The sequence below is a fragment of the Xenopus laevis genome, chromosome 1S (genome assembly GCF_017654675.1).
Source record: "Xenopus laevis strain J_2021 chromosome 1S, Xenopus_laevis_v10.1, whole genome shotgun sequence".
Lineage (NCBI taxonomy): Eukaryota > Metazoa > Chordata > Amphibia > Anura > Pipidae > Xenopus > Xenopus laevis.
Window position 1 is genome coordinate 34,096,099 of NC_054372.1, and position 72,089 is coordinate 34,168,187.

Consider the following 72,089-nt stretch of genomic DNA (forward strand, 5'->3'; position numbering starts at 1 on the left):
GGTCATAGATCTCCTTGGTGACTTCCATTAGTTTTACATATTACAATAGGGGATGCATTATGCCTGCTTTATAATCTCATCCACACATCCAAGTAGAACAGATAAGAAAAGGGTTATTTATAAATGACAGCGGTGTTGTATATATTTTAATAGCCCATGCTAATAATAAACCTTCTCAACAACAGCAGTAAACAAACAAATTTCTTCACCTTGAATGCCTGTAAACCTGGAATAAAAATCAGAAAGAACTGTCCCATTACACCTCTTTCACCATCACATCTCTTTTGAATCTTACAAATAAGCAGCGTTATTGAAGATATTTAAATTTAGAACCAAAAAACGGTTCACATCTGTATTCTGCTAACCATTGCTACTTGAATTCCCTCTTTTCTTCACCTTGGCAACCAGTTCATCACGTGTTGTATGGGTTGGTGCATCAGTCACCTTAATATTTTCTGCCATTTTAAGCACTTTTTCCATAACTTGAATGGGGTACCTATGGAAAAACACAGCTAGTTAGAAGAAATAAAAGATAAAAAAAAGCATGCAATTATTTTATAAGAATGCTTAGGTACAAAAGAATATTATTTACTTCCTTATAAGTAAACAGGTTGTGCTGCAGATTTTTGAGAACAAAGAATACTCTATTAACCAAAGCCAAATGCAAGATAAGAGAATATATTATCCTAGCCACTATTTTAAATTCTTAAGGACATATTTACCCGGCTGTTCATCAACCTAATCCACAGATACTGCTGAAAAATGTATCAACTAAATATTGCAAAATGTAACAGTTTAGATTCTGCTCCTGAATTACTGAGCTGCCAGACTCAAACACCAGAGACAGGAACATTCAAATTTAAAAACGGTAAAAACTAAAAATGGAGAATAATTGAAAATTCTTTATTTCTGGTGAACAATCTGAAAACAATTGAACTGAATTTTTTTTGGAAGGTGAACAACCCCTAAAAATTAATATGGTTAAAGATGTCATATTTTACATACTGAACTTATTGCACCAGCCTAAAGTTTCAGCTTGTCAATAGCAGCAATGATCCAGGACTTCAAACTTGTCACAGGGGGTCACCATCTTGGAAAGTGTCTGTGACACTCACATGCTCAGTGGGCTCTGAGCAGCTGTTGAGAAGCTAAGCTTAGGGGTTGTCACTAATTATCCAGCAGAAAATGAGGCTGGTCTGTAATATAAGATGATGCTACAGGGCTGAGTGTTAAATTCTGATGCTAATTGCACTGGTTTCTGTGCTGCCATGTAGTAATTATCTGTATTAATTACTAATCAGTCTTCAACACAGGGCACAGAGAGCAAATTTGCACAGTCATGTGATGGATACTTCCCTAGTCCTTTCAGGCAAGTTCTCCATATTACTGAAATCCCCATAACTTGAAAAATCTAGGTACCAAGAATTCTAGATAATAGATACTACACCTGCACGCTTTTGTACCAGCAACCAACGCCGTTAATACATGAATACAGAAGGCCTCATTTTTAATGAGACACCCTTTAGTGCCCATTGTGTAAGCAGGTGCATCAGGGGTCTTGCTGCCCTATACACTTCACAGTTGATTAAATATCTGGTACAATGTAGTGAGTGCAGCGTGTGTGGGTGTAAGAAAAAGATTAAATGATAAGTAAAAGGCTCCTATGCACCCTGTCCCCAATGGGGTTGCCAAGATTGTGCATGTGAATGACACACAAGTTAGGGGGGCAAGTATGGGCTGGGATGGTGGGACAGTAAATTGCCTGCTTTTATATTAATCAAAAAAGCACATTTTCATGCACTCCACAATACAGGTGAAGCTGGGTGCAAAGTGAGTAAAATCATACTTTTTTTTGTACTTTACACCCTCCCCTGGCAGAAATAAATGAGCCCTATACTATAATGAAGCTAATGGAGGGGAGAGCAGGAATGTAGTGGTGTGCATACTAGGGATGCACCGAATCCACTATTTTGGATTCGGCCGAACCCCGATTTTGGTTTCGGCCGAATACCAAACCGAATCCTAATTTGCATATGCAAATCAGGGTTAGGAAGGGGAAAATTGTTTTACTTCTTTGTTTTGTGACAAAAAGTCCCACGATTTCCCTTTCTGCCCCTAATTTGCATATGCAAATTAGGATTCGGACGGACAGAAGGATTCGGCCGAATCTGAATCCTGCTGAAAAAGACCGAATCCTGGATTCGGTGCCTCCCTAGTGCATACAAACTTTCTATTTCCAGCAGGCACCTGGAAGGGCTCTAGTGTTGCAACTGCAGCAGTTGTATGGATACTCGCATTGTGGGTACTAAAGCAACTGTAGGTCAGTGGAACCCCTTAGCAATGAATCATCAGGTTACAATTGTATAAGCATTTACATTCCTTTCAGTAATAAATCTGGATTTGTTGAATGATCTTAAAGAGATACGGACACTAGAAATGAAAACCTTTTTTTATATCTATCTTAACACCGTATTTTAAAGCTATCTATAATTTTGCTCAACAAGACCTATAGAAAACTTTGAATGCAGATTCATATTTTGCAAAGAAAATGTTAGTGTCAGTATCACTTTAAAAAGGTTGGATCAATGATCCCCTTCATTGTAAGCGATGAAACAGCTTCAAGCATCGGTAGTAGATCCTGTACATCCTGGGCTGTTAGATGTATGGACAAGAGACAAGCTTCCTCCCTCATTGGCACACTTGTTATAGCTGACAGTCAGCTCATCTGCCCAGTACACTCACCTGCAGCCGGTGAACACATGATTGGCCCACACCATAGAGTAGGCGAGCAGTCGGTCCAACTCCTTGTGGTTGGTCTCAGGGGGCGGCGGGATCTCTCCCTCCCCGCACACATCACTCAGGTTCCGGAGAATAAATTCCCTACGGTACCGCCACAACTTGTCCGACTCGCACTGCCCGCGGACACGCTCCAACCACGCCGCTGTTTCAGGATTTTGACCCAGGAACTCACTCACCTCGTCCTCGGACGCCATGTCCGGAAGGAGGGGAGCCCTTAGGCGGCGCAAATGCCGTGCGGCTTCAACAACGGATGATACTTTCAACCACTCCGGAAACACTGACCCGGATGTTGCACGTGCGCCGTGTAGCGCCTTGGTTACATGACCAAGGTTCCTAGGGACGAAAGAGTTGGGATTTTGGGAAGGCTAGATGTGCCTTTTTTGCATTCTGCACTTTGTTAGTAGATCATATACTGTATGAATACACATCTACTGGCGTTATTGTCTTGTTATAAAACCCATATCACTGAATCATGCCATTCTCGTCTATAATTACCTGGGTCATAAGCCAAGAACATGGTGGTTAAATCCGAACAATGGGGGCAGGCCAGATAGGATTGGGGGTGGAGCAGTGATCTTGGGGTGGGCATGATGACATCAGAGGCAGGCACAATGATGCTGTGTCAGGGTTATTACATCACTTATATACTTATATACTTAAAGATCCCCTCGTAAATGACTTTGACACCTTACACATAGATTGATATTTCTTTTTGTTGGTCATTTGACCTATGAGCTGAATGTTGTATATATATATATATATATATATATATAAGTCCATCGGTAGAAAGCAGCGCACACTGGAATTTTTTAAAAGTTTAATTTATCAAATTTTAAAAAATATTTTACATGTATCAACGTTTCGGTCCTGGTCTTGGACCGTTCTCAAGATATATATATATATATCTGAGAGTCTAGGGTTGCCACCCGGCATAGCCGGTAAAACACCTGCCAAGGCCGGGGACGGTATAACAAATTTACCGGCAATACAGTTGCCGGTAATTTGTAATACCCTTTTAAAAAAGCCCTTGGCCTGCCCCCAATTTGCGCAGAACTTACCTTTTTTCCAGTGTTCTGGACATCGCCGCGATGTTGCTACACCCCTTTTGCGGCACACTGTGTGGCTCAGCCCCTTTTTGGGTCATGGACGGCTCCCTTTTTGTGTCCGCCCCCCACTGGCCAGTAATCTTTTTCAGTAAAGGTGGCAACCCTAAATTCCGAGAACACCACAGCTTCATTGTAATCAGCTTGAAAAACGAACTAAAATGTTCTGAAAGCTGGCTATGATTATATTAGTTAGCCGATAAAGGTATCACCTTTACACCACTTTTGTTTTTTCTTTTATTTCAAAAGGGTTGCCCTGTATCACTTATACGCAAATAGATGGATTTCTGTCCAGTTTTCACAAAGTTTTTAATGGGACAGAAAGTTTTGTACAGACAGCCCTCTGACAAACTGAGATGTCCAGTTGAAACCCTACCTCTATCTATTCTGCCCGATGAGTATGTAAGACCAATCCGTAAACTAAAGGTATGGAATCTATTATACAGAAATCAGTTATCCAGAAATCTCTGAAATACATCAATGCTCATTTAGAAAAACTATTTCTTATTTTTGATTGATTTCCTTATTTCTGTTTCTTTAATATGAGAAAATAACTGCACTTCATAATATCTAAGCCATGTCAACATACCCCACCAACAAGTTGGAATTAAAAAGAGGGGCACCTAGGGACCCTTCGATTCCAACATGTAGGCACTAACAGAGCCACAGAAAGAGTTTAAATAGTCCGCCTTTAAAATCAAAGGTGGGATGTTTTTTAAAAAAATTGTCAGGGGGAATGTATTTAGTAAATTACTCTTCTCAGTGGTTTCATTAATTATATGGTTAAAGCTGAATGAAAAAAGGTGAAGAATGAGCCAAAAACAGTTCCCTAATAACTCAATAACTGGCTACATGGATTCATGATCCTTGCAAGTATTTTAAGAGAAGAAGTCTCTAAAGAGTATTTAGTATTATTTATAGATTTGGACATTATGTGTATAGTGTACAGGGAATATGAGAAGGTAAAAACCTTGCATCTTGCTGAAAAGTTCATGCAGTAGATGCTCATGCAATGCACTGAAGAGATCCTAATACAAACACAGTTACACAGTTGCACTGAAGAGCTTACAATCTGATTGAGAAAAAGATCACAATGAAAGATGTTTTAAAGGACAATTTCCTTACAAACAAGCCTTTAAACTGACACTCTTAACCCCATAATTGTTCGAGTTGGCTCCAACTAGAAACCACTGCAGGTACAGGTGTAACTGTGTCTGCTCTGTAGTGACTGTTGAGCTGTGCCCCTGCGCTGCTGCAATGGTATCTTCCAGCATGAGCCCAAGATGATGTCATGCATGTGCCCAACTGTCTTTTGATGGGACTGCTTGTGAGAGAGGAGTGTTGGTGAGAGACTCGCAAGTTTTTTGGCTTTCAAAGCGGATACAGAGTGGATTTTCGGAGAGATATTTGTACCTGAGCCCTCCAGGAGTGGGAGAGAAGGAGACAGAGGTGCATTAAGGTCAAATATTGAAGAAAAGAAGAAATAATCATCGCCAAGAGAAGATGGAGAAGAGACAGCAAGGTAAAGGAACATCCCTCTGGGAAAAGCTGTTGAACTGTCACTTGCACCTGTGGTGTTGCCACAATTTACTTTTTGGAGATTATTTATCTTTATGTTTGTTGTCTTGCTGAAATGTGAATAAGTTGATCTGGTATTTTGGATGTGGAGCCAAATGTTATTATCAAGTAGGGACTTTTAAGCATTCTTTTGGGAATGGGAATCTTTAGTCAGAAATCACATTTGAATTAGGACAAACATTTTTTTGTGTTTACCATTAATTTTTCTATGTCATTGAAAATGTTGTATACAGTGAAACCTCAATTTTACATTCCCTAATTCAAAATTTTCCTGCATTTTACACTTTTTTTGTGGGGTTCCCACCAAGTTACAATGCATTTCAGTGTGTGCTTTTCCTCAATTTTACTTTATATTTTCCTGGATATACACCAAAATTATATCGTGATGTTTCCAAAAATGCCTGTTTAGCTACTGTTGATGTAATCATTAGTGAAATTCAGAGGTTTAACTTACTAGCTAAATGCAGTAAAACAGACTCATGTCCTTATATACTTTGAGTACTTGAAGTTGCTTTAACACATTTTCCCATGTTTGACCCTATATTTTCTTGGTCCCCTAAAAAATATAAAATGGGGATCTCCTGTATTTTGTGGATTAGGTGATTCATTTATCCATGAATTTTTATATACTTTATTAGGTAACCTAGCTGTGCATTTCAAGGTAAAGGGACATCCCTCTGGGAAAATCGGTTAAACTGTCACTTGCCCCTGTTGAGTTGCCACAATTTGCCTTCTGGAGAGGTTTTTTCATCTTTATTGTATATTGTCTTGCTGAGATCTGCATAAGTATGTCTGTTATTTTGTATTTGGAGTCAAATGTTAATGTTAATCTAGCAGGGATCTTCCTCATGTTTTAGGCACAAAGATACCGGCACATGTTACAATATATAAGAAATAATAATTTTTCATTGAATACCCCCTACTCTCTGTGCATCAGTTTGCATTATATCTTTTGAGAATTGAGATCTTTAGTGGCAATCACGGCTGAATCAGGACAAGCATTTACTGTATTTACCATTAATTTGTCTATGTAATTGAAAATGTATACAGCGAAACTTCAATTTTACATACCCTGATTTTAAATATTCCTGCATGTTAGACTTGTTTTTATAGTCCCACCAAGTTATAAGACATTTCAGTGGGTGCTTTTTCTCAATTTTACATCATGTTTTCCCGGATTGTACTCCAAAATGATGTCCTAAAGTTTTCAAAAATGCTGGTTTATCCTCTGTGAGTGTAATCATTAGTACAATTTAGAGGTTTAACTTAACCAAATGTAGTAAAACATAATCATGTTCTTTGACTTTGAGTACTTGACAAATAAATTGCTTGAACACATTTTCCCAGATTTTACCGTATTTTTTCTTAGTCCCCTGAAAAATGTAAAAAATAGGGATCTATTGTATTTTGTGGATTAGGGGATTAATTTATCCATGTATTTTAATATACCTGTTCTTTGAATTTAGCTGGTACATTGCACAAGTCCATTTGCCAAAACAGCAACCAATTAGCAATTAGCTTTGATCAATCTGCTATAAGATGAAAAGTTTAAAAAAAATGTGATTGGTTAATATTAGCTACTACTCTTGTGCAGTTTTGCAGTTGCCAATGACACCAACTCATCAATTAGTTTTTATCTGTATGTATGCTACAAAATAAAAAATAAAAGGAAAGTTCTAATGGTTGCTATTGGCACCTAGGCTTGTGCAATTTAGCATTTATGTAAATCATCTCTACTCTGTTCTCGCTGATTCCCAATTGTCTCTTAATAAATTTAAGGTGGCCTGAAGTAGTGGATGGGCCCATTACTTTACTAGAAGAGAGTGGTACTTTGTATTGCTTATCAGGATGATGGGTTCTGCATTAAAGGGTGCCTAGAAAAGGTGTTTTTTTAAAAATATCTTTTGGCTTTTTGAGTGTGGTGTAAAACTGGCACATTACCCAAGTGTGAATAATATGCCAGTTTTACTTTATTTAACCTCTTTGGGCTAATGCGCCTAAACATGAGCTCTGAAAAAGAGCTAGAACTGAAAATCATTTGTATATGGCCCTTGCAAGAGAACACATGTTGCAATTGGAGAATGTCCTACACTACACCACCTAGGGCCCATGTATGGAGTACTTGCACCCACAGCATGCATCAGTGCAGATTCCACACTGCAATATGTGCCTGATAAAATCAACAAGCCATTTTCATTTTCTGCCAGTCTATTTATACTTTTTCCTGGTTGTTATGGTAATCAGGTCCTAGCAACTCAATAACATAAAAGAGGAGACAAAATGGTAACTCAACAAGAAAAGAATAGTCAAATTGCAAATTGATTTAGCATCCAACTGCCTATATCGCATTATAAAAATGTATTGCAAAAAATTAATCAATGATTCAGTCTTTCATATACATTTGTTATGATTATAAAGGACAAACATGTGTCTCTTTTTCCCACAGGAGTTGGAATGAGCCCACTGGATGTCCACAATTATGACTTCCATTCCATTCTTGGGCAAGGAGGATTCGGCAAAGTGAGTGACCTGTTTTCCAAGAAGATACTTTATTATTGTAAATGCTACAAATCCAGAGTAAAATGTTATTTTACTTAATATATTTGTCCTTCTTCAAGACTTCGCAGTCCAGTGTGTTCCCAGTCCAGCAACTGATAGGGTCCTCCTCTGCCCATTAAAAACAATATCCAGAAACAAATTGCTGTGTGCCTCAAAAATCACAGATTATTGAGGGGAAAAGGGATCAAAAACAGAACAATAATATAGTATAGTATTTTTAAAAAATATTATTAGCACCCTTGTTGTTCCACTCAAAATTTTACGATTATCCATGTATGTTAGGGAAACTATATTGTCTCCTTTAACAAAAAGTTCTACTTGGCTGAACTCATAATAGATTCCTCAAGGTGAATAGGAAAGTAAAAAAACCCCAAAAATTAATACAAAAATCACACACCAAAATAATTATAGTGAAAAAAGAAATTGAATAAGATCCAGTGGAACCTACACTTTGATTGGTAGTGTCTCTGCAAGAAACCCTTTAACACTCATTTTTCTATGGCTTTCTCAGGTTATGTTGGCTACATTTGCCAACCAGCACGTGGCCATGAAGGTGATCAAGAAGAGTCCGAAATGCAATTACAGCAGCATCCGGAAAGAGGCCAGTGTGCTCATGATGCCTCATGAAAGCCCATTCCTGTGCCAAGGTTATGCGGCTTTTGAAGCTCAGGTATAGAACTGGGACAATATTGGCATTTATTCCATTTTGTGCCACCTCTTTCAGTGTTTTAATCTCTTTCCATTTGTCTGTATAACCAGCATCATGTTTTCCTGGTGATGGAGTACCTCAGTGGGGGCAGCCTTGCACGTCACCTGGATTTCTACGGGAGCCTGGAGCTTGACACAGTGCTGTAAGTGATACAGATGGATTTTAGGATAAGGCATACAGCAATGAAAATAATGCTATATTTGTATCTTTCTTTTTTGCCATAAAAGATTAATACAAGTAAAACATGCTTTTTTACATTGACATCTGGTTTTTGTTCAAAAGTTTCCATTCAGCGGAGATTGTGTGCGGCCTGGAGTTCCTGCACAACTGCGGCATTGTTCATCGGTCAGTATAGATCTAATCTACCTTATATTTCTATTGGGTTATCTATTCTGATCACTTTACATTGCTTCCAACCTTCAGTTTGATTCTTTCTATATCTGTTTGATTTATCTTATCTGCCTCTACAAATATTTTTCTATATTTCAGAGATCTCAAGCCTGACAACATTCTGCTGGACCAGGACGGCCATGTTAAAATATCAGACTTCGGCCTGGCAGTTCCTAACATGTTCGGTGACAAGACCATCAGTGGCCGGGCAGGAACATTGTGGTACATGGCTCCAGAGGTGAGCAGTGCAACTCCAGTACATTCATAGTAGATATTCAGTAACTGAGTGTATAAGTCAATGTGCCCAAAGTAAAACCCAGCTCATCAAATTTACAAACATAGGGGTATATTGTAATTAATATTTTAGCAGTTGTCTAAAAAGGTATATTGGGATTAATACAGGTTAGGAATGCCTCCATTAATATCTGCTTATATGTCTGTATGTTAGGTCAGAATATCATAGGGCAAGTTCATTCCTTAAAAGTTTGTCATTCTCTTTGTTTTCAAGGTCCTGCAAGGGCAGAGATACAATGCTGCAGTGGATTGGTGGGCACTTGGAATCATCATGTGTCAAATGGCTTCTGGGGACTCCCCCTTTTATGAAGGCAACGACAGGGAGAAGGTCATCAGCTCTATCATCAATGATGAGCCCAGGATTCCTCGTTGGCTGAATGACGATCTGAAGGATCTACTGAGAAAGGTGAACATGAGCAGTGGGATGGAGTAACATTCACAAATATGTATATACAATCCCTTGTAACGGTTGGGGTCAGTATTGAACTCCACCTGCATTGTTTATCGGGTGTGGAAAATGGTCTCTGCTTTTATACATCATTGTAATAGAATCCAGGGAGCTCAAAGACATATTACTGGCAAGCAGTAACAATATTAAATATGCAAGTTTTTAGTTTTGCTTTTTATTTCCTCAGCTCCTGGAGAAGGATCCAAATCAGCGCCTTGGTGCTCATGGGAATATAAAATACCACCCATACTTCTCTTCCATCAACTGGGTGGAGCTGGAATGGAAAAAAGTACCACCCCCTTTCCAGCTAAGAGCAGTAAGTACATGATTGCTGAATGCTAATTCATTAGAAATATAGTCCTGGATTAATATCATTACATAACCACATGTTGGCATATTCCATATCATCCTGACTAAATAGTTGTTTTTCTCTTTTTTTCTGCAGCCTCCAATGGAGCCTCTCATGCCATCTGAGGAAAATCCTGTGTCCTTCCTGTTGTAGGACCTTTGCTTTGTATATAATTATTTAAAAGTTTTTTATAACACATTTTCCTTCCTACAGGTAAAGGTAAGCATAATTATTATAGTTACAGTTAATATTTGAAGTGAATGGTGTGTGAATGTGTGAGTGAATGTGAGATATGAAAGGCCAAGGGTGTAACAAGAGGGCAAGGGGGTCTAACATTTAACATTCAGCTTTGCCTTCATACACATGTCTGTTGAACCCACACCCTGATATTAATGCTTATAGTCTAATCATCTATGCCAGGAAAGGTTTTTTTCCCCCCAGTACATGGGGGTTTTTTTTATCCTCCTGCAGATGAACTAGAAGTTTATTAAGAAGATTCTGAGCAAAGGGTAAACTTCACAGACATGAGTAAGCCTCACTATTTTCTTATGATGTTATTTAATGACTGTTGCTATAATATTATTAGACCCCTGAGGAATGTTACACCCGGAGTGAATGGACAGTAACAGGGTTGAAGCCTTGACGTGGCGTTACTGCTCACATGTGTAATCATGTGCTAATTCAACCAATTATGTGACAGTATGAGTGGTATAGTTGAATTGTCAGAACTGCAGTCTCTTCAGTCAGAGCACAATTTATTCTGGTACAAATGGGGCTGTAATTGGTGACGTAGATTTCTTGACCAATTTTGTGGTTGAAGTTTTAATATGCATTGAAGTGGAAACAAGAATACTTTGCAAACAAAATGTGTGTTGGGTTAAGGAATGACTTAAGGATATGGCATGAAAGATATTCCAGCAAACCCTTTTTTCTAAGGCTGGAAACTTAAAGGTCATTAAAGGAGTTGTACACTCAACTATAACATTTTGCATTATACAATCATATTTAATGCAACTTCACAATATAAATTCCTTAGACATAGTTTATGATTTTAACATAATTAAAGCAGTATCTGTTTGTCCATTACTATCTTCTGACTACATGCAACAGTAAAACAAAACTGTAGTAGTGAGCTCTCCTCCAGTCAAGACACAAGGCATTGTGGGAAAAGCAGTCTTGGTTAGAAGAGAGTTGATTCTTGCGACATTGTTTGAATGGTTCATGTAGTCAGAACCAGCATTGTTGGAATTGGAAATAGTAGAGACCAAAGCAACAACAGCCTTTTAGGGTGGGAATTCACGATGCAAGAGGAGTCGACACATCGCAGTGCGACAAAACGCATGCGACGTGTCGGATGTTCTAAAGAAAAAGGAAGTGAAGGCGAAATCGCAGGTAAGAACTACATTTATCCGACTGTCGGATGAAAACGCAGCGGCTAAGGGTAGGACTGTGCGCTTTGTCACATTGTGACGTGTCAGCTCCTCTCGCATCGTGAAGTCCTACCCTTAGCAGGGAAGATCTGTGCCTTCCAAAAACAATTCCCTGTCTTATTTTCTGCAGATTCACTGTACATGGTCTGTGCTGTTGTCAGTTACCTAAGCTTAGGGGAGACTTACAATATACTATATATATATATATATATATGGGCTTGCATGTGATTTCACAACATAAATTGATTATGTCACAAGAGATCTCGGTGTTGCTGGTCTTCTTTTTGCTTATAATATATATTACCGTGCACCCGAGGAATACTACAAAGGCGGAGTGCTGCCCTCACCAAGCAAATATATATATATATATATATATATATATATATATATTATAAATGTCAGGATATACTGCTGTATATCATTTAGATTCTTATTACTCAGAAACCAGTGCATAAGAGGGTCATATTATCAGTAGTGAACAATCTGTGGCTGCATAGGGGAGCTGCTAAGCAACTGCTAAACATCATCATATTTCCCCACAGCCACCCATGCCAGGAGTGAAAACTCACATGTGGGGGGTCACACATTTACAAATTGGACAGGGTAGATCACAGGTTGGGGGTTATTATGAGATGTGTTTGAAGAGGTACCTAAAGACCCCAGGTTTTATTTCTGAACATGATCTCTACTGATTTTCATAATGGAAAAAACAAATACAGAATCCCTCTCATGATCATTTAGACAAATGCAAAATGTTAGATGATAGTTCTGGCATAGACTAAACAGAGTGATACAAATGATAGATAGATATAAACAAATACTGTAAAGAGACAGACAGAAAGACAGACAGATAGATAGATGATAGATAGATAGATAGATAGAACTGAAATATATACATAAATAAATAAAGATACAGAGACACACTTTATATCGTTCGGGGGACATAGCCTACGCTGAATTCCAGGGGAGTCCAGTCTAGGGGTAGGCAGAAGAGGTAGCTGCCCAGCGCCCCCTAATCATTGAGCCCTAGGCAGCTACCTCTTCTGCCTAACCCTAGTTCTGGCCCTGCTTCCCAACCACACCCACATTGGTTCAAAAACACTGGGGATGCGCTGGAGATACAATCATTTTTTAAATTTCCCATGCACCGATTCCCATTGCTCCTGTCCCCCTGGAGGGTACAGGGGCAACAAACGGCAGTGGACCTAGGGGCGCCCACTATGTAGATCAGGCCATGGCCCCTGGTAAGGCCTCATCTGGAGTATGCAGTGCAGTTTTGGACTCCAGTCCTTAAGAGGGATATAAATGAGCTGGAGAGAGTGCAGAGATGTGCAACTAAACTGGTTAGAGGGAGGGAAGACTTAAATTATAAGGAGAGACTGTCAAGGTTGGGGCTGTTTTCTCTGGAAAAAAGGCGCTTGCGAGGGGACATGATTACACTTTACAAGTACATTAGAGGACATTATAGAAAAATAGCAGGGGACCTTTTTACTCATAAAGTGGATCACCGTACCAGAGGCCACCCCTTTAGACTAGAAGAAAAGAACTTTCATTTGAATCAACGTAGGGGGTTCTTCACAGTCGGACAGTGAGGTTGTGGAATGCACTGCCGGGTGATGTTGTGATGGCTGATTCAGTAAATGCCTTTAAGAATGGCTTGGATGATTTCTGGGACAGACATAATATCAAAGGCTATTGTGATACTAAACTTTATAGTTAGTACAGATATGGGTATATAGAATTTATGTGAAAGTAGGGAGGGGTGTGTGTATGGATGCTGGGTTTTCATTTGGAGGGGTTGAACTTGATGGACTTTGATGGACTTGGACCTGATTTAACTATGTAACTATATAACTATTTAACCTGGCAAATTTTAAAGTAAAGTTTCCCCTGAACACCAACGGTCTATTTTTCTTTAAATGTTTTTTTTTTACTTTTATAGGGGGAAAGCCCTGACTAACATTTTTTTTTACTTTAATTGGGGGACCCTGACCACGAATGTTTTTTTTTTAACCTGGGGGGCTGGCCACTAACATTTTTTTAACTTGGTGCCCTGAACACCAGTTTTTCTTAACTTGAATGGGTGAGGGTCTGAACACCAATGCTGCATATTAATATGTGATATGCTTTGATTATTTGATAATTTTGCTGCTTTTTTATTCCCAGTCCAGCCCTGGTGTAACTATAGACGAAGCAGATCCCATGGTTGCGGTGGGCAGGGAACAAGGGGGTCTAGACCGCAGGGTCTGCTTCCTCTAAAGTTATGGTGAGATCTTCTAATTGTGAGCTGGCAAGGAGTGACAAGCAGAGTGGGATGAACTGAGGATAGGTGGGTCGGGTAGGTGGGAGATGTCACTTCTGTTGAAATCACTGGGAACATGGGGTAGCTATCACAAGTATACTGTTTTACATGGCTAGGCCTGTCCTGGGTGGGTGCCATACTCTCCCCTCCAGTTCTCCAACTCCTTTTTGGATCTGACAATATACATATGTTTATACTGTACAGCTGTCTCTAGCAATGAGTGCCATTTTTGACACATGGATAGATTTGAAACGTGTAGGGCAAATTACTATATTTTTGTAACCTTTCTTTTCTGTAAATAAACCTTTTCTATTTAAAGAGTGCATCATTTTTGGATTATACACGCATTGGAGATGTTTTGGGCAGCCTCCTGTTGGTTGAGCACCTTGTATTGTTAAGAGTGTGTGCCTTCTGATCTTCCAGTGTTAACTGCGGAGAATAAATGGATAAGTGACTTTTTTTTTAATTCTGTGTCCCTTCAGACTTGATCAACTGAATTTTCAATTGAATCAGCACAAATGGTTGCTTACAGTGAGGGCAGTGAGATGCTGAAATACCCTGTGATGGCAAATTCTATTAATATCTTTAAGAGCTTAGATGACTACTTGAACCAGCATAATATCCAAGGCTATAGTGAGATCTACAGATAGTTTAGTATTTTTTTTTTCAACCCAAATTAAATTTTTAATGTTTTCAAAGGGAATGAGATAATGGACTCTAGCTGTTATTGCTATTGCTGTTATTGTAAGACTGGATGTCTATTTATATTATCAATGCATCCCAATCACAAGCTTCATGAGTAACTCTGGGCTTTGCCTTTAGCAAAAAACTGTAGTTAACAGAGACTTATTCAGATGAACTGATATTCATTTTTAAGTTTGGATAACAAGTACTGGAAAGCTGCAAAGATACCTCACTATTGGCAGTTAATATACACAGAAAACATTGCTCTCTTTAAGGCAGAGCCATGGAAAAGATCCACAAAAGCAAATACTGCTACAATATATTTTAATAAGTCTCTCCAAATCTTACTAAAGAATTTTTAAAATGGAACAGTGGTTTACAGATTTAGTCCACAAGAGGTCGCCACAGGACACTGTTCCTAATATACTGTTTTGCCTCTAGTTCCGCATATTTCCCGTTTGAATGGAATAATATTTTATTTTTGTGTTGACATGTATTACTGAAACAAGTGGCAATAAAGTAGCACATACAAATTTCCTTAAAAAAAAATCAAATCAATAAAATTGCCTTCCTATCTCTCCCAAGAACAGGTGCCCCCTTCAACATCATTTTCTTAATTCCAGTCCAAATAATTACCCATCACTAGATAATTTAGCCCCATTGAAATGTTTTCCAACTTTTTTCCCTGGGGATGGGGGGGTAAAAGTGTAATTCTTACATGTAATAAAAGGCACATAATTTTCCTAGGTGCAGTAACCCATAACAAACCAATAGGATGGTATTAGCAAATGCTGCCTACTCCAGGCCCTCAGGACCTGGGGCTTTCCAGATAATTGATTTTTCTTTAATTTGGTTCACCATTTCTTGTCTAATAAAAATAATGTTAATGTTCATAAACCCAATTGCTTTGCTGTCAATCTGGATTCATGCAGCTTAGTTAGGATTCAGTAAAATGTACTGTTTTATAATTACAGTGAAACAAAATGTTTTACAAATTAGAATTATTTGCTTAAAACTGACTCTTTGGGACACGGCCTTACTGTTATTTAGTGCATTTTTAGATAACTGGCTTGCAGATAAGTGAACCTGTACCTTGAAAATGGTATGAAATAACCAACCACATGAATATAATAATCTGCAGTGATTAAGCCCTCACCACTTACAGACTGTGGCAACTAATATAAGTGATTAAAACAGAATTGCAAGCAGGTACCAAAATGCAACTTAATTACCCTGCCTGGAATTGAGGTTTATGTTGTTCCCCACTTCCCCCCTCTTCTTTTTGATTTCCAATCATATATTTTTTAAATCCCACGCTGCCAGAATGCCAGGATATTCCAGTTGCCCTCATCCTAGGATTCCCACTCTCACTAGTAATTAGGGACAAAGGTGCAGATTTACCAAAGGGCGAAGGGGCAAAAAATGGTGACAATTCGGCCTTAAGTGAATCTGCCCGATCAATATCCTGAAGGCTCAGGACCTGGGGCTTTCCAGATAATTTATTTTTCCATCATTTGGATCGTTATGGGGGTTATTTAATAAACTCCAAATGCCGAAAATCCGAAAAATTCGTGTTTTTTTAGTATAAAATCAGAATTTTAAAAAATCACAAATTTTTCAGAATTTATTATACCCCGAGGATGGTAAAAGTCAGAATCCAAAAATCCGGAATCTCAGACCTGGCAAGGTTGCATATAAGTCAACGGGAGAAGTCCCAAAGATTTTCTCCATTGTTTTGCCATTAATAAGGATTAATTCTATCTTACTTAGAATCAGGCTGGATTTGTGGCAAGGCCAAAAAGGCCCGGGCCGCATTCAAGTAAGTTGTGCATGCGCATATATGCATTTTCAAGATATGTGCATAAGCACAAGCGGACGGGGAGGACGGCGCGGACGGCAAAGAAAGGGAAGGGGATTGTGATGCGGACAGGGAAGAGATGCTGAAGGGGAAAGGGACGTGCAGGGGGGTAACTATAGAGGAAGCAGACCCTGCAGCTGCAGGGGGGCCCAGGAGGTATAGGGGCCCCACGAGGCCCTAATTCATATACAATTTCAATAGATATTGGAGAAACAAGTCAACCTCTAAACATTTTGGGGGCCTGAAAAATAATTTGCTGTGGGGCCCAGTAATATCTAGTTACGCCACTGGGGGCGTGGGAGAGGAAAGGAAGGGGGACATGGAAAGAGAGGCCTGCTTAGGATCAAGTACATAGTACTGTTTTATTATTACAGAGAAATAAGAAATAATTTTCCAAAAAACATTTATTTGATTAACAGCTAGTCCAGGGGTAGGCAACCCGCGGTTCTTCATGCTGCTTGCCGCAGCTCGGTCTTGCGGCTTTGCCTGTCAAGTCGTCTATACAGCCCTCACACCTGCTGGCGGCTTCTTTAGTGTGCGACTGTGGTAAGCTAACGGTCAGCTTACCGCGGTAGCACACTCAGGAAGCCGCCAGCAGGTGCGAGGGCTGTATAGACGTCCCAGGAGTGACAGGCAAGACCGAGCCGCAGCAAGATGATTCATCATGGTCCTTACCGCAATCACACACTGAAGACAAGAGAAGGAAGCTCAGCATGGAACTTCAGAAACAGAAATCACGTTAAACAGATGAGACCACTAGCATTTAAAGGAATAGTTCAGTGTGAAAATAAAAACTGTGTAAATAGATAGGCTGTGCAAAATATAAAATGTTTCTAATATAGTTAGTTAGCCAAAAATGTAATATATAAAGGCTGGAGTGAACAGATGTCTTATAAAACAGCCAGAATCCAACTTCCTGCTTTTCAGCTCTATAACTCTGAGTTAGTCAGCGACTTGAAGGGGGGCCACATGGTACATTTCTGTTCAGTGAGTTTGCAATTGATCCTCAGCATTCAGCTCAGATTCAAAAGCAACAGATATGACCCATGTGGCTCCCCCTCAAGTCTCTGATTGGTCACTGCCTGGTAACCAGGGTAACCAGTCAGTGTAAACCAAGAGAGCTGAAAAGCAGGAAGTAGTGATCTGACTGACATGTTATACTTCAAATCACTCCAGCCTTCATTCATTACATTTTTGGCTAACTAACTATATTAGAAACATTTTTTATTTTGCACAGCCTATCTATTTACCCAGTTTTTATTTTTACACTGAACAATTCCTTTAATAGGGCTATTCAGTGTTTAATTCATTTCAAAGTAGGCCTACACATACACACTGCACTTCTGTTTGTGGTATTCTGTTGTTGTAACAGTTACAATTTAAAAAAAGGTTAAAACTTTTAAAAGTTTATAACCTGTGTTATGTTTTGCGGCTCCAGACTATTTTTCTTTAGTGGAAGAGGGGGCAAAATGGCTCTTTTGATAGTAAAGGTTGCTGAACCCTGATCTATGCCTATCCTATAATTCTGAGCTTTATGGATAACAGATTTCTGGATGACAGATCATATACTTTACTCATGTACTTTCTATATTTTGTTTTACTCAGAGTTAAACTTTTTATGCCAAATATGTCACATGTATCCACGAGCCAGCACATACAGTATGTTTGTGGGCAAACTTATGCCTCTAACAAACAAGCATCAACACAGCAAGCTTTTTGGCACAATTAGCATTAACATGGAAAGTAGGGTGCTGCTTGACTACCAGGGTCTTAATGCTGGCCATAGACGCAAAGATCTGATCGTACGAATCGAGGATTCGTACGATTTTCAAACCGTGTGTGGAGAATCCCGACATTTTTCGTCCGGCGGAGATCGGTCGTTTGGTCGATCGGACAGGTTAGAAAATTTCTGTCGGCTGCCGATAATATCTCTGCGTGTATTGCCGATTGTACGATTTTCAGTGGGAGACTGTCACTAGCTTTGGTTGGACATAGATATCGTACGATTGCTGTCAGGGGCAGAACATTGCTGATCTGTTCTTTAACTAATCTGACTGGTAAGACTTTGATCTGAATGGTTAGTGGCGGGTCGGGAGATGGGAAAGTCCGATCGTACGATGATTCGTACGATCGGATCTTTGCATCCATGGCCAGCTTAAATGACAGGATCCCTTGCATACTAGTGTCTATAAATATCCAATACAAAATGAAAAACAAATATTAAGCAAAAATAATTTCTCAAGTTGCACCACAAAAAGTACGAGCCCGCTTACTCAGAGTACCACACTTACCCTGATTAAATTTCACAAAGATTTTATCTGCTCTTCAGTGCAATGAAAGAGTCACTATTACTAGTGTATATATATATTTATAAATATATATCTGCATGTCTAGCTGACAGAGATGACTTTAATGAGATTTAAAGTGGTAGACCAAGGTTACAATGGAAACTTTCAGACTGTGTTGACAGGTGATACTATTCTGCTTTAGAATAAAAGTAGCCTCGGATTCTTTACATTCTTTCCATGACCTCCATGAAAATATACTTTTGTTATAGGCAAGCTTTAAAGATATTTAAACTTGCAGCTAATTTAGGGTGAACGTCAAATGGCAGCTTAAGGAATGTTGAAAGTCCTTTTCATTCATAAAAGCATAAATTCACAAAATAAAACACATTTATCCCTGCTGTTGATATCCGCATGTGCACAATGCACCATGAAAAATAAGTGAAAAGTTCCATCATGTTTTTTCTATTTTGTTTGTGCTGTTTCTTAGCAGATAGTAGAGGAATTGATGGTGTTCTGCTTAGGCTAATGTCACATGTGGTGTTATGGCAGTGGAGAAAACACCAGTCTGAACAGTCCCAAAAATTTACAGTTCCTACAGTACCGAAGGAACACATGAAGTTGGCATACCAGGGTTGGAGAGGTAGGAGATGGGAACAACTGAAAGGTAGGTTTTACAAGGCACTTCTCCAATTCGATTTGTAATACAATTGTAATAATACATACAGGAGGAGATGACCTTACGTCGAAAAAGACTCCTTGCTCATAGAGTACATAAGGGCTGATTAAATAGAGATGTTGGGAAGCGGCAAGGTCGGGGGACTGGCATGGTCAGATATCATACAGAGAAGCAATTTGCGAGGAGCCATTTCCCCACAAGGTATAGAGAAAGCAAGTTGTGGTGGTGTTTATACAAATGGCCTGAAGATGTCACTGTGCTCAAGACTTATACTGTGCATACTTCCTGTCTGCTTAAAAGTGAAAGTTACTGTTGTGTAATGCCTGCACGAGAGCCTGCTAATAAAGCACTGTTATACTCTACTCAACCATCGGCTACTTTGACTGCACGGTCTTGTCTGAGTAATGCAAGAGGCTGGGGTTAGCACCATCTGTGCACACGGTTGGGAGCAGGGGGATGGGCTAACAGTTGGTCACAGTGGGCACTTTGCCCCATGATCCCTGCTCCGTGGTTCAATAAGGTGTGGGACCTCCACAGATTTTGCAACCACACAAGCCTCAGTCATTATTGAGCATGATGAGGAACAACCATAGGGAGTGTGTGTGGGGGGGTCCATTGCCTATTAATTTTTGGGGTATAGTTTTCCTTTAACATTTATTTATATAGCGCCAACATATTTTGCAGCATGTGCACATCCAAGAGGGTAAACAGTGTGCATGGACCAGGGTCTGTGGCACCCTAGTTATGCCACAAACTGTTAAATTGTTGCGCTATTTACATGACTGAGAAATTGCAAATTTTTTGGCTTTAAGGTATGTTGCATAAATTACTGCAGGTATTTCCAAAAAAATCAAAGGAGATTTAAGGAACAAGGAAAAAGCCCTAAGCCTGTTGCATAAAAATGAATATATAAAGAAGGTACTGTAGCCTTGAGGAATCTTTTCCTTGTAACTCTTTAGTGCAGCTGCATCACAGGCTGAATGTGTAGACAACTAAAACTAACATACATATTCTTGTTCGGACTGATTAATCATTTCATCCTATAATATCAAACAAATACTCCCTAGTCCTATTTCCCTGCACCCCACTGTACAATGCTCAAAACACACAGATCCAAATACTGCACAAGATAGCATATACTTCATTCATTAAAGAGAAACATCTATATTAAATCTGGGCATTCTTTGAAATAACCTTCTCATTTGAGATGTATAATTAAAGGTTAGTTTAATAAACAGGCTCTTTATAATGCAGAGCATCTTCTCTTAATTACTTGTCTCGTATATACCCCTTTGTTCAGTCTATAGTGCTCACATCCTTTTTTTAAATTTTTTTTTATTATTATAGAACACATAATGACATGTAATTCCAATCTGGATCTTGCTTTTATAGAAAGTTCCAGAGAACTGTAATCTTAAACTTTAGCTGATTATTAAGTGCATTTGAGAGCAACTTGCCTTTACTTTTCCCCCATATTGGTTAATAGGGAGTTGTGCACATCAGCAAGCAATACATTTTCTGATGTAGTAAAACTGTCTATGGATTTAACATTACTGTATATTTGAAGTAATATATTATGTAAGCAAACATTTATGCATTTATTTATATCCATCTTATTACTTAGATACAGATTCTAAATATAGAAGCATGTTTATTATTTAAGTTAGTTTTATATTACTTCTCCAAAATATGTTGTTTTTCTGATATGTAAAGCAGATAGAGGCTTGGCATATCATTTTAAACCAGTGACAGCACATATTCTAAAAAGCACACAAATAATATATCAAACTTTTTCAACAATCAAGCAATTAGACCTGAAACTTTAGGGCAGAGACATGCGCATATTCAGGAAGATTAGTCGCCCAGCGACAAATCTCCTCTTCTTCAGGGCGGCTAATCTTTCCGAACTGCCTCCCGTCGGCTAGAATGTAAATCGCCAGCGGGATGGCACTTGGAGCTCTTTGTTTTCTGAAGTTTGCCTCACAAGCAAACTTCAGGCAACTTCTGAAAACAAAGAGCTCCGAGTGCTTTCTCGTAAGCGATTTACATTCTAGCCGGCAGGAAGGCAAGGGAAGGCAGTTCGGGGAGATTAGACGCCAATTTGCCCTGGGCAAAACTTTGCTTTTTAGTGAATTAGCGTATTCGTATCGTATTTGCGCCTGACGAAGTGGTGCGATGGGTGCGAAGCTGACGCTGACGGGAATTCGCCCATTAGTGAATCTGCCCCATTGTGTTTACCTTAGGATATGTGGAAAATAAGATGGTATGAAGTGCAACAGAGTGGATTTTTATTTCTTAAACAAAAAAATGTTGGTAGATTTGAGTAGAAAGACATACTTCCAAATTTGCCAGTATGTGTTCTTTCTTAAAAATAGATGTTTTTTGGAACTCGGCTTACTTTTAGTGTTTAAGTCTATTTTTGCTGAGTGCAAATTTACATTTTTACAGAAACAATTTACAAATAATTGGGACATTAGTCAAACACATTAATATTGCACATTTTAAAAAAGGCTAAAACGTCATTTAGTTCAAAAGAACTTGTTACGTAAATACACATGAAGAATACTTGTGAACATGGCCATGACGTAACTGGACTATTTCACAATCTTCTTATTCATTAAAAATAAACTTCAGTTACGTTTTGAATACACTGTGGCAATTCTGCTGCATTTCTCTGCAGTAGCTGTGGCAGCTGATGGATATCTACAGATGGTGTTTTATTGTTGGGATACAGAAATGCCATTGTGGGGGCTCTCTTTCGCTGTCCATCCCCGGTAGAACTTTCAGATAGGCAGTTTAGAAGTCTAGGTATTGTCCCATCCCAAGAGCTCTTATAACATCACAGTTAGCACTACCGTCACCAACATACAACATAATGCTGGCATTCTCAACAGAAGCCTTGGTCACTCACTGTACACCCTGCAGCTTTTTTTGGCAATTGGCTCCAGACTTCTCCTCTTGTCTGAGCTTAGTAGGCTGGTCATTTTATACACATGCAGCACTTCTCTAAAGTGATGCACTTTATAATATTTCACAAAAAAATTCTGTTTAGCTTCCAACCCCACAATTCTAGGGGGTTATTTATTTAAGTTTTTTACTTTAAAATCTGTATTTTTAGTGGCAAAAAAACCCTCTAATTTTTAGAGATTTATTATATCCTGAGGCTGCAAAAAGTCAGAATATGAAAATCTCACACGTGCCGAGGTTGTATATGTCAATGGGGAAGTCCCTATCCTGTTTGGAAGTTTCTGTGGTCTGTGCTGGAATTAGGCGAAAATCCGACTATTTTGAGCTTTTCAGGCAAAAATCCAAAAAATTCAGGGTTTTTGGGAAAAAGCCCAAAAAATCATACAATTTGAGAAAAACCTCGATGTTGGGGTTTTGCTCGACTTTAGCGAGTTTCCCCCAGATTCCCATTAAGTTGTACTTTTTTTTTTATTAATAAATAAGGTCAAATCGTGGATTATAGTTTGGTTGGACTTTTTTATTTGAAAAAATCAGGAAAATTCGACTTTTGATAAACAAAACCCCTAAAGTTAGTTCCTTTAATTTTCGACAATTTTGCTTTTGCTGAGTAGAGTCCGACCAAAGATTTAATTTTGGGCATGAAAAATTCCAAAAAACGCTTTATTTCACATTAGTTAAAACATCTGACGCGATTCGTATGTAGCGTCACGTAGTCATAGATAAAGTACACAATTAACAGTCATCGTTTAAAAAGTAACCGGATCTTACATCACTCCTGACGTAGCCCCGCTCTTTGTTCTCTATAACTTTCTGTGAAATAAAATTCATTATACATTGTCTCATGTTTTAACATCAAGTTGATACATTAGTTCCTTTCTTAGTACAGTGATTTGTGGTTAATGCATTTTTTTACTTTTAAATAAAATGTGCCACAATACAGTATTTTTTACTAAATACATTGTTTGATTAAGATGACCCATTGGGCTGGTAACCAACAGCAACAAGTCATTATGCCCTACCTTGCGAATACATGGATGGTATGTTGTAGCTAAATATTTGAGAAAGGTTGCTAGTGATGTGTAGACCTTGGTTACTGATGTGTTGCCCTTAGGGTTGCCACCTGGCCTGTATTTTACTGGCCTGGCTGGTAAAAATGATGCTTGATGCCAATGTTATTAATAGGAATAAATGGCAAGAATATAGGATGCCAGTATTTTTTTCCAGAAAAGTTGGCAACCCTAATTGCCCTCTATGCCAAACCATAAATGGATATTTGTGTAAATGGTTGGGCGTACATACCAAGCTGCTACAATTCAATACCGCGAACCATGCCTGTCACACTACTGAGAATAAATGAGCTGAGAATTAACTGAGAATTGAGCCATATTTTTGGCTTAGACAGAACTAACCGTAATATAATCCTTCCAAAATGGGAGTTTAATAAACCAACACACTCTTGGCTGCACAGCAGATCACAAAAGACCTGGCTAGCATAGTAGCCTTAGATAATAGGTCCTTGGTTTTTTTGTCTGATGCTGAGTTTCTCAAATTAATACATAATATTTGCTGACAGTATCAAATGATGTCTGAACTGCATTTCACTAATAACGCCCCCTTTCATCTGAACCCTAGGCAAGTGCTTCTCCTGTCTACCCCCAGTTCCAGCCCTGCAAGCAGTTCTTAGCCTTGCACTCCTGAGATTAATGTTACAAAATTTGCACCATATCTAGACACCAATTGCAATTAGATGTCACCTTCCAAATACATAAGCAATAATTACTACCTGCTAAGTGGCTGCTATAGGTTACCAAAACCTGTGCAAATGTAGAGCCTTTTATTATATTACCCAAGTCCCAACCCATTTCTGTGACTTTTCATCTCACTGTTGATAAATGCTAATGGTTGAAAGTGATAATATTGTTGTAAATTAGTAAATTAATAAGTTAGTAAATCAGCTTTTCCTTATTGTTTGTTTAGGACTGCTGATGGGCTTGCTGGGGAGTGATATTTACCTATTTATATACAGTTGAAAAAACAGTGGTGAAAGGGTATACGGAAAATGGACACATGTAACCTCCAGGTATTGCTAAAATGTTCCACAAGGGGATGATTGTATGCTTGAAGAGCACTAGCAGCAGCAGACCTGAAGAAGGTGCTGGCATCCCTTACATTATAAGTAGCCTGCCCGTGTGCCCTAATTATGGTGTGTCCCACCAACGCATGGGTATCATAAGAAAGCAAGCTGTAAAAAAAACCTGATCTAAAAAAAACTGTCAAAAATAGTAAAATGTCAAAATTAGAAATATTATCAGCTGTATTAAAAAAATAATGGTGTCAAACCATCATATTAAGAACCAGAGCAGTTTACCACAACTATGCATATTATTTTGAGCTGTATTTTACCAGTAGCAAATAGCCTGCCACATGTAATAACATGCCTGGAGTCGAACCAGAGACCTGGTGTTCTTTTGCTGTCTGTGTTACCACTGCTCTATACGAGTGGATCACTACTATGCCTATGCTTGCTATGGCTAGGAAGAATGGCCTGTTTCACCTGTTGCCAATTTGGCCACAGGTGATTTATGTAAGCCATTTGACTAGATATAAAAACCCCTAGCCTGCTCTGACTCATTGCCCAGAGTAGGTCTATGTTCCTGGGTGCAAATTGTTGTTGCTAAACCGTGTTTGATCTGTTTTTGACCTTGGCCTGTGACCTGGACCACGATTCAGCTTCCTCATTTGGTTCCATATTGTCTGTTTGGTTTGACCCTGTCCCTTGAATACGTTCCTTTTTCTCCATCCTATCTGTATACGTTACGGTTCCCTTGCCTGTCCAGAGTTTCCCCCTTTGTCCTCTCACGCTAAATCTTGGCAGCATCTGATTAGCGGAGGGCTCCTCCCGAAGCCAAAGGTGGCTGCTATAGGCAGAAGAGTGAGCCGAGACCGGGACCTTGGAGTTTGTGCTGAGTTTCGGGATACCAGACGTTAAACCACATTACATTAACATTTGTCTGGATAACTACCCTGTTCAAATATCGACTTCCTTAGCGGGCTAGTTTAAGAACATCTTTATGTGTTTGGCCAAATGTATACAAATTATAAACCAGTTCACTTTGAACCTATTAATTCACTGCATCACTGAAACAACGGTTATTTTCTGTGAGGATATAAGCAATTGCAAAGCATTCCATATTTGCCAACATTTCATAAACATTCTTATCACATGCAGTATGTGTGTGGCTGAAAGTTTTGCAGATGGTTGTTATTTAAAAAAAAAAAAATAAGGTGGATTTAGCAAATTAAAATAACTTTGATGTAATGGGAAGTAAGGGAAATACCAGCATAGTAACCTGCGACTTTTGGTATGTTGTTTGTAAGAACTGAACTGCTCCAACACAGCTTTCTTTTTAACAACATTTTTATTCTATATAAAACATCCTGCCAATGAACTGACATTAGTCCAAATGGGAAAAAATTTAATTTCAAGGTTTTTTTTTCGATGCTACAAAAGGCCAGAATCCGAAAATCCAGCATCTCAGACCTGCCGAGGTTGTATATACAGTAAGTCAATGAGAGAGATCCCTATCCTATTCTGTGGTCTGTGCTGGAATTAGCCTGAAAATTTGACTATTTTGGACTTTTCTGGCAAAAACCCCAAAAATTTGGGCTTTTCGGGAAAAAAGCCCAAAAGAAATGTACAATTTAGGGGAAAAAACCAAAAATCGTACAATTCGGGGAAAAACCAAAAATCTTACAATTCAGGAAAAAACCAAAAAATCGTACAATTCGGGAAAAAAACAAAAAATCATACAATTCGGGAAAAAACAAAAAAACTTACAATTCGGGTTTTCACTCAATTTTATCTAGTTGCCCCGATTTGATTAAATCAAGCCCTTTTAATAATACACAAGGTCACATTGTGGATTCTAGTTTTGTCTGAATTTTTTATTTTCAAAAATCAGAAAAAATCGGATTTTGATAACCCTCTAACTTTTCTGATGTATGCTAAAGTGTTGTTTTTTTTCAGTTGGTAGACTGGCCAGCCATGTTTTTTTTGGGTGATAAATAAACTTTTGATATAAAAATTTTGAGAACAAACAATTATTTGTGTATTACATTTGCCTCTTTATAAAGGGGAATAGGTGGTTTGCCTTGGCAATGTTTGCTTATCAAAACGCTTTTCAGTATTTTAAATGACTTGGACTTACGAGTTGCACAATTTTCTTTTTTGTTTCAAAATATGTTGATAAATCAGTTAGAATGAACCAGTGAAAAGCAAATAATTCTAAGGCAAAAGGCCAGTTGCTACTCCTTGTTAAATTTAGCCTTTTGTGGTCACAACTCGACGCCAAACTATAAGGAATCTTCTTGTGAAAGCAGTTAAATACATTAATGCCAGTGATGAGGCAACCCCATTGATTGATAGAATGGAAGGGTGACACTGGAGCCAATGTCAATAATCTGTAGGGAAATGCACAAAGCATTTTTAGGTATTTCTGCACATAAGCAGCACCAATTGAAAATGGAAGTAAATATGAGCCCAATAGAAATTCCAGCTGGTGTGAACATTCACCAGTAATTGGGTAACATATTTGCTAAATGTAACTTGAACAAATGTTTAAATGGGATGTAAATTTCCCAACACCAACAAACATACTGAAGAATTTCCTCACTGGAAGCAATGTTCCCTCTAATTACTTCTGGGCAAAAAATTCTTTTGTGCACAAATTTTAAACTTGTGTACATGGTTTTTTGCTCAGGTCAGAATTAATACAAAATTTTGTGCTTTCACACACAATTCTTTGTGCGCACCACAATTTGTAATGTGCACTGGCCTTAAAATTTGTGTGCCCATGAGCGCACCCTTTAGAGGGAAAATTGTCTGGAACTAAAATCTAGCAACTGAATAATGTTAATTGCCCTTACAGCAAAATCATTTAGATGTGCCAGTTAGGGAGCAGAGGGAGGCAAAGCCCTTATTGAGGACCTGTACTTACCGTCTGCCTAAATGCAGCAGAGCTGGGTTGTATGTCCTTCTGCTGCTTTCTGCAGCCACATTTTTTATCTGGTGCTTTGTACAAGGAGCAACTAGTCCTGGGGCGCAAGTGCTTAAGACATGAGCTTTAGTTGTCACATTCTTGCAACTTTTAGTGAATGAATGACCCCTTTTGTCTTTTATTCTTCAAAACTAAGGGAGGTTTTGTCTCACCCCAGCTTATCATAAACATATCATGGAGAGAGCATGATGGTTAATCTTTTTGCACAATAGGTCAATCTCCAGCATTTCTAGGTTACAATTAGTGCTGGAATTGGGGAGAGATGCACAGGGGTGTCATCCCTTCACTTCTTAATTTCTATGAAATAGCATCCCCTCAGTGGAGATGCAAGAGTTTTCAATACCAGAACTTTATTTTGCTCCTCTCCACTTCTACATGCAAATAAAATGCAGAAGTAAAATAAAATATAGTTAAATATACAGAGGCTAAAATGAGAGAAAAGATTGCTGGAAGAGAATTATAAAAGATAGAGAAGTGTTAAACAGATAAAGAAGGTGAAGGCAGCAGAGAGGGTCACAGAGAAAAGGAGAGAAAAAGAAAACAGAGGAAACAAAAAGAGAAAATGAAGGTATTAAACAGCAACAGAGAGAATGATATATATGAAATAATCTTTGGGTAATATAGAATTTGATGGGGTTGTGCTATGTTATGACACACAATAGACAGAAAAGGTGCTGTGTTTGCAGAAGCTGAATTGGCAAGAAAAGTCATATGAACGATTTTCATTTTGGGGACCCTACAGGTCACACACTTAGATAAATCTATGCAAAGCTGGGCATCAAATTGTGCATTAGAAGGAAATGCCAAAAAGGAAATACCAAAATGGCTTTGCTTTAAAGTGGGTGAAATCAGAAAGTATTGGTGCGTGAGGCTTATTATAACAATGCGTGTGGCTTATAGTTGTGGGTGGGGCTTGTTTTAGAATGCCGCGCCACGCTAGGCTCAACACACAGAGCATCCTTCCACTTTTTCATTCCAATTCAAGCACTGATTACAATTCATCATTCTCGGCAGTGTAAGGCATTGCAGGCATAGAAGGGAGCTGATTCAAGCATAGGGGCTGATTTTTGGCCTGTGTTTATCCACGGGCCAAGAATATGCCTTAACACTGATGTTCAATTATTTTGGGTTTGAGGAACTTGATAAATTCTGATTCAGGCATATGTAAATGATTTTTTAAAATGAAATTGAATTTGAATGCTAATCTGAATGACAGGGATTCCTTCCAACATAGAATTGAAGCTACATTTTATTTATACAGCAACATCAAAAAATCTAATTGAAAAATATGGGGCAAGGTGGAAAGTGCAAAAAAACAGATGCAATGTTGAAGAAATGAGCGCAAATAGGCGGCTGGTGATTTTTTTGTTTGGTTAGGCTAAATCTATTTGGCTTAGTCTGGATCATTTGAAATGTATTTATTCAGTATGATAAAGAGGCAAGAATTAAATCTAAACCCTGACACATCACACCAACCTTTCACATTCAAGTGTTAAGTTATGTAAAATTTACCATGGATGTTCTTGTAGGAGTATAAATGGAGTTTAAAAAGAGTGGCATTAACTGACACCATAAGGCTCAATTACAAACATAGCTGCAATTGCAGTTGCACAAAACTGGATGCAATACTTGTGCATATTAATGCTGTTCATTAAAGGTATGCCTTAACGCACTCATCTCACTTGCATGTATTTGAGCCAAGTGTCTTTTGTGTGCTTGGTCTGTTCAGATGAATTGCGCCCAAGTCAAAGGGTCTACTTCCCCTATAGTTACACCCCTTGAAAATATTTAGGTCTTGAAAGTATTGAGATCTGGAAATTTGCTTTTCATTCAATTCATGTTCAAAATTCATGAGAAGGCCTCAGGTAGCTTTGATATCTCCTAAGGGACGCTGGTGATATCCAGTTTTGGGTTCAACAGTGTAGAGAGTTTTGTTTTTAGCTTTCTCTGTTCTTTTCAGCAGCAGCGTGAAGTGTTTTGTACATTTTACTTGATTTGGCCCCATTATATAATTGACTTAATACTTTTGACATCCTGAAACATGTTTTCTATACGGACATTTTGTACTTTTTTTGTTTGCAGTACAAAGTGGTCGTTCTGTTGTGTAAGAAAGTTTCCGTGGAGCACACAACAGAAACCTTACCTCTCTTGGCAATTCATTTTCAAAAAGAACATCATGTTAAAGTAGCATTCTGCTCCAGACACTCAACTGAACCCTTCCTGCAGTAACTTTTTAAGATCAGGACAATAGTTATAAATGTATAAATCTATTTTTACATTTTTGCATGCAGAATGGGGAACTATAATCTGGTATATTATTTCTATAACAATTTATACTCCAAGTTTCCTACTTTCTTTCCATTTGTAACGCATTATTGCTTTGCTCATTATGGCTCCAGTGGGTCCAACAACTATTGGTTTGGGACCACAGAAAATGCAGTCTACATTTTCACTTGACAACTATATCCTATAATGTACAACAATCCAGTAACAATATAGGAATACAAAGGTTTCACTAAAATTATTTTATTATATTGAGTTTATGTGTACCAGAGAACACATAAGTTATCGCTAGGGAAACTCATTTGTAAGTTTGGCAGAGTTTTACAATTTTTACAAACTTTAGCAGCAGCAGCAGCAGGAGGTGTGAAACAGTTTTGTTGTCTGCTAGTTACTGGATGGAAGTACTTACCTCTTCCTTTCCCTGGCAGCAGTTGCCTACCCCCAGTCCGGTCCCCTCTCTTTTTGCCATTTCTCTGTCTTTTTGGACTTTGGCGCGTGCGAGCACGATTTTGTGCATGCGCATGCGAGCGCCATTGCAGCCAGCCAGGTTGCCTAGGGCGCTTGGCCGGCCTGGCTATGGCTATACCAAAAACAAAGCTCAGTTCCATATGGACCACAATATATCTTTAGTCATTTAGTTAGGGATTCATAATCCCTTTATCAAATACTGATGACACATCAATCAGTTTCAGCAAGGCACAATTTGTTTGATCCAATCCATATGTTGGTGTGTATTGCCTCACCTTTTTCTCTGTTCCTCAGTCGCTTTGAAAAAGTAACATGAAAGGACACATTACATTTACTTAATACCTAATTCTTCCCAAAATAAAAGAAGTGTAAATCTACACAGAGGTACTTGGGCTTATTGACATTTTAAAAAATTGTGCTTGAAGAGGAACTCCACCAAAAGTTTTTTTTGGACTATGAAAGGAAATGTAATTCTAAACAACTTTCCAAGATACATTAATTAAACATCTGCAATGGTTTTAAAGCTATTTTTAAAATCGATTGCAATGTAAATATGCTTGTCTGCCTCATTCCCCACTGATGGTTGTGCCTCCTGAAACAATGTAGTAGAGATCAGCTTTTCATCCCGCAAAGGCTCCTATTCACAATGCCTTGTCTGCTTCTTAACAAGTTTGTTTATCAGCTGGCTCCTGTCACATTGTCAGAACCAGCAGTGCAGAATAATAGAAAAGGCCTGACAAATACTGCATTCAGTAGTAATTATACTTACACATCTATTAATGAATATCTGACACCCAACTCCTGCATGAAAAGAGAATGAGGAGAAACAGATGCTGAGAGAGGGTTAGTGAACATAAACTTGATTATTTTAGACATGGAACATCATTTTTAATTGATTATATTTAGAAAACTTCTTATTACAGTATGACAAATCTTATATTAAATTTTCATTTTTCCATGATAGTTCCCCATTAAAAGAGTTTGGAAGGTGAACAACCCATTGTTATAGTCCTGTATGCCATTGCCTTTAGGAAACTTCTACCCAATTAACCAAAGCACAGCACAGCATTTTTACTTTACAAAGTAAACTTGGAGAGGTAACTCTTGAGTATCCACTGTGCAGAGATGGGGTTGAAAGATGATAAGGTGTCTAAGAGAGTTACTTGAAATCAAAAACACTAATGAGTTTGCCATGAAGTAGACTCTCACATAGTATAAGATAGGCCAAGGAGCTCATGCTAGGAGACAGTAGGTGCAAAAAGATCAATAGGCTTCATGGTAGATGACATCTGAGGTGAAGACAGAGCCTCTGAAAAAGTGAATGTAAAATTTGTCAGTTTGCTGACACAGCAGATAACAGCTACATTTGTTCAGGTAATCAGACAAACAGGAATTTGGCACTGGTATTAATAAACTGCTAAATAAGATCAATGATTTCATTGGAATAGTTGGTCCTCCATATGTTCTATCAGAGGGGTCCCAACCTTTGTTATCCTTGAGACACATTCAAATGTAAAAATAAGTTGGAGAGCAACACAAGCATGGAAAAAGTTCCTGGGGGTGCCAAATATGGCCTGTGATTGGCTATTGGTACCCCCTATGAGGATTGGCAGCCTACCAGAGGCTCTGTTTGGCAGTACAAAGGTTTTTATGCAACTAATTTTGCCTTCAAGCAAGGAATTAAAAAATAAGCACCTGCTGTGAGGCTTTGAGAGCAACATCCAAGGGGTTGGAGAGCAACATGTTGCTCACGAGCCACTGATTGGGGACCACTGTTCTATCAGGTCTGACCACTATCATAAGTAACCAACACTGGGGCACAGAAGGTTGCCAATTATTCTTGGCATATTGAAGGGAATGGTGCTTGCCGTTAATATGCATTATTATTTAATTATTATTATTAATATGTGAAGGATTCAAAGTACAGAAGGTAATAATGTTTTCTGTGTCTGCACCTTCATTATTTATTCCCCAGAGTGTAGCAGAGAAAAGAAAATACTGCATGCCACATAAGGGATCTTTTCTTTTTTAGAGTTGAGTATTGACGCTTTTGTGAGGCAGGCAACGGTTAGTATATGGAGCTTACTGTTGGTATACATAGGGATTTTTGCAATTAAGCCAATAAAGGCTTTTAGCTGTTGCCACCATGGGTGGGGATAAAAGGATTATCACTATTGTGCTCTCCTAAACTTAAAAACACCTGTGTACACATTTTTGCCTTCTCTGGTACAATTCAGCCTGAGGCCCCCAGTGATAAAAGAGCAAAAAACTCTCTCTGCATAATGTACAAAACATATTTGAAGAAATAAGCTACTCTGAGGAAGGTGAAGCACTGCTGAATATTTGGGGGCTTTATACATGTAACAAATAAAAATATGTAATTTTAACTTTCTCCAGTCAATGATGGAGGAGAGGTACTGTCTGCCAGACATTTCTATTTCTTCTTGTTTCTATGTGGACTGATAAAATGCTACTTGCAAGTGTATTAATTCAATAGGGAACATAGATTGTAAGCTCTACTGGGGACAGGGCTGATGTGAATGATGTAGAATTTCTAAGGATTACATAACAAGAGCTACATAAATAAAGGATTATGATAATAATACTGCAAGCCGTTGGCTACCTTTTAAACTGAAGTTGCAACATACAAAGCTAGTTTACATTACATCAGGTAATAAAGGAGTGCCTTTAAATACAAATTACACAAATACAATGCCAACATTTTCCATTCCCTTGGCATGCTTAGGGCATTGATCTTTCAAACAATACATACATTTCATGCTGATTTCTCACTTCAAGAATGATTGGCTTCAACCTGCACTTGTGGTGGAAAACCGAATTCTGCTTACTCAACAATACTGTCAAGACTTATATCAGTTTTATATGTAATTATTTACGCAAGCTTTAATTATGCTGCGTTAGTTTCACATTAGAGCAGCATATTTCATTATTTATGTATTTTAAAGGTTTCGTTGTTTGCTTGTTTTGCCTTGTATTTCTATCTAAAACAGAGAAAGGCATCCCCAGGCAGCAGTGTAATAAATCTAAGTGAACATTGCAGTATTTGACCCTGTTATGAATCCTGGGAGAGGGTTTATCTAAACTTCTCTTTATAGAACAAGCCAAGAAAGACAATCATCTAAATTGCACTAAATATACTGCCTGATATATGAACCAGAGCTATACACGATAAGTTTTTCAGGAGAAAGGTAAAACTGTTTCGGAAGTTGCATTAAATTGAATGCAACTGCTTGTTTCTGTGAAATCTGAAGTGATATTAACACAGCTTGCTGTGGGGACACTGTCTTTACAGGCAACATCCATGGTGGCAGTAGATCTGTGGGTGCACACTTACCTGCTATTAATCAGGAAGGACAAACACAATGACGTTGAGCACAATTATACAGAAGGCCAAGGAGTCTGCTTGGACACCAGTACTTTTAATCATTAGCATCAGTATGCGCATTTCATTGCGTCAATTTAATGTTACCACACTTGCAGCATATGGAATATAGGCGCAATGCATGAAAACATAAAAATAACCTTCTCTGTATGACTCATAAGTAACATATAGATTTTGCATCCTAGAACAGGACATATAGACCAATAATCACCCAGCATGTGGTGCTTTGTAGCATCATTCCCAAGAGTCAATTCATAAGAGCAAGAAGGATCACTTCATTCAATGCTCTGTTTAATTAATGCTAATTAATTAACAAAATCACAAAGAGGGGTTAACAAAGCACAGCTACTCAAAAAGGAAGTGTTAGAATTTAAAAAGAGAAGATCTGCTAAAGGATAAAAAAGACAGGACAAAGAAAATGGCTTTACCATGTGGTAATGCATACCAACTTTGTTCAAAAAGTCATAATGACTGGTCTATTCTACAAGCTGATAAAACTTTTAGAAGATTGTTTGTTGAAAAACCTTTATTCGGTTTTAAAAAAAGTAAAGTCTAGATCATTACATCACCAAAACAAATATAAGGAAAAAGGCTATTCAGGAATCGATAAGGGCAGAGACACACGGGAAGATTCGGGGAGATTTAGTCGCCATATGACTTATCGCCTCTTCTTCGGTCGACTAATCTCTCCGAAAAGCCTTCCCATAGGCTACAAATTAAATTGCCGACTGGGCGGCACTCGGATCGCTTCGTTTTCCAAAGTAGACTGACGAGGAAACTTTGGGCGGCGATTTAGAATCTAGCCAGCGGAAAGACTATTCGGGGACATAAGTCGCCTGAACAAGAGGTGATTATTTGCTGGGCGACTAAATCTCCCCGAATCTACCCTTGTGTCTCTGCCCTAACCAATACAAATGGCACATACCCTTGTTATAACTGTGGCCACTGCAGGATGTGCAGGAGATGTTTGTAATCAAACCAATACTGGTGTCATTATAAAATTACTGGACTTTGCCACTGGCAATTAGGAAGGGGCTATCTACCTCTTAAAATGCCCTTTTGGGTTATGTGGGCCAGACTGCAAAAGCCTTTACAACCAGACTAAATTAAAGAGGAAGGTAATAAAGAAAGCAATAAAAAGGAAAAAGATACGGTCCAAAAAAACAGTGTTGGCAAGACATTTTTTTAGTTACCGTAAATCACAGTGTATCCCAGATCAGGTGGCAGTTACTAGAAGTTGTTAAGATACAAGCAGGTATAATTATTAAGCTGGAGGTGTTTTGTATTTTGTAGATTGTAGGTTGAAAACAGTACACCCAAAATGTCCTGTTTTTTATAAAGTTTATGTAGTGATTCTCACAGTTTTTATTTTTCCCTACAGATACACTTGCTGGTGGGAACAGAAAAAGCAAAGATAAAGGTGACAGCCCTGCTATTACTATGTATGTACAGTATGTTCTGCTGCTATATATGATTATAAAGTTTCAAGCTATTGCATTTCTGGGCAAAGTAATGTATTAACACTGTGTTTGAGTACACCACACTTTGGATTTTTTTTCACAGTATTATGTAGACTTTGTGTTCCAAGCCTTATTCTGGAAACGAGCCTCATGTTGGACTATTTGGACATTCATGGGACTCTTGAGAATGGGAGGTGGAACTTGATATGCTTTTAAAGGTGTTGTTGGGATTCACAAGTTTATCCTGATGAAGGGAGGGTTACACCCCCTGAAATATTAATGCACAGGTGATCTAACTGGGGCTGATTAATCAACACTGGGCAAATTTGCCCATGGGCAGTTACCTGTAGCAACCAATCAGTGATTATCTTTTTGAAGCCAGCTGCAAGTAGAACAATGATTGCAGCAATTTAATTGGTTGCCATGGGTTACTGCCCATGGGCATATTTGCTCAGTCTTGATAAATGACCCCCAATAAATGGGATAAGCTCCCCACTGCATTATAAATTAGTTTCTGTGTCTCCTTACAAACTTTTGCTATTGCTGTTTGACTTTGCCAAAGTTGTGGAGGAAAGTCTGCACCACCAGTTCAGTGAATTGTGGATTGTTAGGTTTGCGCAGTTAAGACCCTTTTCATAGCACCTTAAAGCATGAATTATGTAATAACAGTGTGTTAATCCCCCTAATGTTGTTCAGTTAAGCTGGCAGGTACATGGAGAAATTCAACTTGATGTGGTCTTTTTCACCCTATTGCAACCAATCAGCATATTGTTTTACTTAAGGTGCCTTACACAGGGAGATTATTTGTCCTTTAGACCGATTCGCCAGCTTCTCTGCCTGTGTGTGGGCTCCCAACTGGTCCTCCCAATCGATATCAGGCCTAAAATTGGCCAGATATCAATCGTGCAAGTTTAAATTTTTTCTGCCATCCAGGACTGCATTGGCTAGTTGATGCGATCCTGCAACCCGTCTGTGTCCATTCGCAGCATTGTAATCCGATTGTTAGGCCAAGGACCGAACGTTTGAATTCACCCGATATCGCCCAGCCATTCGTGGGCATATCTGGTTAAGATCCGCTCGTTTGGCGACCTAATAGTGTATGGCCACCTTTAGTCTTCTACAAGTGTGCTGGGATTATTGCAATGCTAAATCTTGCACCTTTTGTTTAGCCCCAGTGTCCAAATATTATTCCACTTTATTTTCATAGTAATAATTTACATTATCTTGCCACCCAAGAAGATGCTTTCCAGGTATTTCTGTAATTAGAGAGTATTGGTGTGATTAGGAACTCTAGTGAATCATTTCTCAGATCATCACGATGCTCCACCAAGAAGATATTAGGGTACTCCTGGCAATTTATAGGTTGTCTCTTTCAATTCTCCATTGCCATCACCTCTTCCTTTATATCAACTGTATGTACTGTAAGATGCATACCCCCATATGTAATATAAGGCACTAAGTTTGCCCAGGAGCAGTAACACATAGCAACCAATAAGATGCTTGCATTTAAACAGGTGACTAGTAAATTCTACCTGCTGATTGGTTGCTATGGGTTACTGCCCCTGGGCAAACCTAGTGCCTTATATTACATAACCCCAATAGGGTACTACTAAGGAGCCTAATTGTGTTACTAACACACATATCATTCTGAGGTGACCCATAGGTAGCAAAGCAATGTTATTTCTGAGATATGTGCAACTTATTAAACCCTATGAATTATTAAAAGTGAAGTTGCCTCTAGTTATGATAAATACAGCAGTTTATTGTTTGTTTTATTCCTTTTTTGTTTGACAATTGAGCGGCCACATAGGCCAAATTAGCACTTGGTCAGTAGGCTATGGAAACCAATGACATTTTTTGCTTTCATTGTTCTACCTGCAGCTGGCTGAAATAAAAATAATAATGTACTCTTTGCTATTGATGTAAATGTACCTAGAGTTTCTAAATGAGCCCTCATTGGAGTTTTTAGATTTTCTCTCAGATGGAATCTTGTAATAGAGAACTTTGATAATTGTGTTCCATGTCACAGTTTCACCATTCAGCACCAGTGGGCCCTTCAGATTTGCTCACATACCCACAGACAGGCTCCATTCCGAAAGATGTGTTCAGTGGAAATGTTCACCTAAACATTTCAACTTTTAATGGTTACAAATAATGTACTGATCCAACTGTTTTAAGAAGCTGGCTGATTATTCAGCCTTTCCACTTTTAGTTGTTTAATAGTTGTTACAAGCCACAAATTGGTCTTCTAGAATAGTATGTACAACATGAAATATTTGGAGAGCTAATACTTGTTTGCACAGTGATTATTCACTTTTTATAATAAATGATTTCCCTTTTCTTGTCGTAGAGCTAAAGCCACCAAAGTGATTTATATCCTTGTTATAACAAACAAAACTTTCAGTACATAATATGATCTTTTGTTTCGGAAGCTAACTGCTGTCAGTTGTTTGAAGCTGTTATGACAACGGTCATCGCTAGCTGCGTCTATCATGTCAGGCGTACTGGCCAGTTTCACATTGTGCTGTACAACAAATATAACATTCAGACCTCATTCATAGTTACTTTAAAACACATAGAGTGTTTAGTGGTTTTGGGAAGAGGTTGTTCTGTATCTTGCCACTTGTCCTTTTTGTATTGTTCATAATTTATGTAACATTCATTCTGTGAGGTATGATAAAATAAAGGGGAACTATCGCGAAAATGAAAATTGAATATGAGCTTCAACATATTGAAATAAAAAACTTTCTAAATACAATCAAATAAATATTCTGCATTTCTGAAATAAATAAGTTAATCTTCACTATTCCTCTGTCAGTTTCTCTTCATTCTATCTTCATGCAGCAGTTGGGTGTCAGATATTCATTGACAGTTAGATCCAATCATCCAATATATCTTATAGGGGGCTTCCTTTCCTAGCAGATGTACAGTATTAGAGCTCACTCAAATAACTGATTCCTGTACAAACGAAATCTAACAAAATAACTGCACAAATCCTGCATGTAGAGAGACATGATGTCTGGTGATTTTAATAGAGTGAGCTCTAATACATCTTCTAGGCAAAAGGAGCCCCCCCCTATAAAGTAATACAATTAGTAAAACTTTATGAGTAAAAATTCACCTGTTGCAATGTAATATTCCTTAGGCTTTTATTGCATTGCAAATTTGAATTGCCCATTGCAAACCTTAAACCTCTGCTCTGCAGTTTCTTTAAATATTTTGTTACAAAAAATGCTTTGCGACTGCGAAATTTAATTACACCCATTGTGAACTTTCACAAAAGCAATTTGGTCGCAAACTTTGCAAGGAAGTTGTTGAGGTCTTTAATCAGTCAAAAATGGCAAAAACATGGCTCCTAAGGTACGCAAAGACGTTTTCTGGTGCTAATGAAACATTACATTCCCCTTTAAAAGTTACAGGACCACAGTTCAATATTGTTTCAGCAGCACTCATTCCCCACTCTGGGCTTCTCACCATACAGGGTGGCTTCCACACTCCTGGAATATTCTGGGCTTCTCACTAAGCCCTGCCGACTCTCCCCTCCAGGGATATCAGCTCACCAGCCTCTGGCCTGTCTCACCTTCTGGCTTTCCTTAATCACTTTAGACTTTCACTCACTTGGTCACGACTTCCGTCTGCTCCTTACAGTGGTGGGCAGCACCCCCAAACCCTATGGTATTTTGAAATGGGTGTAAATTAGAGTTCATTATTAGATAAATGCCCTTCTAAAAATCCCTTAGGAATAAATAAACAGTGTGTGAGATGGAAAAAATAAATCAGGAGCACACCAAAAGAATAACAGCAGTCATTCCTCACTAAAGCAACCATAATAGATTCAGTAACATCATACAAACATGATGCAGGCCTGGATTTGTGAACAGGCCACAAAGGCCTGGGCTTAGGGCAGCAAGAATTGGGGGGAGGCACCCCACCCATTGGCCCCATCAACAGTCCCAGCCAGCGAGGAAGAGTGCGGGTTGATGTGAGGGGAAGAGCAGCTAGGAAAGGTTGGTGTGGTGGGGGTGGTTAGGGATGGTGCAATCGCTAGGGGTTCAGGTGCGAGTGATGGGGGGGCCTAGGGGTGCGGCCGTGCTTGTACATGATCCAAACTAAGATATAAATAACCCTTATTGGAATTTAAAACAGCCTATTGGGGTTATTTCATGTTTACATAATTTTCCAGTAGACTTAAGGTATGAAGATCCAAATTACGCAAAGATACATTATACAGGAAAAACCAGAGCATTCTGGATAACAGGTCCCATACTCTATACACCAGTGGTGACATATATGTAAATAACCCATCTACTGTATGGTAGATATATGTGGACACCTTTTAATGGCAGCAGTAAACAGAAAAAGTAGTCTTGCAAATGCAGTGTCATAGGGGCAAATTGACTTACCTCAGCTTCACTGACATTGCAACACTTCGCCAGGCATAGATTCTCCAGGACAGCGCTAATTCACAAAAATCCGAAGTTGCGTCCAGGGTACCGGACGCTTGCGAAGTTGCGCTAGCTCTAATACGATAAGTAGTTCGAAGTTAGTGATGCCTAATTTGAATACGGCGTGAAGTTAAAGTACAATGGACGTATATGTAGCAGCAAATACATTACTCTACACAAGGCCATGGAACCTTAATAAAATAAAATAGAGGTGTTATATTGCCCTACACATGTGCCCACTGTATAGTTTAGGTGCCATATGTTAGGAAATGTAGGGGGGAAGGAGGGTAACCCAAAAAAATTTTTTTTCAGCCTATCACCCTGTAAAAAGTAAAGGATGCCAGCGTTTTTTGGGACTTTGTAAAAATTTCAACTATTTTTTGACCAAGTCCTATCTACTCTATTGCACTTCGCCTGGTCTGAGCTGGCGATGGCAAGTCTAGCGCAAGAAGTAACGTTCAGTCAAATCTCAATCTTAGTGAATTTGCGTAGTTACGTTTGTTCGACAGAGCGCAACTTCGCCTGGCGTTAGGGTGCGAAGTACCACTAGAGTCCATCTCCTTTGCTAGCGAAGTTACGCCAGTGCCCGTTAGTAAATCGGTGAAGTTCCAAAATGACGTCACGCTGGTGAATATTTGCCATTGTTAGTTACTTCGCCCTTTTCCCCTCATAGTGTACATATGAATTCTTTACTTGAATCTTGCCATTAAACACAGTATAGTGCTTTAGTTAAAAGAAAACTCCAGCGCATACATCATCATACTTTAAGATTAAGTTGCTTTAATACATTTTCACAGATTTTACACCAATTTCTGGTCCTCTGAAAAACAGAAAATAGGGATACTACTGTAGTTAATTGAAATTATTCCATTGTCTGATAAAAATAAACCCACCTTTAAATACCAAGTTTTCTATTCCTCTAATAATTCAGTCATTATTACAATATTGATTATTTATTTCAGTGCTGTCCAACTTTTGTGGTACCGATGGCACACACAAGCAGCGCTGAATAAGCAGAGAATGGCACACACACAGGGAGGGAAGGCAGAACAGAGCAGGAGACAAGGAAAGCTATCATTCTGATATGTACTTCATACAGTGACACAGTGCTGGTGCCCCATTAGCATTTTGAATAAGGTGTGAACAGGTGAACAATGTGGGTAGTTTCAGCCTGGGTCTCAGGTGTGAACAGTACAGGCCTTTAGGGGAGTGAACAATAGAGGTGTCACAGGTGTGAACAATACAGGGTGGATCACAGGTGTGAACAATACAGGGGATTAGTCTGAATTTGAGGTTTAAACAATGCAGGGGGCAGTTTATCTCTGTAGTGATACCTTTTAAAGATTACTTATGGGAAGCAGACACAGCATGTGGGGGGCCACAGAAGGGGGGTTGCCAGTTGGACAGCCCTGATTTATTTTATACTGAAAGATAAGACTTACAAAGCATGTTATTCTTTTGATTATTAATAAGATCAGAAGTAAAAACAGCACCCACAACTGTAGTTGAAATGTATTAATATTTACTGTATGTAGAATCTCGCTATTAATTCTCCATAATTGAGACATAACAGGAGAAAAACATGCTATTTTTCAGGGAATAATATGAAGGCAGTAAAGAGCCGGCCATAATTAGACAGGCAGTATTAGGAAGTTGAAGGCTGACAGCAGGGAGGAAAGTCATGTAGAAGTAAGAGAGTGATATAGCAGTTGCTTCATGTTTAACAGCATGACGGATGCAAGGAAAATAAAGTCAATGTTATTTTTAGACAGGTTAGAGGAAGTTTATGAGATACCACAGTTATACATTTTTGTGAACAAAATAATAATTAATTGTTAAAATTATTCTAGTAGAGCCAGGGATGTGTTAAGCAAGGTACTCCCCTATTAGGACTTGTATAAACACATTTTATTTGGATAGATGCACACTACTCCATAGCCATGTATCTATCAAACTGGCAACTTTGTGTTCTTTCAACAAAACTAGGGGTTTAAGGTTATGGCAATACCCTGAATAGAAGAAGTAATCAAAAGGATCAGGTATCAGACAAAAAGGAGAGTCAATGATTGTTAAGTATGTAATCCAATATGGTGGGGGACACCACTCTTCAGATTAAGAGGAATATTAAAGAATAATATAACATATCCTCTTTGGTATTTCATTCATAACCTTGGGATTTTGATTCTCTGATTTTTTCAGAGGCACTTTGTGTCTACATTGAATGTGATTAAAATAGCTGATCCCCCATTAAGATTTAGTAAGTATAGTGTACATTAAACATTACACAGTGGAGAATAAAGGAACATTCACTGCCAGTATGCGTGACGAGAAGATAACCACACAGAAGCATAAGCCCTGCGTATTGTAATCTTTCCTTGCAAGGTAAATTCCTATTCACGTTCCAACATTCTCTGGTCTATTTGCCCATCAGCTATCTGAAAAAGCAAAGGCAGCAAATGCTATAGCTGTAAAAGTTTTGTCTACATAATAATTGTTTAGTGTAGGTGGCATATGCAGTTATCCGTTAATTTTTTTGGATTTGGAAATTGGATTAGGACAACCAACTTTACAGGTGTTGAACAATGTTCAATAATAAAGAATGGAACCAAATGCTATGTAGGAAAAGCATTGCACAGGCAAAATGTTTCCTCTGTAGACAAGTGGAATGTCCACAGGACCTCTCAACACTTTTAATTCCAGGCTGATAAACAGCAAACCCCTGAAAAATATCTTCGCTGATTTGGTTGTATGATAATTCCTCCTTTGTCAGCCAAGAAACACCGATTCTTGCTCTCTTGATCTGTGCTGCTCCATACAGTCATATCACATTACCGCTTGCATTACCTGCACAGAAAGTCTATTCTGTGTCCAGGATAATTTTACGGGAACAAATAATCTATTATGTGACTGAAAATAAGACCTTTATATAAGATAAAAGAACACTGAATACTACATTAATTTATTAATAAACTCTAATCTAATAGGAAATGCAAAATGTCAATTATTATTTTGTGTGTGGCTTTCGACTCTAGTGGAGACATTTTTAATTTTCAATTTTATAACCAAATATTTCTGTTTGACTGTGAAAATGTGCACAGTAGCATTCTGTAATAACCAAGCATAGCATAACTTCACAAGGGAGTGAAATGTGCAGAGTAAACCTTAATGGACAAAACTTAACCACAGATAAAAAAAAGCCCATCTTTTTCCCAAAGATCCAGTTTTATGGGTTTGATTCTCATACAAAACTCTGACAATGAAGTTCTGTTACACAGAGCCTGTTTTTATCACCATTTAAAATCTAATTAATCCATATTGTAGCACAATGATTACTGTTGTGTTTTAGGGTGAGGGGGTCATAGAGCTTTCTTTGTTCTCCAAAAGACTTGTAATCATCAGGCATTGGGATATAATTTTACTCAGCAAATTGAAAGGTAACAGATCAAATGCTCATCATAAACTTAACTCCTAGATGCCAGAGATTCTTTTTCTCATTACTATGAAACCCTGTCTTGACAAAGAACAAAACCCTACTTCAGAACCCATGAAAGGTTAATGTCAAAAGCTTATATACTCTGTGGAAGTCAGAGCCAAGATTATCAGTGCACTATCTGCACCAAGACACAGCTGCAAGGCGATACATAATACAGAGCCATTCAGTAAGAACATACAAGGATGGCATTGGTTAAAAGAACTAATGTTCAATTTGGAGGGATCTTGTTGTCCTTGGCAGGATGGATTCTCTCTTGTGTGACTACCTATGTTCCCGTTTGGAAAAACCTCAACTTGGAGCTAAATGAGTTAGAAAACTGGACTATGGGACTGTGGCAAACCTGTGTGGTTCAAGAAGAAGGGCCTATGCAATGCAAGGATTTTGATTCTTTTCTGGCACTGTCTTCTGAGCTAAAGATATCAAGGATCTTAATGTGCTTATCCAATGGCTCAGGTTTGGTTGGGCTTCTGCTCTCAACTCTTGGCCTGGAATGTGTGAGAATTGGAAAAGAAATTCAACCACAGAAAAACCGTCTCCTACTCTTTGGAGGCATCATGCTTTGGACTTCAGGATTAAGTGCCCTAATCCCTGTGTCCTGGGTGGCTTATGATACAGTCCAGCAATTTTGGGATGAGACCATTCCAGACATTGTCCCAAGGTGGGAGTTTGGGGAAGCCTTGTTCATGGGCTGGTTTGGAGGATTTTTCCTAATACTCGGTGGCTCAATACTTACTTCTTTATACTGTTTTGCACGGGCAGACCATGCACCTGTGTACTACACAACCACACCGCAGCACGAGAAATGTCTTCACTTGGACTCCAAATATCCAGATCTCACTATATGAAGCCCAAGAGCTTTAGGGAAAAAAATAAATAAAGTCAAACAAGGTAGATTTACTATAGGTAGGCTATTATTATGTGCACAATATCAAACAAACATGTCTTAGTTGGAAATTACATGCAATTCTGTCTCCCGTGGAGGCCATAATGTCTCTCAGACACATACTATGAAATAAGAACTTGTAGTAAGCAATTGTTGGATATTTATTTTACAGAACATCTTTTGAGGGGATCATAAATAACATGTGTTTTTGAGAAATGGGGCCTGCCCACTTGAAATTGACCATTTCAGACAAAGCCCACTGTTAGCTACTAGTTTCTACATCAGTGCTTATTTCTGAATTCACAGATATATGTAGGTTTTAGATTAGATTTATTCCTGTCCTCCTGTTTTCCTGGGATTCTAATAATGACTTTGCTGGTCAACTGGAAGAGAATTCTACCATATGCAACATGAACCTTGGGAACAATAGATATTTTACAGTGCTACGCAATATGTTGGCGCTATATAAATACATGTTAATAAAATATTTTATAGGGGTTTTCTTCATTACTGGTGCTCACCACAGCTATGCATATTTGACCTTACTGACAATTATAAGATCACTGAACATGAGAACTTGAAGACTATTATCCCAAGAAGAATTCAAGACAAGCAATGAATCTGACTAATAAAATATCTTGGCTAATTGCTGCATAAACCTTTGGCTGATTTTATAATTATTTTACCATCTTCATGATATATCTTTAAATAAAATGTCTTCAGCAGGTCAATGATTAATATACAATCTTCTGTCTTTTTTTCAGTATATTTAGCTTGGTTTTTCATTGTGACATATCTCTGTTTTTCAGATGCTGTGCTTTTCCCTTTAACAACTTTATAAGGTATGTTGTTCTACTCTTGTGCAAGTAGAAAGACCTTAGGCCATTCCAGTTGTAAATTACCTTTATACAGGCCCGGACTGGCTATTTGCCAGAGGGGCTACAGTAAGATTCCATAGACAGTCACTATTTATTGGGCTGCAAACACTAGCTTTATTTTCCTTCACGTCTTTTAAATTTCACAACATAGTATCATATCCACAATTTCAGTAAGTGCTGCAGTTATGTATTATCCCTGGTCACTTTTTACCTTTCTAGATAATTACGCCTCATTCCAAACTATCAGCCGTAGCTTCATAATAACTAATGCATCACATTATATTCAGGCAATACATTTGATATGAAATATCTCTATATTTAATTATCTGCAATGGGTCTTCAAAAGTTTGCCATAAAAAGAGTATAGTGTAGGGCAGGGCTGCCCAACTGATGCCCCCCCCTGTGTGCCCCCCCACATGAAAGTCTGCCTGCTGTGTCTGCTTACCTTGTGTAAACTTTAAAAGGTATCACTACAGAGATAACTCGCCCCTGCATTGTTTAAACCTCAAATTCAGACTGTAATCCCCTGTATTGCTCACAAATGAAATCCCCCCCTCTATTGTTCACATTTGTAACACCTCTATTGTTCACACCCCCAAAGCCCTGGACTGTTCACACCTGAGTCTCAGACTGAATTTGCCCACATTGTTTACCTGTTCACACTCATACAAACTGCTGGAGGGGCACCAGCACTGTGTGACTGTATGTAGTACATCTTAGAGTGGTCCTGATAGGTTTCCCTGTCTCCTGCCTTTCATATAGTGGCGTAACTAGATATTACTGGGCCCCACAGCAAATTATTTTTCAGGCCCCCAAAATGTTTAGAGGTTGACTTGTTTCTCCAATATTTATTGAAATTGTATATGAATTAGGGCCTTATGGGGAACCTATACCTCCTGGGCCCCCCTGCAGCCGCAGGGTCTGCTTCCTCTATAGTTACGCCCCTGCTTTCATATGCTCCCTGTGTGCTCCATACTCTTCCTGCCCTATGCTCCCTGTGTGTGCCATACTCTGCCTGCCTATGCTCCCTGTGTGTGTCATACTCTGCATGCCCTATGCGCCCTGTGTGTGCTATACTCTGAGTGCCCTATGCTCCCTGTGTGTGCCACACTCTGCCTGCCCTATGTTCCCTGTGTGTGCCATACTCTGCGTGCCCTATGCTCCCTATGCGTGCCATACTCTTCTTGTACAGTGCTGCTTGTGTATGCCATACTCTTCCTGCCCTATGCTCCCTGTGTGTGTCATACTCTGCATGCCCTATGCTCCCTGTGTGTGCCATATTTTGAGTGCCCTATGCTCCCTGTGTGTGCCACACTCTGCCTACCCTATGTTTCCTGTGTGTGCCATACTCTGCCTGCCCTATGTTCCCTGTGTGTGCCATACTCTGCGTGCCCTATGCTCCCTGTGCGTGCCATACTCTGCCTACCCTATGTTCCCTGTGTGTGTCATTCTCTGCCTGCCCTATGCTCCCTGTGTGTGCCATACTCTGCTTGTACAGTGCTGCTTGTGTATGCCATACTCTGCCTGCCCTATGCTCCCTGTCTGTGCCATACTCTGCTTGTACAGTGCTGCTTGTGTGTGACATACTCTGCCTGTCCTATGCTGTCTGTATGTGCCATACTCTGCCTGTCCTATGTGTGCCATTCTCTGCTTACCAGGGGCGCTCCGCCAATGAGGTGAGTTGAGAAACTCGCCTCAGGTGGCATCGCCCCCCCTGGTTGCCAAGGGCGGGCAAAAATGCTGCTCCTGGTAACTAAGAGCTGAATTTCCATTTTTCAAACCGAAAATTTGGCTCTTCTAGTGGAGAGAGTGCAATTGCTAGTGGAGAGAGCACAATTGCGCTCTCTGCACTAGTGACGTGGACCCCCCCCCCGAACCCCTCCAGCGCTGAAAACGTGAGTGCCATGGGGAGGGGTGGGGGGCGGCAAAAAGCAGGCCGCCTCAGGTGGCAAAATGGCCAGGATCGCCCCAGCTGCTTGCCCAGTGCTGCGTGGGTGTGCCCTAAGGTGTTTAATCATGTGTTGGTGGTTGTTGTATTATCCACAGGGGAGGAGGCATATGGATTTAAGGCTATGTTTTAACATCACTTCAAGTTTTTTGGTGTGCTACCACTGTTAATGTGGATATGATCTTAAAAGTTCTTGTGGTAACATGGGTGTGGTTTACAGTGGGTGTGGTTTAAAAGGGGGAGCGGTCAACACTGACTTCCATTATCGGCCCTCCACCACGTAGGGCAGAAAATTTTCGGCCCTCGGTACCACAGAAGTTGGACAGCACTGGTGTAGGGTGTAATCCATTTATGCATTTAAAAAAGAGCATATTCAGGCTAGGAGGGCTAAACATTCCTATTTATATGATTATCTCTTTTATAGCACCACCAACAATTTCTTAGAGCATTCCAGAGACTGTTTAATCACTCACACTAGTTTATATGCAAGTGAAATTTGCCATTTAATTTCTCTTAGAGATGTAAAATTTTCTTGTGCATAAAAAGCTTGTTGTATAAATTGCAAATATAGTCTGAGCAAACTTTATCTAGATAACTGTCTCCGATGGTCTACCGTGATCATTATTTTTAGCTTTTTAATACATGTATGGGAGCTGTTATCCAGAATGCTTGGGACCTGGGATTTTCCAGATAAGGGATCTTTCTGTAATTTGGATCCCCATACCTTAAGTCTACTAGAAAATAATTTAAACATTAATTAAACCCAACAGGATTATTTTGCTTTCAATAAGGATTAATTAAATTTTAGCTGAAAACAAGTAGAATGTAATGTGTTATTACTGCAGAGAAAGAGAAAATTATGTTTAAAGATGTCAATTATTTGATAAAAATTGAGTCTATGAGAGATGGCCTTCCAGTAATTTGAAAGCTTTCTGGATAATGGGTTTCCAAATACCAGATCCGACACTTGTATTTTTCTTCATAACTCTTTCTATTAAAATAAATGCTGTGAAATGTTGTTGTGATGCGCCCTCTGACAACAAATTCTATTTTGATCCTTCTGTATGTAGTCTATAGATGTGCAGAGAATACACAATCTACAGTACCAGTAAACCCCCGATTCTCTAAAGAATCGTTAATGAAAGAATGGTAACAACAGTGAGGCAGCAAAATGCGATGGGTGCTGATTCACTCGGCATCCCCAGGCAGCAACTGGCGACGCTAATTTGTGGGGATGTAGAGTGAATCTGTGCCTATTGCTTGTTATTACCTATCTGCTATTAGAATTCTTAAATTTTGAGTTTATTGGTAGTAAAGTGTTACTGAAAAATTTCTTTATAAACAACATTTTTTGTGAAAATGTTCTCCTGTCCTTGAATGAGTTCTCCCTGGTGAGCTGTACTTAAAATCTTGACTTTAACATCAGATGAACGCTGCACTCTTGAAAATGCAACATAAAGTTGACCATGACCAAACACAGGCTCAGATAGGTAAATGCCGACTTTATCCAATGTTTGTCCTTGTGATTTGTTGATTGTCATGGCAAATGCAGCCTTAATGGGGAATTGTCGTCGTTTAAGTTTAAAAGGTAATTCCTGGTCAGAACTGGTAAGGTCAATTCTGGGAATCAAAACAGTATCACCGCTATGGGATCCTGTAAGCACTTCTGCCTTGATAACATTTTGTCTCATGCTCTTCACAACCAACCGTGTACCGTTACATAAACCTTGCTTAGTGTTAGGGTAGGGGCACACGGCGCGATTTCGCCGCGATTCTGCGCTGGGCGAGTTGTCGCTGCGTTTTTTAAGCCGAAATAGCTTTGCTAACTTTGGCGCTGGCGTCAATGCAAATCGCGGCGAAATCGCTGCGCTAATTCACACGCGGCGATTCTTTTTCTACTGTCGCCCGGAAACGCTCAGCGAGGCAACTTCGGACGACAATAGAAAACGAATCGCCGCGTGTGAATTAGCGCAGCGATTTCGCCGCGATTTGCATTGACGCCAGCGCCAAAGTTAGCAAAGCTATTTCGGCTTAAAAAACGCAGCGACAAATCGCTTAGCGCAGAATCGCGGCGAAATCGCGCCGTGTGCCCCTACCCTTAAGGTTTCTTAACAGCATGACTATTGTTCCTACTTTGAGTATAAGATTGTGTTGTGGTAATCCAGCATTGTTGATAGTGTTTAAATATTCTAATGGGAAGTTAAGTTTCTCACTTTCGTCTTCAGAATCAATACAGTCAGTACTCAGAAAGACACAGCTTTGTCCAGGAAGTAATGCAATCACTTGGTTGTTTATCATGTCAACATCAATATTTTTTGGAGATAATATAGCCCGTTTTGCTAAAAATGGCCACCCACGCAGGTACGCAACCGGTTCCCCTCCTAGAGTGACGCTAGCGCCGCCATTAGACAAACTTGCAAAGGAGTAGCAAGATGGCCGACGCTTATACAGACTTTAGTGGGCGGATGACAAACTCGCAGAGGAGTAGCAAGATGGCCGACGCTTATACAGACTTTAGTGGGCGGATTTGGCAGTGGGCGGATGACAAAGTCGCAGAGGAGTAGCAAGATGGCCGACGCTTATACAGACTTTCGTGCAGGTACGCAACCGGTTCCCCTCCTAGAGTGACGCTAGCGCCGCCATTAGACAAACTTGCAAAGGAGTAGCAAGATGGCCGATGCTTATACAGACTTTAGTGGGCGGATGACAAACTCGCAGAGGAGTAGCAAGATGGCCGACGCTTATACAGACTTTAGTGGGCGGATTTGGCAGTGGGCGGATGACAAAGTCGCAGAGGAGTAGCAAGATGGCCGACGCTTATACAGACTTTCGTGCAGGTACGCAACCGGTTCCCCTAGTGTGACGGTGAGCGCATCTGCCTCCCTAGATCCTAACCTTCCAGCGGTCGCCGCCTGAGTGAGCAGGAAAGAAGAGGCGGCGGGAGGCAGAAGGAGACGGTGAGCGCATCTGCCTCCCTAGATCCTAACCTTCCAGCGCATCTGCCTCCCCGATCCTAACCTGTTCTGATCCTAACCTTCCAGCACATCTGCTAATCGAAGGCCGCATCTATGTCTTTCGGCTGAAGTTGCGCGCGCATCTCATAGATCCTAACCGAAGTTGCGTGCGCATCTGCCTCCCCTCCACTCGGGACATAGATAGGCCTTCGGTTAGTATATAGGATATACTGAATGATGAAATACCCCACTTGCTCTTGTCCTTGGCTTCTAGGAATGGCCATTCAGTCCAGTACAATGTGTAATATCAGAAGAAGACTGAGTATAACAGAATTTTTTGCAACCTTTGTCACTACATACAGTGGCATAAGCAGGATGATTGGCATTAATGAAGCCATTATGAGTTGTGCTATTTTTGTCTGAAATAACTGTCGGTTATCCACACCCTGGGGAATTCTACAAGTGATATTGTGTGTGTGATCCTCTTTTTTTTTTTTTTCCTTAGAAAACATAGTTGGAACTTTCCATTACATAGTAACTTTAATTTTCCTTTACTGCATTTATTATCACAAAGCCAATAAGCACACCCATATTAAATTCTTCTAGTTATATTAACCACTTTGCCTCTATGTCCTCCATGCTAAATGCACATTTACAACCCTATGCTGATCATTTGATGACAAGTATTTACGATTTAAAGGCTGGTAGTAGCTGCAACACTCGCTTCAAGCCCCTCAACCCCCCTGAAAGTTGTTCTTTAGCAATATAAGTAGCAGCGGATTCATAATGGTTTCTAAATATATTAATCCGACAGAAGGGGTATGCTAAAGAGGATTCTGACTACCTGGTGACTTGCAATGCTCAGAATATATTTTTGTGAAATAGAACAACACAGTGTTTAATGCTACTGAAGCACATTGAAGTCAATGGGCGTCACGGTTATTTTGCCGCGTGACATTTTTGCCGCGAGCGTCAATTTTTTATATGCACGACTATTTTGTCCAAATGCATTAAAGTCAATGGGCGTCCGAATAATTTTGACGCACGACAATTCTGACGCTTAAAATTTTTTTGCATTTTTATGAATTTTCACAGCAGTTTTGCTAATTTATTCACTGGCAGTAATTCGACGCAAATTCGTGCCTGCTGAATTTATTCGCCCATCCCTAATCATTGATAGAAATGCATTAGTAGTACTTTAGTCCCAAGCATTATGGGAGTTTCAGTTATAGAGCCACCTGCTGATTATGCACGACTAACTACAAAAATGTGCACATGTGAATATGACGTGTAGTTAATTTTTTAAAAATGCCCTCTTTCCTGAGCTAAACCTTTTTTCATATAGTTTCATTAAAGAACAACTAAAACCTGAGAAGTCTAGGAAGAATGCAAGTCAGTTTGTATATTTTTTGTATGTATATTTTTATTTGTAAAGCTCTCCTTGAGGGCAAAGCACTGTACAACAAAACAATAAATTAGTAGTAACAAACAAGGGGTCATTGAAATAAAAAATAACAATAAGTGCATTATTAGAATACAATTCAAATAAATATAAAATATAATTACAATGCAGATCTGGGGGTCCGTTTACTAAAGTGCGTTAAAAATATTCGCACAATATATAGACAGAATTTTCGTCAAATATGTTATCGCCAGTTTACTAACCTGCGGTAAATATAAATTTGCGAATTTTCTTGCGCAAGAATAATTGTTCGCCAGTTATCGCATTTGCTGAAAATAACGCTACGTACACATTAACGCATGGTTTACTAAACAGCGAAATGTGCTAAAGACAAAATTAACGCCAGAATATTCGCAAACTTTTACCGCCACATATGAAGTGGCGTAAAAGTATTTTTTCTGCCAGAAAATTCTCAAGGGGCAGGAAATATCCCATAATACTGTTTGTTTTTACCCATCATTCTTTGCTGACAGGAGAGAGATCTGTAGCTATTGCTGACAGGATGTTTTGGCTTCTGCTTCTATCTGGTGCAACAGCAGCAGTTTCAGCTCAGAGGCGTATTATTGGCAGTGGCATCACAGTCCAAGGATTCGTCAGCCTCTACACTTTTTGGTTTCATTGGGATTGGCTACATTAAACTGTGCATTTCTATGAAGCAAAGAGATTGACTGGTATCATTTCCTATGATTCTATTGGCAGAAGGGTTTATATGATACACACATGTTTGATTGGTGTTACTCTGGTGATGTTGTTGGATGGTATAATCATCAGTCAATAAAGTTTATAAGTTTTGAAGATGCATTTCTGGCCATAAATGTCACAGTAAAAATTGCCATAATAACCGCCATAAAACAAGACTATTTTATAGCATAAATATTCGCAAAAACGTAATTTTTCGCCAGAAAATTCGCAACTCGCTAAAATTACCGCTAACGTAAGCTGGTTCCTTAACGTAGTTACCGCAAGTGATCGCAATGACTTCTGAGCGCATCGCTGTTTAGTAAACTTAGTCGCTGCGAATATTCTGGCGTAAAAATATTCTCAGCGATAACATGCGGAAACTTAAAGTCAGATTTACCGCACTTTAGTAAACGGACCCCTAAGTGCTCAGTGTCAAGGAAACAAAAAAGCTAGAGGATCCTACCCCGTAGGGCTTACAGTCTAAATGAGATTCCTTGCTGTTTATATGGTATTCAGGACTTGTTTGTGGATCAAGTCAGATATGCAGCTGGCTTTAGGCACCAGTCTATGGAAGCATTCATTTTGAGTCAATGAGTACTTTCCTCTTTAGGTACAATATCAGATTGATTGTGCTAGGAAATGCTAGGTGTGTTTCCGTCCTTGTTATTTTGCTGATGTTTATACATATTGGTGTGACAGATGAACAGGACTGTGTCACACTGCATTAGGTGTGGATAGTCGGAGGGATAAGTCAGCAAACTAGAAGTTTTTATAAGTTGGTTGCATTAAAGATTGTCTAGCTCTCTGTTTGATGTGCTAAAGTTATTTCTCTTTCAGCTTTTACAACTTCCCTAGATGCTTCCCATATAATTTGGTTTGTTGGACCATTAATCCTGTTTGAGCAGGTTTGTAGCTATAGAACACGGGTCTGGGATTCAGTATCCGGGCTGGTTTTCTTGATGTGGCACTCCCATCGTCTGTATTACGTGTCTAGATTTCACCTTGTCTGATTGACTGTGCTTTTCTGTGAAGGTATAGTGCTCCTGCATGGATATTGGGCATTTTCTATGTGGATTGTATTGTTTTGAGTGGCTAAACCCTATGGGACTATGTTTGCTCATGTGCAAAGTCTGTAAATATATATGGTTCTGGGCGTTTGTACAGATCGAACAGCCCAACCCTGTGCCACATATGATTAGACATATGAGAATCACATTTTGTAGAGGAAATTGACCCTACAGTGGTAGATTCATGTTTGGTTTCTTGCTTTTTCTAGGTGGGCATGTTCTACTGTTTCTTTAAGTAGCTGCACTTGACATTCCTGTGACAATTTTTTATAGATGTTCAGCATATGGGAATTTGGTACTGACATTTCCATTCTTGGTTTGGGGTTCCCCCATATGATTTCTCATGTAGTGTATGTGTTCCTGTGAGTAGTGCAGTAAATATTTAACACTTTGTGGTTGCTGCATATTCTCTCTATACTTGGGTTTCTTAGATGCCTCTCCTTTTGGGTGGGAGTGTGAGGCTGACATCATGCTCATTGTGGGTTCCCCCCTCTACCTCTAGCTTCATATAGTCCATTGTTTAACTCTTGCTCTTGTTGTTCACCTACCCACCCCCTTTATACTGTATTTTGGGTCCCTCTGTCAAAGTTTTAGATGGTTCACTAGGATCTGCACCTAAAGTCATTGTTTAACTAAAGTTTAGCTTTGTATTGTTCCATGCTTGTTCCCATAAAATGATGCCATTGTTTATTCTAGGTGTCTATTTGAACCAATTACTATCCCACTTGGAGAAGATTAGATTGCTACAGCTTACTGAATGCTGACATGGAGATGTCCAAGAAAAATGGACAAACTACAGGGCAGATTTACTAAAGAGCAAAGTGACTAAAGCTGGCGAAGATTTGCCAGTGTTACCGTTTTCAGGGACTTTGCCGATTTACTAACGGGCACAGGCGTCACTTCGCTAGCGAAGTAGACAGATGCTAGCGGTGATTTGCACTCTATCACCAGGCGAATTTTCACTCTGGCGAATGATGTTACTCCACAAATTCACTAAGATGCGGTTTTTACTGAATGTTACCTCTTTCGCCTAACTTGCCATCGCCGGCTCATACCAGGCGAAGTGCATTGGATTGCATAGATCTTCCTCATTCTTTTGTTACTTACATCATATGTTTTAGTGGAAAAAGTTTCTAAGTCCAAAAAACCCTGGCGTCTTTTCCTTTTTTCAGAGTGATAGCCTGCAAAAGTCCTTAAAAATTTATGCTGGTGAATTTTCGCTGTTTAGTAAATTTACCCCTACATGTCAGCATATCATTCCTTCTACAGTGGATTTCTGGAAGCTTGTCACAAGATACTGTTAAGGATTTAAAGATTTGTTGCGGGTATCCCCATTGCTGATATCTCAAGGAAAGGAAAATCATGGTAATTATGATACAGTTTTTCTTTATTTCCACTAGTAACAATAAAAAAGGGGAGAGTGAAAGCAGAGATTTGAGGTCTATATTTTTCTTAACATTTTTGTTTTTTCAGCTGGTCACATTTATTAAAATTTTTCCTGACCTTCTGAACATTTTTCACAACATTCACAAACTTTTCATTTATAATATTGGGGTTTTCCAGATAACAGATCTTTCCGTAATTTGGATCTTCATACCTTAAGTCTACTAGAAAATCATGTAAACATTAAATAAACCCAATAGGCTGGTTTTGCTTCCAATAAGGATTAATTATATCTTAGTTTGGATCAAGTACAAGCTACTGTTTTATTATTACAGAGAAACAAGGGAATCATTTTAAAAAATGTGGATTATTTGAGTCTATGGGAGACGGCCATTCCATAATTCAGAGCTTTCTGGATAACAGGTTTGCAGATAACGGATCCCACCCTTGTACTACCAAGTCTGTATCAAAATCAGTTGACCAGCGCTGTGGGAAATTTGATCACAATGCAAGTCTATACAAGTAACATTTTTTCACAACTTTTCACTGATGATAAATAGTGAAAAAATTGTTACTGACAACTTGATTTGTTTTCAACTGTAATAAGAAAGTGTTTGAGCTTTACCTTGTGCTTCAGGGACAACAAACCGGCAAGTTTTCATTTGCTAAAAAGTGCATTTGTTTTTAGATGTACATAGCTGAGCTGTTTTTTTTTTAATCAAAAATCATTCTTACATACCAGATTTCCTTAAAAAAATTCCCACACCTTTTCAAGAACAAAAAGACAAAAAACAGGTGCATATTATTGCTTGCTGTCATTTTTTGTTTGTGTGGACTGTTAAATTATTCCACTAGTATATACATCTTGAATTTCCTAACAGATTTATGTGCAATAGAATTGTTCTTCCTATAGTAAACTTGCGAATATATAGGAACAAGTGGGCTATGAACTGTATTTTGTGACTGCTCCGGAAATGAAACCAGAAAAATAACACATTTTCAGCTTAGAGAACAGGGAAATATATATGTCAGATGTAAATTTTATTTTAAATAACCGATAGGTTTTAATATTATCTAAATGTGTATCTATTCTAGGAAATTATTTGTGACAGTTTTCATGTATAACATATTTAAAATGTGATAAACGTATTCCGTTGTAGATATACATAAGTTCAGTTTAAAAATAGCTACAGCAGTGTAACAGATCTTTCTTAATAACCACCCAATGCTCATTTTTGGCATGATTACTACATACTCCCTGCACAGAATCTGACATAATAGGCTATTGGCTGTATTCCAGGAACTGAAACTGAATAATCCATTCATTCAATACAAACACAGATCTCACAGCCCTTATAGGAGTGTTTGCCAATAGCTTATAATAAGCACCACCAAGTATTAGAATCAACAGAGCCCATCAGCTTGTGCACGAGCCACTCACTTGGGAACTCTACCACTATTCTCCAGGTTTCTTCTGTCCGCTATGACTGTGACATGGAAGCTGAAGCTGCAATATGGAGCAATGCTTTTCTCAGTGGTGGGATGTGTTCTGACCTGCGTAAGCACCTTTGTTCCACTATGGAAATTTCTGAACTTAGATCTCAACGAGATGGAGACCTGGAACATGGGATTGTGGCAGGTATGCGTAGTGCAGGAAGAAGGAGGGATGGAGTGCAAATATTATGATTCCTTTTTGGCAATGCCTTATGATCTCAGGATCTCAAGGATTTTGATGTTTCTTGCCGATGGCATTGGACTCATTGGCCTTGTCATGTCTAGCTTTGGCATAGACTGCTTAAAGTTTGAAGAAGATATAAAGAAGAAACTGACCATCTGTGGAGGAATACTCCTGTTGGTCTCAGGTGTCACTTCACTGGTCCCTGTGTCCTGGATAGCCTACAATACAGTCCAGGAATTTTGGGATGAGTCCATTCCAGATATTGTGCCTAGGTGGGAATTTGGAGATGCTGTATTCATGGGCTGGTTTGGAGCTTTCTTTCTTCTGCTAGGTGGCTTGTTGCTGTTGTGCTCCATGATGATTGCAACCAAGCCAACCTTTGCTCTCAACAAAACCTCAGGAGAACAGTATCCGCTTGCACACACATCACTCAGGTATCCAGATCGACTTGCACTTACGGCACTTAGGCATCCAGATCTGACAGTCTGACAGCTTTAGAGGTGACCAGAGACTTGTTTTAGAATCTAACTTGGAGTTGGACTTGCAGCAGCAACATCTTTGGTGGTCTGAACTGATATCCCTCTCTGCGGATATATCAATCTCTAGCTTGGGGCAGGGGGAGGACATTTTCATCTTGTTCATTCATTAATGGAAAGTTACTGATGTTTAGAATAATGGCTCTAGATTAGATTACATATTATTTCATGGAATGGGGACAGGATATTTATTTTGTTCTACTTGAAGTAGTTATTGAAAGGTGGCAAATACAGTTAGTTATTAAAAGTATATTCTATCTACAGTATCTTCCTTGCTCTGTTTTTTTTTTAGGGTTATAGTTCTTTTCTGTTAGGCGAAAAGCTGAACAGGGAAAATGGAATGTTTTAGCATCAAATTCCTGTAATATTGCACAGATAAAATCAGCAGTGAGTTGTCTATATAATTCCACCCGAGGATGCAATAGATATTAGGAATAAATGCATGTTATACTTATTTTAAGCATAAGTGTTATTTATGAGCGATTAGTATTTCGCTGTTAGTTTGTTAGTGAGTTGGATGTTTGGCATAACTGAGGAAAAATAAACCTGCAGGAATAAGAACAAAAGTTAGCATTTATTATTCTTTAATGCACAATCTGTGAATCTTAATTGTGCAAATCAATCTTTTTCAGACCAACTTGAGGTGGTGTATTCTTTAGAGCAGATAGAATGATTGTTTTCAGTAAGACTTTCTGCACACTGGTGTAAAAGGCAATTTTGTGGTACTCAGTGCTTTAGCGCTTGTGCCCATGTCTTTTGCAAATGAGCCCCTTTGACTCATTAGGTACTTTGTATACCATGAATAGACCTGCTTTTTTGGAAATTGTCATTACTCACTCTCTGGTGGAGCACACGTGAAGAAATGCTAACTGTAACAGGCACTGACCTTTGCATTTTATTTTGCTCCTTTTTTGGACTTTTCTTGGTTCGTGGGTAGATTAACTAATATTAATGCTAAATTGCACCAGTGCAGTTACTAGAGTTGCACCAAGAATTCTGGGTTCAGCCAAATACTAAACTTTATACAAAATATTCTACAGAATATTGAACTGAATCCAAACCATCAGTTGCATAGTTTAGCAAAATCTCCCCAAAAACTGCATCAAATTGAAAAATTATCACCTGCATCTGTCCGGTACTTTAAAGTCACATGACGTTTAGCCTCCTGATTTGATTTAGCTGAATATCAGGTATTCAGCCTATTTCTCCAAAAAGTGTAGGGATTTGCCTGAGTCTGAAGCCAGATGCTGGATTCAATACTCAGCAGTTACCCACAGCAACCTATCAGACCTTTGGTTTAATTTTCTAACTTGAACTAGAACAATCAGATCTTGTTGCTGATTGGTTGCTGTCGGTTACTGCACTGATGCCTTTTAGCACATACAGTATGATAGCAAATAAGCCTAGTGTTATTGTTAGATGGGCTTTCATTAGAATAGTTTTATTCTAGCCTTATTAATTTAATTATAAAGTACATTGTTGTTAAAGATGGAAAAATAAAAGTTGTTTTATAACGAAACATGTTGCTTCTTATTTACTAAATGTGTCACATTTATGCATGTTGCTAACACACTGGAAATGTTCTGCCCTGGAGGAAGCATCAAGAAATTATATCGCTATTCAAAGTTTTTTCTTGAAAATAGACAGCAGATCAGATAAAATAATATATTCAGGATATGACTTAATGTCAAATGGGAACCAGCAATGCCATATCTTCACTGTCTGCTAGATTGGAGGACATTTAGTAATCTGAGTTGAGAAGAAGTGAAGATGCCCAGTAGCCAACAGCCAAAATAAATTTCTAAGGGAGGGGAGTGAGTGGGTTAGTGGAGGAGAAGGAATACTAAGTGGATGCTGCAGCCTTACTATTAACCCGTTAATTGGAGTGGCTGGCATTTAAACAAAGAGGCTGTTCAGTGATTAAATTTTTTTGTGGGGGTTTAGATCTTTTTCAAGTGAGTCACATGGCAGAAGTTTGAACATTGCTGAACACCAATTATAACTGATGACATCACCTTCGGCCTTGTGTTTTTATATGGTCATGAAACTCCTCTTATAATATCCTTATAATTTACAAGAGGGGGTAAATTATTCACTATATAATGCCATGCCCTGTTATCTAGGGCCCCTTCTTGCCTCCCCCTATGAATTACGCGATGGACTGCAGATGGCGTGCACGCTGTAAAATCTCCCCTGCCCAGCCACCAGCAATATTCATTTTCTAGGCTCCAGCAGGCCCCACAGGGGGTGCAGGCCCTGGTGCGATCACACCCTTTGCACCCCTGGTAGTTACGCCACTGCTTCTTGCTCTCTCTGAATGAGGTGATACCTTGTGACTGGTTAGCGTGGAAGAAAAAGACAACTGCTGAGCAATGCATCAAATAATATACCAAATAGATATTTGGCAACAGCTGCCACTGGAAAACAATGGGAGACTCATACCAAACAATTGCTCTGATTTCCGAAGGACTATCCAGAATTATGGACCCCCCAAATGGGCAGGGCTTATTGGAAAGTGAGAAAGTTATAGCTGGGTTATGAGAGCACTCCTAGGCTAAGTGAAATAAACAAGCAATCAGTATTCAGCATTCATTATAAATATAAAGCAAGTGCAACACATCTGGCCAAATTAGCTACAAGCAGTCTCCCATAGACTCAATTTTAATTGCCTAGGCTACTGAATAATGATTGTGAATCTGAATATTTTAAGTGCTAAAATGACCTTCTGCATTAACAGAGAGATCAGAGAATGAATACAGAATACAATTTGCAAGTAAGGTAAAGCAGAAGTGTCTCAGATTCTCTGATTTTCTTAAACTTCCAATTTAAGATTTTTTCTAAGGTTTTGACTAGTTTTAATTCACATTGATTCAAATTCACATTTGCTCACATTGACTTTTTGAAAAGCAACATTTATACCCTTGGATAAACTTACAAGTTTGGACACAATTATGAACCAGGATGGGACTTTGAAACGTTGTTGCCAATTTTTATCATCAACAAGAAACTTATTTTCTTATATATCGAATGGACTTGAACACAATTGGGACACGTGTGAAATAATTGAATGTAATTAGTGGGCACTACTGTTCCCGCCCAACACCTTCCACATTTTTTCCCACCCATAATGCACATTATTTAACATGGAACAGTGTATAATTGTATAGGCTTGATAAAGGGCCCTGTGATGCCCGAAATGTTACCACTCTTTGGGGGAAATTCACTAACGGGTGAAAATTTGCCAGCAACAGCTTTGCCACACCACGCCAGGTGCAACTTCGCACAGACAACGCTAATTCACTAAGTTGCACAGTTTCGTCGCCGAACGCTTGCAAAGTTGCACTGGCGATACTACGGCAGGCATAGCGAAGTTGCACTAGCGCTAGATAATTTGCATACGGCGGGAAGTTAAATTTCAATGGACGTATATTTTGCAACAAATACATTACACTACACAAGCCCAGGGAACCTTAATAAAAGAAAACATAGTTGTTATATTGCCCTACACATGAGCCCAGTGTATAGTTTATGTGCCATATGTAAGGAAATGTAGGGGGAAGGTGGGTACCCCAAAAAAATGTACTCTTTTTCAGCCTATCACCCTGTAAAAAGGAAAAGACGCCAACGTTTTTTGGGACTTTTTTTTCCAACTTTTTTTGGACCAAGTCCTATCTACTCTATTGTACTTCGCCTGGTCTGAGGTGGCGAAGGCAAGTCTGGCGATAGAGGTGAAGTTCAGTAAAAACGTAGTGATTTTGCATATTAACGCTCTTTCGCCCGAGCGAAAATACACCTGGCATTAGAGTGCGAAGTTGCACTAGAGTCTATCTCCTTTGCTACCGTAATTACGCCAGTTAGTAAATCGGCAAAGTGCCGAAATGACGTCACGCTGGCGAATTTTTGCCAGCGTTAGCCACTTCGCCCTTTAGTAAATTTCCCCTTTGTCTGCTCATATGTTTTGAGCCAATAAAATCACCTACTGAAAAGCAATTGACTTCAGTGTGCTGCAGTATATTGGATTATTGTATATAATACCTGTACAGGCGGCATGTCTCCACTGCTCCATTGCAAACGGGGGGGCCTGCTATTTCACTCATTTCATTGAGCATGGTGGTGTCAGGTTTGGTTGTATCTGATCACCCATAAAACCCCCCACACTTCAGACACATGAATGATTATGGTGATGCTGCTTCCAGAAGCAGCTTGTTACGCTGCAGCAGGGCTCGAACTAGGGGTAGGCAGAGTAGGCACGTGCATAGGGCACACCTTCTCTGCCGCCTACCCCTAGTCTGGTCCCCTCTCTGTCCTGGTGATTTGTGCATATTCTCCACCGTCAATTCGCGTGCAAGTGTCAATTTGCGCACCTTCCAGTTGGTGCCGTGAGCGGCCAGGTTGCCTAGGGTGCCTTGCTGGCATGGCCTGGCTCAGTGCTGCAGTGTGTGTTCCAACAGAGGACATGAGATTTTAGACAGAATAACAGGATTCTTTTGGTCATATACTGTACATGTTGTGTATCTTCCACTAATGCAGCACTTTAACTGAATATGGTAGCAAAAGCATGTAATAGCACAGGTATAGGATCCGTTATCTGGAAACCTGGAAAGCTTCAAATTACGGAAAGGCTGTCTCCCATAGACTCCATATTATCCAAATAATACAAATTTTTAAAAATGATTACCTTTTTCTCTGTAATAATAAATGAGCACCTTGTCCTTGATCCAAACTAAGATATAATTAATCCTTATTGGAAGCAAAACCAGCCTATTGGGGTTATTTAATGTTTCTTACAATGAGAGCTGTGAAGATGTGGCATTCTCTCCCTGAATCAGTGGTACAGGCTGATACATTAGATAGCTTTAAGAACGGGTTGGATGGCTTTTTAGCAAGTGAGGGAATACAGGGATATGGAAGATACAAGTTGATCCAGGGACTAGTCCGATTGCCATTTTGGAGTCAGGAAGGAATTTTTTCCCCCTCTGAGGCAAATTGGAGAGGCTTCAGATGTTTTTTTTTTGCCTTCCTCTGGATCAATTAGCAGGCCGATTAAAAAACCCCCAAAAAACTAAAGGTTGAACTTGATGGACGTGTGTCTTTTATCAACCTTACTTACTATGTTACTATGTTACATGATTTTATATTAGACTTAAGGTATAAAGATCCAAATTACGGAAAGATCTGTGATCCAGAAAACCCCAGATCCCAAGCATTCTGAATTAAAGGTTTCATACCAGTACCTGAAAAAGTGTCTGTGTGTAAACAGGGTCTGTCTGGACATGGGGGGCCCACCGGGTTACTAACCTCTGGGCCCCCCATGACCATGCACAAATGCTGGCACACCGATACACGGACACTGTGTGTAAATGTAAAAGTGAGGTTTGGAGAAAAAATGATTTAATTTTAATAATAATGATTTAATCTGTTGTTATGTGTGCAATTGGAGTGGATTTCCTGACATCCATGTTGCAAAAACCACACAGCCCAGCCTTGTTTTATGACCTGGATACAAATAGAGCAGTCTTAGGAGGTTTATGACAATATCTATGATCCTATGAAAAAAACAAACCACTAAAATGAGCCGGTATTACACAAAATTGGGTAATTAGATGATGATATTATCCCTTTAATACTGCTCCTTAGACTAACGAGAGTTTGCCTTGTAGTCATCACATAATAAAAAAGCAACATGTTCAATTCAGCTGGATTAGTTACAACACTGAGATTGTCTAATGCTCACTTGTGAAATTCAGTTTACCAGGAAGCTCATAAAATGTGCTCATTCTCAGAGCAGCCCTCTTTCTTTTCTAAAGGTTTCTTATGGTGCAGCCAGTTCTACAAGAAGCATTTTCAAGCATTTTGTCACCATAACAAAACACCATTGCTTTTACACTCCTGACTGACCATGGAGCAGTGTGAAGGGGAGCTGCGGAGTTGGGTCTGTAGTATCTAATACATCTGTCCCAGGAGAGATGTATAACAAGGCTCAGTGGCTGCTGGGTGGGCAGAAATATAGATCACGTGCTCAGAGGGCATTTCAAGGGCTTTATATCTTTAAAGAGGGAGTAATGTGGACCTGATAGAGTTGAGACATAGTGAGATTGAAGACAGTGGGCACATACTGTAAGTATGGTATGTACAGACATGTACTGTGCTCTAACCTGGTGTAGCTGTTGGTTGTGGGAGTACATCATAATCAATGTTTAATCAGGAATTCTGCTGGCCTGTTACTACACCCTAGATGAGTTCATCCATACATAACATGACTGACCATGGCATTACATGTGTGACAGTAACTCACTATTGCAGCCTGCGGCATCTCCATTAGACTGGAACGTTTGGCTTTGGGACTTTAGGGCAATTTGTGGAAATCCAGCATGTGAATCTGTCTGGCCACATCTTGCCTTGATCTTTCTGTACTGACTGTGTGAGCTGGTTGCTCCTGCTCCCCTAATTCCCTTTCCTGCCTTTTCTCCCTCACTGTCACTACAAATGCCCCCGACATCAGCCAAACACACAGGTGAAAAGTAACCGGTCCAGCCACTATTATCTACTGCCAACTGTGTTTCCATCAATAATAATGGTCTTGTAACGTAAACAATAAAGCTTATCTGAGCTGCCTCTCCATTCATTGTTTACTTGAGGCTTCTATATGGATACGGACATGCTTCACTCCCATGCCACACCTCACAACAGAGAAAGGCCAACTTTTGGGCCTTAAAGGAGAACTAAACCCCCCTTTAGCCAAAAGTCCCCACTGGCCCCCCTCCCTGCCTCCCCCCTGCACAGTGTTACCCCTGAATCGTGTCCCCTCGAAATACCGACTGCACATGCAGAGTCAGCACAGAGGAGCTCACGGGCGCCATCTTCCAGCGCTTTGGTATTCATCAGGTCTTCCACGTTCCCTTCTGCAATTCCCGTTACTTTCAGTGCATGCGAAGTTGTTGCGAACTGGAAGTTTGGGCCAACTGCACATGTGCCAATATGGCGCTCACTTTACGAAGAATACAGATGTCGTCTGTGAGCTCCACTGCGCAGACTCTGCATGTACAGTCAGTATTTCTAGAGGGGACACAATTCAGGGGTAAGACTGTGCAGTGGGGAGGCAGGGAGGGGGGCCAGCGGGAGCTTTTGACTAAAGGAGAACTAAACCCCTCTTACCAAAACCCCCCGAGACTTCCTTGCATTGGCCCCCCCCCTGGTATTTCGGGAGCATGTGCAGTTGGTCTAAGCCAGGAATCAGCTTCAGCTGTGCATGTGCAAGTCGGCGTTGAGACCCAAAGACAATATGAAGTAATGGAAGATGGTGACCGGGAGCTCTGCTATGCTTCTCTGCATTTAAGGGTCAGATTTTTTTCAATGCACATCGCGTTGAGGGAGAGGGGAGGGAGGACAATGCCAGAAAGTTTAGAGGGGCTTTTGGTAAGGGGGGTTTAGTTCTCCTTTAAGCAACAGACAGGCACTAGGAGGGTATCTAGATCAGCAGGTAAATAATCTGGCCCTGTTTATAATTCCATTACAAGAACCCAAATGCTGTGTGACATGATGTAATTGAAGGTGTGTCAGCCAGCAGTTAATGCCCTTCTCTATAACAGGGACAACTCGTATTTCATAACCTGTACAGAGAGGTATTAATCCCAGTGCTCTGCCCATGGAACACTTAGCTTTGTATACACAAAGAAGTGCAGCTTTAAGAAGAAGTAATGAGGTTCAATGACTTTGAATTAGAATTAAAGGAGAAGGAAAGGCTAAAACTAAGTAAGCTTTATCTGAAAGGTCTATATAAATACACCAGTAAACCCTAAAAGTAATGCTGCTCTGAGTCCTTTGTCAAAAGAAACACCACATTTATTTCATTTAATTGAGTACACATGGGCTTCTGTATCAGACTTCCTGTTTTCAGCATAAACCTCCAGGGAAGGGCTTAAGCATGCTCAATTTGCTCCTCTCTCCCTCCCTCCTCCCATCCCTGCTGTAATCTGAGCTCAGAGCTGTAAGTGAGCAGGGAGAGACTCAGGCAGGAAGTGATGTCACACCAAGCTAATATGGCGGCTTCTATCCTAAAAAACATACAGACATTGTCTAGAGCCGTTTACTCAGGTATGGTAAAGCATTCTGCAGAATAAATATAGAATTCTAGCTTGCACTATTGTGGCTGATCTGTTGGCAATAAACTGCCTTGGAGCTTTCCTTCTCCTTTAAATGAGAAAACTAGATAATTAAGAATGAGGGGCCGTGCATCATTGGGTCTCTCTTTCAATAAGTCTACCTTTTATTTCTGAACCACTGCTTGTCAGTAATTACAACAAATCTTGTAATTACAAGATTTGGGGGCAGATTTATCAAGGGTGGAATTTTGAATAAAAAAAATTCAAAATTCGAATAGAAAGAACCAACCAAAATCTATTTAAGTCAATTGGGTTATTTACAAAAAAAAATCGAAGTTTATTTTCCAGGTGAATAGGCTGGTTTCGTTCGAATTCGAAGTAACATTTTATTCGATTTATTTTTAAAAAAAATTAGATTTTCAACCAATTGACTCCAAATCGGCTGTAGGAGGTCCCCCATAGGCTAAAACAGCAATTCAGCAGGTTTAAGATGGCAAATGGTTGAAGTCGAGTTTTTAATGAGACTATACATGATAGATTTTGATATTCGAATTTTAGAATTTTTTTCAAATACAAATCGAATTTGAAATTTTCGGGAATTTTTTTAATTCAAATTTTCACTTCGACCCTTTATAAATCTGCCCCTTTGTGTCTTAACTCAAAATTTGTGCGGGCACATGAGCTTACTAGTATGACACATTCATTTACAAAATCACCCAATGTTTGTAGATATGATGAGTTTAATTTGACCAGATTTTGCATTAAAGTTGGCGTCATTTTCATAACCACAATAGCTTTCAACAATTCCTAATCTTATTTAGTTTGGAATTTACAAACTTTGCTTTCATTGTATAAATCTGTCCCCTATTTACCAGCTTGCTTCCAGTGGGGAACAATGTGAGGTGCATATTCTTAGGATAAGGCCTTACTAATGCTCCTCCAACTCCAGAATTCCATTCTAAGGAGGACTGGGTTTTCTATACTTGATGAAGAACTGGGATTTGTACTTGAATTGAAGTTTAAAATGTACTTTAAAATAAAAGCTTGATTACACTTCAATTTCCTGTATAGAAAAGGAAACATTTGGATTTCCATCCATTTTTAATGAGTAATCTTTTTACTAATGTTTACTAGATTGCTTAATCCCCCAATAATGACTATGAGGCTCTAATGGAGCTAAACAGTAATAAGGGCATCATAATTAAAAAAGGTGGATAAAGGAATCACCATTGTAAATATGAATATGATTACTGTAAAGAAAGGCAAGGAATTCTACTCATTACTCCAGGTTACATTATGATGCTACAAAAGGTTTAAAGGAACAGTAACATCAAAAAATAAAAGTGTTTAAAAGTAATGAAAATACTGTATAATGCAGTGTTGCCCTGCACTGGTTAAACTGCTGTGTTGGCTTAAGAAACGCTACTATTGTTTATATAAATAAGCTGTTGTGTAGCAATGGGGGAAGCCATTCAAATGAGAAAAGGCTCAGGTTACACAACAGATAGCAAATAAGCTCTGTCTGTCTAATGGTGTTATCTGTTATCCATTAGTTAACCTGTGCCATATAGCCATTTTTCAATTTCTGCCATTGCTCCACAGCAGCTTGTTTATACGAACTATAGTAGTGTTTCTGAAGCAAACACATCAGTTTTACCAGTGCAGAGCAACACTACATGATATTTTCATTACTTTAAAACACTTAAATTGTTTGGTGTTACTGTTCCTTTAATGTAGATATAGATACTTACATCTTTGAAGCCTTTTGAAATGATATAATTGATAAAGATGTAGGAGATTTTATGGTTACAAAATTTCCCATGAATCCAAAATTGTACTTATTGCCAAAAAATACACAAGGGTTTAAGAAATACTCCAGGTCCCCAATTGTGCCTGGTGGTGATTCAGATATACAGTCTTAGGGGCATCGTTATCAAGGGTCGAATTTCTAATTCAAAAAAGTTTGGAATTCGAATTCAAAAAGACCAGCCGAAATTAAGTCAAAGTTTTTTTTTGGTCGAATAGGTCTGTTTTTGATTGAATAGGTCCGTATTCGGCCGAATTCCCAAAAAAACCCCTTAATTTTTCAAAGTCCACCAATTGACTCCAAATAGGTTCTAGGAGGTCCCCCATAGGCTAAAACAGCAATTTGGCAGCTTTTAGATGGCAAAAGTTAAATTTGTGGTACTATGTCACTTTATTTACTTTATTTACCAGCACCTGGGCAAGTTGCTAAACAAGTTTAGGGTGTGCTCCTCCATTTATATATATATATATATATATATAAATAATTGTATTAATTTATTTTTTTATTTTTGAATTTAGCGGTTTGTTCAGCAGCTCTCCAGTATGGGATTTCAGCAGCTATCTGGTTGCCAAGGTCCTGTTTACCCTAGCAACCAGGAAGTGGTATAAATAAGAAACTTGAAAATGAATAGAAGAGGGTTTGACCAGAAAGATAAGTGATTAAAATTAAAAACAATGTGGTGTGTATTTTGTTACATGGGAGCACGGCACAAGGTAACAGAGGAATCAGGGGGTAAGCATTGAAACTCTTGCTGTTTGGGAAACATAAATACTTAAAAAACATAAAAAATATGTATTTGTGAGTGGTGAACATGTTTGCCAATCTGCACTAGAATTTCACCACGTGTTTTATTTCGCTAGTAAAAAAGGAAGGACTTCAATGCATTTGATGCAAGAAAAAAAAGATGCCCAATGACACCAGTGCATATGGCGCCTAAAAAAATGCAATGGAAGAAAAGGTTATGAAAATATTTTGCCATTTCACAAAAGTTTTGCAACTTTTTCAGTTAAGCGTTTCACTAGTAGAAACCCACTGGCATTTTAAGTAGTATTTGGTGGTGAGTTTTTAGGCATTGCCCTGCATTGAAATACAAGTGTTAATTGATTGCTATCTGCCCCACGGGTCTGTACTCAGCAGGTCTGTACTCACAGAAGTCGGGTCTATTAATTCTTGCATTGATGTGTAATCCACAATGTGCAATAGTAAGAACTTTTACTGCTAATCATCAGTGCTCTATGAATCAAATAAATCGGAGTTAAAGGTGATGGAAAGACATTTTTACTTGGGGGTGCCAAAAGATAGGCACTACCAACCTGAAACCCCAGGCCAGTGCTCCTGTCAGGAGAAAACGGCACCAGCCCGGGGTTATTCCAGCGAGCACCACAGAGCAATCATCTTCCTGTTTCTTCTAATTTCCCAGGGAAGACGCATGCTCAGTAGAACGAATTAGCAGACTTTTTTTTAAAGTTTGGCTCTTCGCCCTACTGCGCATGCGCAGCCTTTAGAAGAATGATGAAGAAGCAGGAAGAGGATTGCGGGGTTTCAGGTAAGTAAATACAATCACTTGGGGTGCCTTATTTTTGGCATCCCCAAGTATAACATTCTTTCCTTCTCTTTTAACAATATGCATTAATTTTCTTAAGCTTAACACAATTAGATCTTATGGCTGGCAATATCATGCCATATATCTTTCACTCCATTGTAATGGCAAATTCATCTTAACACCATTGTTGCTAGAATATTTCCATGAAACATTGCAGTGTTACAGTTAAAGGGCATGTAAAGTCTAAAATAGAATAAGGCTAGAAATGCTGTATTCTGTATACTAAATATAAACATGAACTTACTGCACCACAAGCCTAATCAAACAAATAATTTATGCTTTCAAAGTTGGCTACAGGGGGTCACCATCTTGTAACTTTGTTAAACATCTTTACAAGACTAAGACTGTGCACATGCTCAGTGTGGTCTGGGCTGCTTAGGGATCGTCATAAACAAAGCTGCTTGAGTTCTGCACGGCTGGGAAGTAAGGCGGGGGCTCCCCCTGCTGTTCATAAGTATGATTGTTTCCCTGCTCAGCAGTTAGGGACCGTCTGACAATTCCTATCCACAGCAGTAAATGAAGGGAAAATTTCACTGCATACAGTCAGGTCTCTTTTTCATTAAAGAAAATAAAAATGGGATTTTATTTTTTTGCCTTTTAAGGAGAAGCATAGTGCCTGACTGCAAATGTGCAGTATACTGTAGGTATTGGATCAGGAAACCTATTACCCAGAAAGCTCTGAATTATAGAAAGGCCATCTCCCATAGACTCCATTTTTTTATAAAATATATCTAATTTTTAAGAATAATTTAATTTTCCCTGTTATAAGTGCCTTGTACTTGATCCAAATTAAAATGAATACTTACTGGAGGCAAAGGTCCTAAAGGGGTTAATTAACACATTTTTTAGTAGACTTAAGGTATGGAGATCCAAATTATGGAAAGACTCCATATTAAAAAAAAAAACCCAGGTGCAGAGCATTCTGGATAACAGGTCCCATAACTTTATTCAGCATACATCGTCCCATGTTTGTTATAATATTGGTATAATATTAATGATTATGAATATCCAAATGCAAAACATCTAAGGTAAGGTTTCACAGAGCTCCTTTAGTAAAGGGCAGGTTTCCATGGGGTACACTGGTTAACTCTAACACTCCAAAACTATACAGGCACGTTAACTGACTCCTAATAAAATGAATCCTAGTGTGTATGAATGTGATGGGGACCTTAGACCGTAAGCTTGTCTGGGATAGAGATTGATGTAAATGATGAAGTGCTGCCAGTGCTTTATAAATAACAGATAAACTTCGTCTCACTGCTGCACCCGTTGTTTTTTTACGATCCACTCAATAAAAACATGTTTACATTTAAAGGTAGCACCTTATCCAATAATTCACTATCCAGGGGCATAATGCCGTGCTCAGGTAACAGCACAAGTATTTTTGTCTCTTGCAGAAAATAAATTAGATCTTTTTTTTGTGGTTAGAGAGCCATTTTTCTTCTATATAACATAACAACTAGGGCGCCTGGAGGTGTGTCTATTTTATTTGTTCCATAAAAGCGTACAGGAGAGGGGAAGTATTCGCTGTAGTTCCATTACTGAATTACTGAGCATCTTTTCCACAAGTAAACATGATAGGTGGGTGTATAGTTTTATCTGGGTTTCAGGTTCTGCTATTTTTTTTTCTGGTTAAACAGGTTTTGAAAGTGTCACGGAAACCTTTCTGACCAGAAAGTTGTTGCATAACCTTACTTGTGTTTGTTTGTGTGCACCCTGAATTGTAGGATCCCAGGGGGCGGACTTTAATACATGGCAATTTTCTATTTGGGATTATCCACTGGCCCATACTACTGAAAAAGTATATTTTTATAGTTTATTTAGATGAAGAAAGTATTTATGCAATATATTTTTATAAAGACCTATATTGTTTGGGGGTATAGTTTTCCTTTAAAGTATCTCAGAGCATCATCCCCAAAAAGAAAATTAGCCCCTAGCAACAAGGAATTGATAGCTGATGCAATTACTAAGGTATCCTGGTAGCTGCAACTTCCTGATGCTCCTTACCTCCTGAGACTCCAGCTAAATAACCTAGCTGAGCTTTAGCTTTCTGAAGACACTGGGCTTCTTGTATCTGCCGATGGTTGGGCTTCTCACCAAGTAACCATTTTGTCACAGGCATGCACATGCCAGGCTCTCACATTCATAGTCTTGCTTTGGCACTGGCTTATCAGCCTAGATAGCTGTACCTGCCTGAAAACACAAGTCACCTGAGGCTACTCATGAACATACAGCAAATATCTGAACCACTCCCAGGCCCGGGTTGGTGGGCAGGCCAAAAGGACCTGGGTCTTGGGTGGCAAATTCCTGGGGGCATCATTTCGCCCACTAGTGGCATCTAAACTGGGGACTAGGCTTGGAGATTATTTGAATCTTCTACCTGCTCAGTCCCCAATGATTTCAAAGACTCAGCAAAGGTAAGCGTAGGGGGTATGTGTGTGCAAGGGGGGTTAGTGTTCCAGTGGTGGGGACAAGGTGGTGCAAGCAGCCTAGGGGTGCAGTAGTAAAGTGTGACTGAAGTTTATCAGAGCACAAGTCACATCACTGGGGGCACCTGGGAAACTAAAAACATGTCTAGGCTCATGTCAGATTTCAAATGACTGTTGACGCACTATTGTTTTAAACCATTGTCTCCCATGTTCTGGCAGTGGGAAGAATTGCTTTGAATGTGACTTTTAGGGGGTTATTTATCAAAATCCGAAAAGTTCTCTCTCTACGTTCTGAAACTATTCCAACCAAATCCACACAGACCCCAGCCATTTATCAATATATTTTCACAAAATCTTCCGTAAAATCTTGTTAACAGGACATCTGCCATTGACTTTTACATGTTCTCTGCAGGTCTGAGTCGGAGTACTTTTTTCATCTGCCTTTTAACACCATCGGACTAAATCCCGAAAAAATGGTTTAAAAGTCAGACTAGAAAAATTTGGCGCTTAATAAATAACCCCTTTAATGTAATATTTGTACAGCTATCAGTATTTGCTAGCAGTGCCTACAGTGTGAAATAATGTTCTTCTCCCAGACACACACCTGACCTATATAAATGTTATAACTTGGATTTTCTAAAGCAGCTTTTGTTACTGTGCATGAATTCACTTTTATTACCTTCCCAATAAATGCCATGTTCCTGTCACTGTATATTGATTTGCAAACAATGCATTTGGATACAACAAATTTTGAGGGCTGACTCATACGTTGCGATCTTAACAAAGCAGCTCATGTTTAGGAAGTGCTTCAGTTAAATAACGGTTTGGAGCCATATAGAGTGTTCCAAAGGGCCGTGATGCTTAAAAAGAAATTACCTGGTGGATTTATTTGAATAACAAGACCATTGAATACATCTGCAGTCAAAGGATAAGCCTGAAGGCACCAGCGGAAGTCTACTCGGTCCTGAAAAGAGTCCTACAATGGCAGCCACCACTATAATTAGAAATATAAGACTCCGATGCAGCAGTCAATGTGCAGCCATAACAAACTTGTGTTCATTTTATTCATGGCAGTCACCAAGAAAGCTCTCTTTTCTTTTTGGTTAAAAAAGGAAGCCTATAACTGACATTATATCATACTTTAACCAACTGAGCTGACAGGAAGCCATAAAAGTCAAAACAAGAGAATCGAAATTTAGGCTAATATTTCTAGAGAATTGGGCTACCTAATTAAAATACAAGGGGCAGATTCACTAAAGGGGATAGCGGCCGTCGATAGCAAAAATTTGCCAGAAATCGAATCCGCAGGGACATTGGCAATTCAGGCACAGACGACAATTCGCTAGCAAAAGAGACCATTGTTAGCGTTCATTCCCACTCTATCGCCAGGCGTCTTTTCGCTCTGGCGAATGGTCGTTGCTCAGCAAATTCACCTCAGACCAGGAGAACTGCTAAAATGAAGCTAGATCTTCCTCAATCTTATGTCAATTACATCATATCCTGTCTGCTGAAAATGCATTAAAGTTGTAAAAACGCTGGTGACTTGTCCTTTTCTTAAGCGGGATTGCTTTTTCGGGTGGGCTCATGTGTAGGGCATTGGAGGATCTCTTTTGTCTTTATTCAGGCTCCATGGAC

The 72,089-nt window shown here is 39.2% G+C and overlaps 3 protein-coding genes across 4 annotated transcripts in view; 2 read left to right on the top strand and 1 right to left on the bottom strand.

The window, feature by feature from the left end:
* The window catches only part of cdkn2aip.S (CDKN2A interacting protein S homeolog), a 5,054-nt gene extending 1,734 nt beyond the window's left edge, over positions 1-3,320 (bottom strand). Inside the window, 2 exon segments of one of the 2 annotated variants that reach the window (NM_001089721.1) lie at positions 366-496; positions 2,743-3,015. In NM_001089721.1, coding sequence (NP_001083190.1) covers positions 366-496; positions 2,743-2,993 — 382 coding nt within the window. In that variant the 5' untranslated portion in view covers positions 2,994-3,015. 2 annotated transcript variants of the gene reach the window in all.
* A 39,905-nt stretch (positions 3,321-43,225) lies between these two features.
* On the top strand, positions 43,226-43,959 carry cldn22.S (claudin 22 S homeolog). The gene has a single exon (XM_018242720.2). The coding sequence runs from the start codon at positions 43,226-43,228 to the stop codon at positions 43,886-43,888; it is 663 nt and encodes a 220-aa protein (XP_018098209.1). The 3' UTR covers positions 43,889-43,959.
* Positions 43,960-55,587: 11,628 nt separating this feature from the next.
* LOC108706030 (putative claudin-24) lies at positions 55,588-57,020 on the top strand. Its single transcript, XM_018242725.2, has one exon. It carries the CDS (start codon positions 55,783-55,785, stop codon positions 56,464-56,466), a length of 684 nt encoding a protein of 227 aa, XP_018098214.1. The 5' UTR covers positions 55,588-55,782; the 3' UTR covers positions 56,467-57,020.
* Positions 57,021-72,089: the final 15,069 nt, after the last annotated feature.

Excerpts from the sequence above, each read along its gene's own strand:
- cldn22.S (XM_018242720.2), top strand. The coding sequence starts at position 43,226 with ATGGCATTGGTTAAAAGAACTAATGTTCAATTTGGAGGGATCTTGTTG.
- LOC108706030 (XM_018242725.2), top strand. The coding sequence starts at position 55,783 with ATGACTGTGACATGGAAGCTGAAGCTGCAATATGGAGCAATGCTTTTC.